The sequence below is a fragment of the Protopterus annectens genome, chromosome 9.part0 (assembly GCF_019279795.1).
Source record: "Protopterus annectens isolate FY-2018-M chromosome 9.part0, PAN1.0, whole genome shotgun sequence".
NCBI classification, from domain to species: domain Eukaryota; kingdom Metazoa; phylum Chordata; order Ceratodontiformes; family Protopteridae; genus Protopterus; species Protopterus annectens.
In genome coordinates this window covers 893,815,723-893,887,811 of record NC_056743.1, presented here as the reverse complement: position 1 = coordinate 893,887,811, position 72,089 = coordinate 893,815,723, and positions in this window count along the sequence as shown.

The window sequence follows — 72,089 nt, the reverse complement described above, 5'->3', positions numbered from 1 at the left end:
CCTCTCAACTGTCCAGATTTTCACAGAACGTCAAGATTTTTTACCCATATTTTTGGTCTGTTCCTGATAAAATTTACAGTTTTCTGGCAAATCATTGAGGATTCAAGTCATTAAATAATATTAAGTAATCACAGACATTTGAGTTTCAACCTTCATATGCTTCAGACAATGCATAATAATGCAAAACCTATTATTCTGTCAACTTTCTAAATTTATAGGAGCAATATTTAAAATCTGTCCCTAATTTTGGGCCTTTGTCCTCTCATTATTCCTGGCATTGCCCAGATTCCTTATGCTGAGAGATTGAGAGGTATGGTGTGACTGCTTCTGTGGCTCAACTTGTTAATGCAGTGTTTAGAAGAATATTGCAAAGGATGGTCATGGGTTTAAATCCCCTCAAGACTGAATATTGTTTCATGACATTTACATTATAGTGCAGGTACACTGATAAACCTCTGATGATGTCAGGGCTGGTGTAGGTCAGTACATCATGTCACTTTACTGTATCCTACCTATCTTGTCTGAGTTTCAAGTTTTCTAAGTTCAAATATTTCAAACTGATATATGTGCGTATGTGTCATACCCCTTCTTCATTGTGTTCTGAACCCCTGCTTTGGTCAGCAGCCCCCTCTGTAGTCTTCTGTTGCTGTTGTCGTACTACCACCTCTACACTCCTCCAGTAGGCATCCTAGCTTTTTTTCTTCCATAAGACATTTCTCTGCATATCTGTTGCTTTGAGTTACAACAGCTGATCGGCACCATAGCATTACCATTTGTATGCATGGTTTCCCAACTAACCTAGATACTCATGCATAGTCAGTGTTTACAACAATTGCTGTTACTTTACTATGACCATGAGTTGGTCTAACATGATTTTCCCATGGGTCCTTATTGTGGCCACAAAGAAGAGTTGCTTGTTGTGCACACTGTCCTAGCTGTACACATTGTAAACAGTGTTGGTTTGGCCATGATCATGGATGCAGAATTTTTGAATCTCCAGTATGTTGAAGAATTAAGCATATATTAACAAAATAAGTGCATTTGTATTGTTCACACAAAAAGTGGGAATAGAAGGGATACAAAAAGAGAGGCAAAGGGGAAAATAATCACATGAAACAGTTTAGTTTTTGTAGTCATTTAATTGATACATTTGATACTCTTTGCAGTTTTCTTATGCAAACATGCATATTCCTTTATCATTTTTGTGGTATAAAATAAAACTGTATGTCTAATTGGTAGCAGAAAGAGAAGTAATTGGGTACCTATTTAGATGTTATATTAGTTATTATAGATAAAGATATAAAATAGTAACTGATTATTTTTAAGGAAATGGCTAATCTGTCTTTAATCACCCAAGCAGCTGATATTTTATATACATACATACAGATATTTCATGCACAGGCATTAATGCCCTTCTAGCTTGACAATATACCAAAACACTTGTTCTCATAATAAGTGTCTAGGTTGTTCTTAAAAATATTTAAACTAGTACTTGCTTTAATGTAATTTGGTAGTATGTTCCATTCATCAGCTATTCTGTCAGAGAACCAATGAGTACACTTTTCATTCCTATAGAATCTTCTACATAGGTTGTCTGATGATTCTGTAGTATTTTTTGATAACTCCAAACATTCCCAGAGGTAGTTGTCTCTAAATGTCCTATATACCTGAATAAGATATCCTCTTATATATCTGTAAGAGACACTGTACAAGTCAGATATTTTAGTCTTTCATAATAACGCAAAATTTTCATATCCATGGATGTCCTTGGTATATCTCCCCTGTACTCTTTCCAGTTTACTCATGCTTGTTTTCATAAGGGGTCTCCATAGTGTTATTCTATACTCAAGTTTGGGTGAATTGTAACCAACAAACAATGACTTCATCATTTTTGATTTCCTAGACTTTATAAATCTTTTTATACAACCTATAGTTCTTTAACTATCATTAACCAATTGGTTGATATGATTAGAAAAACTCAGAGCTGAATCTACCCATATACCCAGGTCCTTAAATGAGTCTTCAGCTTCAATCACTGTGTGCCGTATTAAATATTCACCTTTCAGTTTATGTCTCCCGAATCTCATATGCTTAGTTTTGGATGTATTTATCAGCATATTATTCTCCTTTGCCCAAATGGTCAATTTAGTCAAGTTATTTTGCAACCATGCCTTATCACGTCTAATCAGTTTACCCAATTTCAGGTCGTCTGCATATAGACTGTAGAACACCTCAGATGAAAAAGTTAGGTCTGAAAGATACAATCTAAACAAGTAAGGGGCTAGCTAGGACAGAGCCCTGTGGAACACCCTGACAGTGACCAAGGATTTCACGCACCCAGTTGCTGTATGATACTTGCTATGTCCTATTTTTAAGCCATGCAGCTATCCATCTTATCAAGAGTACATTAATACCTAGTTGTACTAATTTACTAATTTATTGATCAGTGTTTTGTGTGTCACTGTCAAATGCTGAAGTTAAATCTATATAAATTATATCACAGCACAATTTTTCATTCATAGCTGTTATTATATTGTTATAGAACATCATATTACAGGTGGTAATAGCTCTATTTTCAACATGTGCATGCTGATATATGGTTTCAAGTCGTAACCTATCCAATTCTGACAATAACTTATCCAATATTACCTTCTCCATTATTTTTCTACAACATGAAAGTAGACTTAAGGGTTTATATGACTCTGGCTTTGTCCTTCTCCCCTATCCCTTAATGACAAGTTTAATAAGCGCATGTTTTCAATCTTGAGCAATCTCCCCATATTTATATGACCTAGTGAAAAACATATATAACGGTACCGTAGGTTCTTGCTGGTGTTCTCAGGTCATTGTTACTAATTCCGTCTCCTCCCTGTGCTTTGTTTGAATCCAGTTTGTGCATCTCTTTTTCAATATTATTTAATTTGATTCCAGTGTTTGGGGTTACCTGGATGTCACTAGAACAACTCATCACCCCTTTTGTGGAGCCAAGCTGTTTAGTATAAGATTTTATAAATATATCTATAATCTGTTGTGTATGAGAATACATTTTAGAATCTGTACACAGTTTATCAGTTTGCATGTTTTTACTCCTTCCACATCTTATGCATGTATAAAACGGTTTCTTATTATGTTCAATATCTTTATATAAATTTTCTTCAAATTTTTTCTTGATCTTGTCTCACACTATGCTTAATCTGTTTGTCCAGCTTGTCTTTTTCAGTTTTCAAAGTTGTAGTTCGACCTCTCTTCCATTTGTTATATTTTTTGTCTCTCATCTTAATCAGATATCCTGTTCTTATAGAAATATATCCCCCTGACATTGTATGCCTAGCTCCTGATGTTAAACATTTTTTTTTTATTTTTGCACTCAAACAGTTTCTCTTTCAAAACATTCCACATTTCATCTGCAGTTTTTCCACAGAACACTTCACTTCAGTTAGTTTTACATAGTGACTGTTTTGCTTCCATATAATCTGTAATTAACATTCTGTGCATTGGTTTAGATTTCAGTTTGGCAGACTTATCTAGCAACAAATTAACCTTTATAACCCCATGATCAGTGCACATCAACAGTGCTAAAACTTGACTTGAAGTAAAAGTAATTTCTTTAGAAACACAAACAATATCTAGTATGTTCTGTCCCCTGGTAGGTTTTTTACAATCTGAAGTAATTGTTGTTCCTGAATATACATTGTGAATAATATCCTTACTAACATTGTTGAATCAATATCAATCCAGTCAATTTCTGGTAAATTTAAGTCCCCAGCTAATATTGTTCTTCTGTCCTGTGTTTCATGCAAGAAATATATGAATTCCTCTAGGCCATCTGCACTTGACTTTGGTGGTCTGTACACTCCAACAATTGTTTTATGTTCCAAGGTTGTCTTTATTATCACAGATACACAGTCTATAGTATTGGTGTTATTACTGAACATGTAATAATCACAGGTCTCATAACTATCTTTAATGCCTACCATAACACCTCCACCTGATTTTTTGTTAGAGTGTCTGTTACAGTAAAAACATTTATACCCTGACAGAACTGGTTTCCAGTCATTGTTGTTTAACTATATTAACAATGGCAACATCAATCATGTGGGAACGTAGCAAATTTTCCAGTAAAAAAACTTTATTATTAATGCTCCTAGTATTAACAACCATCAGAGATGCATCAAATGCTGCTATTTGTGAACTGTTAAATTTTTGACCTGGTAAAAATCCTGCCTAGTATTTGTCAAATATTGCAAAATATCTGCTGTAAAAATGATCTTCCCCGATCTTGGCAAATGCATGCTATCCTGTCTGAACACATGTATGCCCAAAACTAGGCTTAGATGCTCTACACATTTCCATTTTTTAAAAAAGGACAGTTTTTCCATGTAGGTATTTACTGTGACTTGATTATCCCTTCTATAGGTGATTTGTGAAAAATACATCCTACCACCAGTACAAGCTATACTATCTTAAGAGGGCTGTAAGTTCCCTACTAACAGAGAATCCTTGCGGATGACATCATTTGTATCAACATGAACAAAAAAGGATCCATACTTCCTTGCATTAAGGCATTCCAAGGCTTGTCTCACATCTTCTGTTTTTGCTCCTGGCAAGCATAACACTATTCAATGTTCATTATCTTCTCTCCAAATAAGTATCAGTTCCTCTAACAATTGAATTTCCAATTACAAGAATATCTTTGCTGGCCAGCTCTGAAGAATCTTCAGCTTCTAATACAGTAATATCTGCTCTATCAATTGTTACAATGGATAGATCTTCATCACCATTAGTCTTCTTAATCCCACTGTTTTCAGTGTGTAATAAATTCTCATCCAAATGGCATCCACAGCTTGAGCCATGTAGTCATCATCTGTCTTTCTCTTCTTTTTTCTTACAGTAATGTTATTCAGTCCTTCCACATTCAGTTTTGATTTCTTCCTTTTCACCTGCCTCTTGCCTGTTTTTTCTACCTTCCCTTTTGGAAAAATGGTGCCTTTTTCTGTAGACTGAAGGTTTTCTGATAGAAAAATATTATCATTCCCTGTAACCCGTGTGTTACATAACAAAGAAGTGACCTTTTTAGTACATATTCTCTTTACTTTACAGACATTAATCAGTTTCTTTTTCTTCCTTGTTATTTCTTGTGAACTTCTTCCTTTATTTCTTTTTTTGTTTTCTTCTAAACAAACCAGATCCTCAGGTTGCTGAATACTTGCATCCAGAATTCCAAAGTTGTCAGGGGCATTGTCTTGTTTCATATGGGGATGAACGATCTTTGCAGACAATAGATGCATCATTTCCTAAATGTGCTCTATTTGCTCTTTGCCTAACATTATTTATCTCACCAGTCCAGTCATTCATATATGAAACAATAGTTCTCCAAGCCATGGTGATTGCCCAACTGCAATCATCATAATTAAGTCTAGATTTACTTCTAACAGTGGTAAGCAAATCATCCAACTTTTGATATAAGGAACACAGACCACCTTGAAAATGCAAATATATACTAATACTGTCATATGTTCAAATCTACAACAAAAGGAAAGTTTAACTTTTTTTCAGTGAGGTATAGGAACCCTATATTAGGATGTTTTTTGTATGCAAGTGTAAAGAAAAGCAGTGTTTTTTCAAACACTACTTTTAAATGATTTATGGTAATGATATATGTTTCCTGCTGATGAAGGATCACAAGTCATACAATTAAATGTTACTATATATGATATGGGTTACACAGATCTCAGTTTTAGAAAGCTGGATGATTTAATTTTGAAACTATAATACATATAGGTGATTTGATTATATCTTCTTCTCTTTCGGTTGTTCCCGTTAGGGGTCGCCACAGCGGATCATCTGTTTCCATTTCTTCCTGTCCTCTGTATATTGCTCTGTCACACCAACCACCTGCATGTCCTCTCTCACCACTTCCATAAACCTTATCTTAGGCCTTCCTCTTTTCCTCTTACCTGGCAGCTCCATCCTTAGCATCCTTTTCTCAATTTGCCCATCATGCCTCCTCAGCACATGTCCAAACCAACGCAATCTCGCCTCTCTGACTTTGTCTCCAAACCGTCCAACCTGAGTCGACCCTCTAATATACTGTTTCCTAATCCTGTCCATCCTTGTCACACCCAGTGCAAATCTTAACATCTTTAACTCTGCCACTTCCAGCTCTGACTCCTGCCTTTTTGTCAATGCCACCGTCTCCAACCCATACAACACAGCTGGTCTCACTACCCTCTTGTAGACCTTCCCTTTCACTTTTACTGGTACCCGTCTGTCTCAAATCACTCCTGACACTCTTCTCCACCCATTCCTCCCTGCCTGTACTCTCTTCTTCACTTCTCTTCCACACTCACCATTACTCTGAACTGTTGATCCCAAGTACTTAAACTCATCCACCTTTGCCAACTCTACCCTTGCATCCTCACCATTCCTCTATCCTCCCTCTCATTCACACACACATATTCTGTCTTAGTCCTGCTGACCTTCATTCCTCTCCTCTCTAGAGCATATCTCTACCTCTCCAGGGTCTCCTCAACCTGGTCCCTACTCTCACTACAGATCACAATGTCATCTGCAAACATCATAGTCCAATGGACCTCCTGTCTGATCTCGTCTGTCAACCTGTCCATCACCATTGCAAATAAGAAAGGGCTCAGAGCTGATCCTTGATGTAATCCCACCTCCACCTTAAATGGATCTGTCACTCCCACTGCAGACTTCACCACTGTCACACTACCCTTGAACATATCCTGTACCACTCTTACATACTTCACTGCCATTCCTGACTTACTCATACAGTACCACAACTCCTCTCTAGGCACCCTATCATATGCTTTCTCCAAGTTCACAAAGACACAATGCAACTCTTTCTGACCTTCCCTATATTTCTCCATCAACAGTCTCAGAGCAAACATCGCATCTGTAGTGCTCTTTCCCAGCATGAAACCATAATGCTGATCGCTAATCATCTCCTCCCTTCTTAACCTAGCTTCCACTACTCTTTCCCATAACTTCAAGCCGTGACTGATCAGTTTTATTCCTCTGTAGTTACTACAACTCTGCACATCACCCTTATTCTTAAAGATAGGTACCAAAACACTTTTTCTCCACTCCTCAGTTATCCTCTGACTTTCCAAGATTTCAGTAAACATTCTGGTTAAGAACTCTACTACCATTTCTCCTAAGCACCTCCATGCTTCCACTGGTATGTCATCTGGACCAACAGCCTTTCCATTCTTCATCCTCTTCATAGCTGTCTGTACTTCCTCCTTGCTAATCAGTTTCACTTCCTGATTCACTATCCCCACATCATCCAACCTTCTCTCTCTCTCTCATTTTCTTCATTCATCTTATATATATATATATATATATATATATATATATATATATATATATACACACACACACACATACATTTTTTTTGTTCCCTAAAATTGAATAATGCAATGAAAGAGAGCTGGAAATCTGAATTTTGATGGCAGTTGCCTTCACTTGAAAATAGGTAAAGTGTGAGGAAGCCAAGTATAACTGTTTGACTCTCTTTAGTTAATAACACATTTCCTTTAGTATTTATTGTGCATATAGTATACAATCTTACAATTTTTTGTGTGCATGTATGAATTCATATACAGAGATCTTTTGCTTAAGTTTATTGTATGTGTATTGCTGGTTTATATTCAATATGATATAATGAAGTAGCTTTGTGGTGACATGAGTAAACCTCTCAAAATTTAAAAGAGAGAGAGAGAGAGAGAGAGAGAGAAAAGGAAAATGTCATCAGTAGTATTTCCCTAAGTATAAAAATTATAAAAAAAAATTACAAAAGCTAAGGCTTATTGGTATGTGTCATTCAATTTGATATCATCTCAATAGCTATTCTTTTTGTTATTGTAGAATATTATGTCATCTTGTGCATTTCTTAAAATTTTAGGAAATATCTGTTTACATTAAGTTTAATTAGTAAGTTCATCTGATTTCTTAAAATATAGATTGTTTGATTAGTTTTTAAACTTCATGTCTTCAGTTCAAAAAGTATTCCCTACAATGTTATATTTTATAATCCTCTCTAATGTCAGTTGTCATATGTAAAGATTTATTTGGAATAAAACAAACCTGGAAGCAAAAATGAAGAATGAATGCCGTTAGAAGGATTCAAGAGTACCCAAACCTACATATCCAAATGTATTTATAAAAATGGAAGAAGAAGACAAAGATGTAGAAGAAGAATTAAAGTAAGAGATGTTGGTAAATAATGTATTTAACAACTGTTAAAGAGCAAACACTAGTTAGTGTGTTATGCATAAATAAAATGGAATGTAGTTACCTGATATCTGCATATAGATATAACAGTTATTATTTCTGTGGCTATCCCTCTTAGAATTAAATACATTTAATTCCATAATTCCTGATTATACATAGGATGGTATAGGCAGTTTAAGATTTCTAAACTAGACTAGGAACTTAGGTATCCATGATACTGCTGGTATGCTTAAGATTCAGAAAGTTAGTATGTGTTATGATGTTTTACATTATGTTTAAGGCAGTAAATAATTAACTAAGAGCAAAAGACAAAATCATGCAATCCATGTTTAAATTATCAAGCAGGAAATACTGTTATATTTTAGTTGACAGCACAACTTGCATGATTATTGAAAATCTTAAAAAATATGAATACTTTGAGAATTTTATCTCAGTATAAATGGCATCAGCAGTGGCAATAAACAAGAGTTCATTATTTAAACATTTAAAGATTAATAAAGCTAATATAGTATTTGTCACTCGTCTAGTCAGGATACAATAGATGAGACTTTGTGGGTTCTGTTCAAGCAGCTTTATTATGTACAAACACATCAGAATTGAGGCTTAATAACTTTAACTTAGATAAACTTATAAACAACTATCTATTACACTCACACATGCTCACTCTCTGGCTGCACTCTCAAAATGGCACTGAAGCTAGCATGTGCTGATTATTTATATTCATGTTCAGTCCTTGAAATACTTCTTAAAGACAGTCAATGGACAAGTACAAACACATTGACTGTGACATTGGTTATCTAAAAGAATGTTTAAAACAGAACATAGTTCTCAAAGGTTTATGGGTTTGCAAATACCTCATACATGATAAGTGTGGCTTAGATATTGTAAGAGCAATTGTAGCTGAGAATGAAAGGGAGAAAATTTTATTATTAAGTGAAATGGAATTAATTAACCAGTGTATTTTAAAAGACCTTCTTTTTACTGTTGATTCTGAGAAGGCCTTGTACCACAATATTTTCACCCAGATTGACAAAAATTGTATCAACAACATGAAAAGGAAAGAAGGAAAATTGGAAAGGGATACTAGGGAATATAAGGAGGGTGTAGCATACCCCAAACCTAGGTTCTTCTCAAGTCATACTGAAACACGAACAGGGGCTAGAAGTAATAGGTCAAATATGGATCAATTGGTTCATGAAGGTGATTTGAATGGTACATACACTGAACAAAACCAGGACAACCCTTTAGATTACCCCCCTTCCGAGATCAGACAGGATAAGAAGTCAGAATCCTGTCTATTACAATTACCGCAATTTCAGAGGGAATGTCAGGAGGTAAATATGGAAACGGTAAATGCAAACACTTACAGTATTATCCAACAGAACAACACCTTTATTTTTAACAATTACAAGATATTCAGTTATAGCAGCTTAGATATTAATTTTGAATATTTTAATTTATTTTCAAAAGGTTTTAAATTTATTCCGACTAGGAAAGTCAACATTCCAAGAGCTATTGTGGACTTAAAACATTTTATGAGGAAAAATAATTTAGCACTATGGTTTGGTAATGGAACACGCGATAGGAAACCTCCACCCCTTTAAAGAAGAAAAGTACATTTAACCCCCCCCCCCATCCACAACTTAAAAATCTGGAAAATATTTTGGAAAAGGAAATTAGGAAGGAAGTTAATGACCACAGAGTATTTTCCAACCTTTCCAAGGAAGAGAGGTGTCTATTAGATGTTTTGAAAAATAACAAAGCAGTGAGAATCATGCAACCAGATAAAGGGGGAGGTACAGTCCTAATGGATGGTATTATTTACGAATCTAAAATGAAAGAATTGTTGAATGACAACAGCAAATAGTCTAGGTCCTCTATTAATGAGATAAACATAGCCAATTCTAAAATTAATGTTCTACTCAATGACTTGTTACTGGAGGGTTCCATTAATTTTGATACATATAATTTTTTGATTAATAAGAATCCTAATGTGCCATCAGTTTTTGGAATTCCAAAGGTCCATAAGGATCTCTTGGGTCCATCCTTATGACTTATTGTATCTTCAGAAGGTTCAATTACCACACCTCTTGCCAAGTTTGTAGACGTTAAGTTGAAGGATTTATCCATCAGAGGCCCATCAGTTTTGAGAGATTCCTGGGATTTATTGAGGCAGGTAAAACCTAACCTTTATCATTCAGATATACTTTTTGTAACCTTAGATACTGTGGACCTTTTTGGTTCTATTCCACACGACATAGGTCTACAGTGTCTTGAGTAGTCTTTGAGAGAAAACAGAAATTTTAACCATTGTGACTTTTGTAATTGTTTATTATTAATGGAAGTTATACTTAAAAACAATTTTATGTATTATGAAGGTGAGTTTTTTAGACAGAAAAAAAGGGGTTGCAATGGGGGCAAAATGTGCACCAACATACGCGAACATCATTTTGACTTGGTGGGAAATTAAATTTGTACTTAATAGTGAATTTGCTAGTTGCTGGTGCTTTTACGAACGTTTTTTGGATGACATTTGTATATTTTGGATAGACAGTAAAGATAGTTTTTTTTTATTTTTTGTCCTGTTTAAAAGGCACCACCAATTTTTGGATTTCACTTACAATTTCAATAGTCAAGAACTGATATATCTGGATATCTCCCTCAATAAAAAGGACAATCAATTTTCCTCCAAAGTACATAGGAAAAGTACTTTTTCCAATTCCTACCTTCATTTCACTAGTAGTAATCTGTTTTTTTCAAAAGAAGAACCTGTTAAAAGGTCAGTTGGTAAGGGTCAGTCAGATGACTACTCAGGACAATGATTTTAGAATAGAATGTGGTTTTGTAGGCGACATGTTCAGGGAAAGGGGTTATCCAGAAAATTGAATTCATGATGTTACCGTGGAGGTCATGGAAGGAAGGAAGGAAGGAGAGATTTGCCCCTATTCTGGGAAAAGACCAACCTATAGCTTCAGAAACACAGAGTAACATCACAAGTTTGATGAACTGGGAAGAAGCTTACATTATGGATTACACTGGTGATTCTGGGGTAATCAAGTGGGTCATTAACAGGGAATGGGACAGATTTAAGGAATTTTCTGACCTGGACATTGTTTTCAAACAACCCTTAAAATTCACATATAGAAAGTTCTGCAACAGGAACATTTTTTGGGTTGCTGTGAGATCTAAAGTCTGTATCACAAGAACAATGCTGCAATATCGATTCTGATACAGGAGGAAAATGTCTGCGATGTCTCCTGTACTCCACACCATCAGATGCTATGAAGTGGGATCTCAGCTTGGTAGATATACCTGTTACTTGACCGATCCAGTCAAAACCTTTCGCCGTTTATATCCTCACTGTTTCTCCTTCTTTCAATTGACAAAGAAATATGCTCAATTTATCATAGCTGGACTTCTGGAAAGAATGCTTTCTGAATAGTTGAGCTCTAATTGTCCTGTTGTTCTTCGCTTTAGGCCTCAACAAACTGGAACTGATAGGCAGTGTTGTTCTGGTTTGCTTAGATAGAAGTGTCTGAGCAGGTGAGCCAAGTATATCATCACGGGGTATGTTTCTGAGATAAAGTAAATTCAAAAAGACATTGGTATTGTCACGCTTTGACCTCTCAAGTAATTGCTTTGCACTCTGCACTGCACGTTTAGCTAGTCCATTTGACTGTGGATATTCTGGACTACTAGTAACATGTACCAAGTCCCATTCTTTTGCAAATTTCTGAAACAACTGACTAGTAAACAGAGTACCATTGTCAGGTCAGGAATAACTTTGTGTAGACTACCATGGATTCAGAAATAACATTTCAACTTATTAACAGCAGTGGACGTTAAGTTAGGTAGTAAATCAATCTCAAACCAGTTTGAATAAGAGTCTGCAGTACTAAGTAATGCTGATTGTTCCACTTGAATATATCAGTGACTACTGTTGACCAAGGTAGTTCAAGAACTTGACTTAACTGAAGTGGTTCTTTTTGCAATGCAGTTTGGTACTATTGCATACTGAACAAGAAGAAAGTACTTTATCAATGTCATTTGCTAGAGAAGGCCAAAACACTAGTCCTCTCACCCTTCTTTTGGTAGATGTGGAACCTGGGTGACCACGATGCAAAATCTGGATATATTCATGTTGTAAGGAAGCAGGAACAACAATTTTAGGACCTTTGAAAATAATGCCATCTTCCTTCAACATCTCATCTCTGTAAGAAAAATAAGTTTGCACTTCAGGTGGTACACTAGATTGTTTTGATGGCCATCCACTATTAATGTAGTGGTTGAGCTTTTGCAAAATTGGATCAGTCTTTGTATGATCTCTCAGCTCATCAAGTCTTGCGGTGGAAAAATTATGCACTTCCATGACATCAGAGTCAAAATTCTCTGTATGAAGCTGTTCCATTGTATTTCTGGGTGACCTGATAAGGTATAAGCCAGATAAAGAAGTCTGCCTTTTGTATAGACCATTTTGAAGTTGTACTTTTGCAATTTGAGCATCATTCTTTGCAATCTTACTAGAGCTAAATGCATAGGCTTCTTTAAAATAGTAACTAAAGGTTAGTGATCAGTTTCAATCTGAATAGCTTGACCATAAATATAATCATGAAACTTTGAACATGCAAATACTATTGCCAAAAGTTCTTTCTCGACTTAAGCATATTGCATTTCCGTAAGAGTTCTTAATGCGTAGGTTACTGGTCTGCCTTCTTAAAGAATGACTGTACCAAGACCGAATTTTAAAGCATCACAGGAAAGAATTACTGGTTTATTGACATCATAGTATCTTAATGTAGGTGGGGTGGCAATTTTCTGCTTAAGGTGTTCAAATGCTTTCAGGTACTGTTCCAACCAAGACCATATATCATTTTTGTGCATCATCTCTCTCAAAGGTGCTGTCAACTCACTGAAGTCTGGTATAAACTTGTCTAAATAATTGATCATACCAAGAAAACATTGTAGAGCTTGAACATTACCATGGTGCTGGCATCTCAAGAATGGTTGTTTGTTTGGATGGGTCTGGTTGCAAGCCAGTGCTGGTAAATAAATGGCCTCCATGGTAACTTCTGGTAGTCTGAATTTGCACTTCAGAGGATTGAGCTTTAAGGTCACTTCACATGCTCTGTCTAGAACTCTCTTAAGGTTTCTGTCATGTTCGGCTTTACCATTGCCTCCAACCAGTAAATCATCTACTATTATGGCACAAGGATAACCTGAAAAAATTTCCTCCATTGCATGCTAAAATACTTCACTTGCAGAACTTATTCCAAATAGCATCCTGAGGAATCTATATCTGCCAAACGAGGTATTGAAAGTAGTCAGTAATGAGGGTTTGCAATCAAGCATCACTTGCCAAAATTAATTTTTTGCCTCTAAGACAGAAAAAACAGTGACATTCGGTATTAGGGCTGTGACTTCTTTGACTGTACACATTGGATGATGCGGTCTCTTTAATGCTTTGTTCAAATCTCTTGGGTCAATACATATTCTGATTTCATCTGAGCCTTTTTTGAGGGCTGCTACCATGGACGACACCCATTCAGTTGGTTCTGTGACTGGACAAATTACACCTTGCTGCACCATTTTATCCAACTGAGCTTTAACTCTATCCTGCATAGCTATCAAAACTTTTCTTGCTGGTCTGACCACTGAACTGATCTCTAGGTCTAACTTCATAGTACACATAACTGGAGGTTTGCCCAGCTTGTCATCGAAAACATTAGCATTCTCTGAGAAAATGACTTCAGTAAAATTGGAATTAGGAGATGTGCTTATATGACGGACTTCTTTGGTAAAAGAAGGCAAATTAATTCTCAAACTGTCTGTGAGACCCAATAATGACAGCATAGGTCTTCGGACTACATAGAATAACAAGCTGTAACAGTTCTTAGCCAAATAACATGAAAGTACTACTGATCCTTCGGTTTGAATTTCTTCACCTCCATAAGGAACAAGTTTCACACAGCTATCCACATTGAGCTGTTCATTAGCTCTCACTTTACCAAAAGTAACTGCTGACATAACATTACACTTTGAACCAATGTCTGCTTTGAGCTCTTTGGATGTACCATTGATCTAGACAGTAGAAAACACTTCATTTTTTGCCAGTAAATTCATCTCATCAACATTTTTACCAACTACTGATACACCATCTACATAGAAAGTAGACTGCTGCAATTCTACTTGATCAGTTTGCTTTTTTGAGTGACCTTTCTTTATAACTGTGTGAGGTTTACTTGATTTGCAAAACTTTTGAAATGGATTCCATTTGTTACACTTGTATTGCTGATCAAATGCTAAGCATTTCTCTCTTTTAGACTCATGATTGGCAAGACAAGTGTGACAGTTAACTATGAAGCTGGATTTTTGAGTTTTGCTAACTCACACTTGTACTATACTGAGCATGCTCCTTTCTTAGAATTTGCTGGAAAATTACGTGATTTCCCTGGTGAGTCAGCAGGGGCTGTGGCAGCCATGTGCTTAGGCCTGCTTCTGTTTGCCACGTGTTGCATGCTATCTACATTTGCTCTGGAGCTTGCTGAAACCATACTGTTTTCACTTGCAGGCATACTTGTGTGCCTTTCTGTAACTTCATGGATTTGACAAATCTCAATAGCTTTGCTCAACATTAAATCACTGTCACGAAGCAAAATATTTCTCACAGTAGCACTATTGATATCACACACAAGCCTGTCCTTTATCAACTCATCTTTTAAGTGTCCAAACCGACACATTTTAGATTTGTTCCTCAGGTCACTTATATAAGCTGCAAAAGTTTCCCCTGGTTTCTGATCTCTTTTGTAAAACAAATGACTCTCTAATGTGTTATTTGTCTGGGGGTTACACATTTCCCTGAATTTGTGCTTCAGACACTCAGGGTCTTCCCTTGATTCAGCCTGTACAACAATATGACAATTTTCACCTTTTCCTTCATATACTGCTGGCGCATACACAAATGAACACTCTCTTTCTATGGCCTCTGATGCAGCTAGGTTTAGCAAAATGAATGCCCTAGTGCATGCATCTTTGTCAGAATAAGCTGCTTGTATAAAAGTATTGTACTGTTGCTCATATATTCTCCAATTCTCTGCAATGTTCTGATCAAATACAAGTGGTGAGGGCTTTCAAAATCCATCTGCCATATTAACACATACCAGTGAAGAGTTTTGCAAATATGCATGAACATACACACACACACACACACACACACACACATGCCAAAAAACATGCAGTCGCATTGCTTTATTTACACTCAGTGTGCCCTTTTTGCCGTTATAATCGTTTTGCTCATTTAATCTCTTTTCATGCCCATTGTACTTTTCTCGTGCCCATTTTACTCTAAAAATGCCCGTTTTGCTTTAAACATACTCGCTTTGCAATTCTGAGGTAATTTCTGACCCTTTATGTGCTTTTCTGACAATCGTTTTATCAAATATCTTAATCTTAAACATTTTGTTTAATCAATAAACCTTTTGTGCCTCTCACTTGTTTAATAATGTGGTTTGTGCCTTTGTAATGCTCCATTTTATATTTTTTTATAAAATAAAATGTTTGTGCAAGGTTTCATTACTTTTGGTTCTTTTCTGCCTCTTTTTCATGCTTGTTTCTCTTAGTTTACCATCACTGTTATCTCTGCACCTCATAGCCCTGAATATTAGTCTCTGGCATCAGGATACAATAGATGAGACTTGGTGGGTTCTGTTCAAGCAGATTTATTATGTGCAAATACATCAGGATTGAGACTTAATAACTTTAACTTAGATAAACTTATAAAAAAGCTATCTGTTACCGTTATACATGCTCACTCTCTGGCTGCACTCTTAAAATGGCACTGAAGCTAGCATGTGCTGACTATTTATATGCACATTCAGTCCTTGAAATGCTTCTTAAAAATACAACACATATACTCTATTCTACAGTATTGATTTAAGCAATGCATGTATTTTTTTAAACATCTTTTGTGACACCCCAGCACTAGCCCAGTAACCAAGGAGCCTCAATCCTCACCACTGGCAACAATGGGGAACGTACACACTGGGAGAATAAGTACACACACACAGCAGAGTGCAATTTCCCTTAAGAGCACACAGAGATCACGGTCAGTCTGGGGCTGGTTTCTCCCTCTTTCTCCAAATCCCCAATAAGACTCCTCACTGGCACAGCTATAGACTTGAGATCTCAGCTGAGTGGCCAAGCTAAGACCTCCAGCACCCTCTGTGTCCAACCTTATTTAATAATAAATAATAAAAGAACAAGTCAATACTCAATAAGTAATCAGTTACATCAGAGTTCACAATTAGAGGAAATATTTAAAACAACATTGCAGGACAGTCTCAATTAAATAAAGAAAATCTAAGCTATGTTTTACTATATTCTTATCTGAATCTAAAACAGTTACTATGCCATAAAAACTTACTAACAGAACAACAAGCAGGCAGAAGTGGTGAGTGGATGTTCTTGTTAGGTCAAAGACAAAATACAAAATGCCCTGTTTTTCTCTCTCAGAGAGTTCATAGGCTCATAGGTAGGTACTAGGCTATTGGCCCAAGGGCCTACGTAAGCCTAGCCAACAAGGTTCCCTGGCTTACGCCACCCAAGAAAGTTATTTTCCTGTGCCACTGTCGAGCAGAGACACAGAAGTGATCCCGGGATGTATTTCCTATTTCCCATCCACTCATCAAGATTTTTCTTGAAGAGTGCTAATGAAGAACTTTGTTTGACATAGATGGGTAGCTTGTTCCAGAGTATGGGAAGTCTCTGGTACAGGAATCTATCCCTCCAGCATGTTCTGATAATTGTGGTGACAAGGTTTAGGTCCCTAGAGCGTGTAGCTCAGAGGGATTGGGATTTCTTTAGGTGTAGCATGTCCAACAGCTCTGGATTTGACATAGCTTTATATGTTAGGCAGAGATCATCTCGGAGTAGGCGATATGCTATGGAGTAAAGCTGGAGTTTTTTGAGGCGGTCAGTGTAGGGCATTTGTTTGAGGCCAGTAACCCTCTTTGTGAGGTACTTCTGTGGCCTTTCCAGCTGCTGCAGATGTCTTCTGAGGTACATTCCAAAAGGGACGTTGTACTCTATAATGGGTCTAATGAGTGTCGAATAGTGGGGAACAATGACCTCTTTTTTCCTGGATGAGAACCCTTTTATGATGAGGTGTGCCACGTAGAAGGACTTCCTGACTGCTGTGGCAATGTGACTATCAAAGGAGAAACTACTGTCCACCTGGGTCCCAAGGTCTCTTATCACATATTTGGTGTTAAGTAGATTGCTGCCTATGTGGTAGTTCATGGGTACAGAGTGTTTTCCAAAGAGGATGACACTGCACTTTTTGGCATTGAGCTTGAGTCCATGGCTCTGACACCAGGCATCTGTCTCAGCGAGGCCCTTCTGTAGGATGTCCACATCATTTGGGGACTTGACTATGGCTCCTAGTTTGCAGTCATCTGCAAACTTCATTAGCCAGAGGCCTTCTGTGTTAGCCTGTACTTCAGAGAAGTAGATACCAAAAAGGAGAGGTTCCAGGACGGAACCCTGTGGTACTCCACTTGTCACTGCTTTGAGGTCAGATTTAGAGTCTGCAACTTTTACAGTGTGGGTTCTGTCAGTGAGCCATTTGGCAACCCATCTTGTGACATAGGGATTTATACCTAGTTTAGTGAGTTTAGCTATAATTCCAGAATGGGGGATGGTGTCAAAAGCCTTGACAAGGTCAAGATAGGCTGTGTGAACCACCTTACCCTCATCTACGGCTTTGGTGACTGCCTCAAAAAAGTCGATCTGCCTTTCACAAACCCGAACTGGGTGGGATCCAGAGTTTGGAGGTTACCAATGTCTTTGTTTATGAGTTCCATGATGATACGTTCCATGGCCTTGCAGACCAGGCTTGTCAGGCTAATAGGTCGATAGTTCCCGGGATCAGTGGTGGCACCCCCTTTGTGGGGTGGGATAACTGTTGCTGTGCACCATTCAGTGGGTACAAAGCCTGATGTGAGGCTATTATTGAATATGGTGCTTAAGTGGGGGGCCAGTTTGTTCTGAAGTTCGTGTAAAATGCAGCCTGGGATGTTGTCCGGGCCCATGGATGCTGTGTTTTGGGCTTTAGAGAGTGCAGCTTTTACCTGCATAGTTGTGATTACAGGGACTCTGCATTCTTCCTGTATAGATATGGGCCCTTAAGGGGGTGGGGGGGTAAAAGCACTGAACCTATCTGCCAGGATCTTGGCAATATCAGTTGGTTCTGTCATTTTCGTGCCTTTGTGCTGTAACTCAGAGCAGATCTGGTTGTTGCCATCGAGATTTTTGACATAGCTATAGAATGCTTTGTGGTTGTCCTTAGAATTAGTGGCGATTTTGTTTTCATAGCTAGCTTTGAAGGATCCTATAAGGGATCTCAGCTTCTTACTGAGGTTGGCCAGGGAGCTCCTCCACTCATGGGATTTTACTGTCTTTTGCAATAATTTCTTCCTTCTGTTGTACAGTTTGTTTTTGGCAGGGGACCACCAGATTGGCTTCCTTTTTTTGGAGGATAGCATCTTGGTTCTGTTTGGGATAGCATGATCCATGCACTCGTGTAAGTGCTTATAGAGTGCATTTGTGTAGGATTCAGCAGTTGTAACTGTATTGTCCATCTACATGGGTGTCATAAAGTTCACCACTTCTTAAATTAATATCAAATATTACTGCTTGGATACTTGCAGCATGACATCACTTTTTGTCATGTGACTTCAGTTCCCAGGCTAAATCCCCACTGCAGCAGGTAGCATTTAACATCTTTCTGTGAAAATACATAGACTTCAGATGTTTGCAACTGCTAGAAGACATAAAACAATAAACCCCTTACAAAACAAAACAGAAAGTCCCCTAGTGTAGACATCCTGTCTCCTGTTGATTGAAACTGAAAGATGACATCCCTTGTTTATGGCCCATCAATAAAGTACTTCAATCTCAACTATTCTTAAGTTTTGCAAGTTAATCTCCTATTAAAATGCATGCATCTAAACAATTACAATAGTGTATAAAAATATCTCTTCAACACACATGCCTATGCAATAGGACATAGTTCTTATATAGTGGTAGGACAAGCAATTGTAGCCTGTTGATATTCACAAATGACATATAACCATTTACAAAATTCCAGATAGCTGGCCTGACAATGTGACACTTTTATTGAATTATCACTTGTGACATAGGCACATTTAAATTTATGTAAAAGTAATCAGACAGTATTAACAAGTTAAAATTAGCAAACATTGTGTTTCAAATATATTGGTATACATCGTATAACTTAATCAACATTACATAAATTATTCAATTCCTACCCTTTTTTTAAAAAAGAAACATCTTTATTAAACCATCACTTACGACATAAGCAATCATACATTTATACAAATGAAAACAAACCACACCGACACAATTCTAGTTACAAGCATTTGACATCACAAACCATACTAATACACTCCCAGCTGCAAACATTATACATCACCTATAATCTACACAGTCATTTTCATTCAGACATTGCATAGCTCATTTAAGCCCTGCCTTATTTTAAACCTCATTCCTCTCCTGTATGTATTGTTCCCACAATTCCCATTTTTTTCCTATGTAGTTTGCTCCTTCCTTTTTCTAAAGATCACAATTCCAGTTGTTTTATCTCTGTTACTATATTCACTACTTCTAATATAGTTGGTTTAGATTTTGATTTCCATGTTCTAGTAATTATTTTTTTTTTGGCAGCCACCATAATTAGAGACAGTAAGGCCTTACCATGTCTAGGCAATTCCTATTCTGTATCACAGCGTAGAAAAATCATCTCTCTCATCAGACCAATCTGCCCACCCAGCATCTCCAACAGTGCATCCGGTAGGGAATCCTAAAAGTCTGCCAACTCACTGCACTCCTAGAAAATATGATCCCAGTTACCTCTTTCTTCCAATTACACCTCCAGCATTTGCTATCTACCTGAGAAAAAATTCTCTGGAGTCTACTTGGGGTACAAAAATATCCATGAAAAAACAAAACAAAATAAACACCAAAAGAAGAAAAAGCCGCAGGCCACAGAGACTCTGACAGAAAGTATCAACAGTATGCAAACATTGCACACCAAACAATACCAAAAACGATAAATAAGTGCTTTATCAATTGTAAACTTCCTCAGATAAAACACCGTGTTTGAACTCCATTTAATTAACAGACGGTACTAGGTCACATGATACTAGGTACTAGGTCACATGATTACCGAGCCTCCAAGCAAAGGAAGAAATTTAATGTGATAAAAAACACTATTAAAATGCAGGTAAAAAAATTAAGTTAAAAATGCCAGGTTCAAAACAAACTATCTCTCCAAAGCCTTCAGTTTTAATAAGCATGAAACAGAAATAAAATTATTAAGCCCTAGCAGGCTATCAGCATTTAGCTGGAGTTGCTAATACAACTCACGTTTCCCCAAACATAGCTGCCAAGGGCCATGGCACAGATCAGTTGGCATCTTTTCTATAACAACAAATTTCAACATATGATCAGGAAAACTTCTGATATATTTAGCTAAAGTGTTACCTTCTTTTTTGTTTTTGATGTCGTTATGTTCCCAGATACAATCTTTGAAACGGCATTCAGTCTTGCCTATGTGAAAGGCTGATCAGTACTGACACAAAGCGACAAAAAACAACACCCCTAGTAAAGCATTTACAAGTTTCTTTCATCTTGAACTTAAAACCATTTACTACAAACTGCTCACAAGGGATAATAAATTTACACATGGAACAACCTCCACACTTAGCCATTCTAAAATTGAACACATTTCTCCTACTAATAGTACCAAAATGCTCAACCAAATTCTTAAAATTCTGACCTTTTTTTAAAAGTAATGTGGGGTTTATCACTTACTTTACCCACTATCTGGCTGTCATCTCTCAAGATAGCCCAGTTTTTGAAAGAATTTCTCTGATTATATTATTATGCAGATTTATTGAGTGATAAAAGAGCTTGACAAACCAAGATTCACCCTACAAGCATTATTGAATGCACCTGTAAAAGAATCAATATTGTTAAACAAGTTATTCTTTGATCCATTGGTTCCATGGGACTGACAGATGTTTTAGTAGAGTCCTGATGGTGGGCATGCTGTAAAATAGATTTCAAATGGCCACACTCTGTTTTGTTGATCACATCGTACATTAATGGATCAACAAATGTCTTTGCATAGTCTCTGGCTAAAAATATTCATTTAATGTGATCACATTCATCCAGAAAATAATTGAAATCAGAAACCATGCATGCAGCTCTTACAAACTGTCCCTTAATAACAGCATGCTTCTGATGGTGAGGGTGGAAGCTGGAAAAATGTAAGTACATGTCAGAAAAGGTAGATTTCCTATTAATTTTAGTTTCAAATTTAAGGAATTCTGAAGAACGCCTGGGATAATTTGCTGTCATTGTCCCAAACAATAAAGATGTCATCCAGGAAGCGCACATATAGTTTACAATATTTCATGAAGCCAGTCACTTCCTTTGCTTGGAGGCTCAGTAATCATGTGGCCTAGTATCATGTGACCTAGTACCTTCTGTTATTTAAATGGAGTTCAAACACTGTGTTTTATGTGCTGAAGTTTACAATTAATAAACAAAAGCACTTAATTATCATTTTTGGCATTGTTTGGTGTACATTGTTTGCATATTGATTGTACTTTCTGTTGGAGTCTCTGTGGCCTGTGGCTTTTTCTTCTTTTTATATAAAAATATCTTTGTAAACATGTCTAAGCAGCAATCCTAAAGCTTCTAGATTTTGTTGTATATTTGGGCGACATACATATATCGTCCAATTGCTTCTTTGTAAATTGCTTATCCAGTCTCTCTTCCCAATCCTTTCTAACCTCCTCTGATTGATTCTTGTAGTTATCATGCAATATTGTGTATGCTCTACTAACTATTACTTTTTAAATGGCAGCTTCTGTTCTATAATCTACTAAAAACTCTACCAGTGCTGGTCTTTCATTTAGGACCCCCTCCATTTCTTTCTTTTTACCTATACTCTGATATCAAATCTTGATAGGGAAGGCAATCTCTAACCTGAAGTCCAAACAAATTCTTGGCATCTTCCCATTCTATCATATTTCCCTCTCTAGTTATTTGCTCCCAATACATTGGCTCCTTTGCCAGTTTTATCCAATAAATTCAAGCCCCCTCTTGCCTGTTGTCTATATTCCTAATTGCAGTCATCCCTATCGGCAGAATCTCCTTTCTCCATTCCCATGTTGGCTTAGTTCTTAGAATACTTTCTGCTGCTTTATGGATATAATATTCTGTATGATTATTGCTATTCTTCTTAAAGGCTTGTATCCAAAATCCCAGGCTATCCCTGTTTCTTGAGCCCCCCCCCCCTTGTTTCAACATCATCCCTTTCCACATTGAATTATAGCTTTCTGTTATGTACAGGAGCTTTAACTGTGTAGTTCTAAAATACCCCTTCAAATTAGGTAATCACAATCCATCCTGTTCTACTGGGAAGAATCAGCTTATCCCACTTGATTCTTGCCACCCCCCTCCCCCCCCAGATAAAGTCGTCCAGCTCTTTGTTAATTGCCATCCACAGCTTCTCCTATGGTTGATAAAAATATGTCTGATCTTTGTATAAAACTAAAAGGGCTAAAAACATTTTGACTGCTTGTATCTTACTATCCATAGCCATATAACAAAGCTTCTATTTTCTCAGTTTTTGTATTATCTTTTGTTTAGTCTCTTCCCAAATATCCTTAGCCATGACACCAGAATCATTTTTAATCCATAATCCTAATTACTTAATTTTATCAGGTCCCCCTAAATAAGGATATTCTGAATCAGTTCAGGTGTGGGTACATAATTTACCGCAATTGCCTTTCTTTTAGCTTTATTAATTTTTTATCCCAAAAAGATCTGAAACTGTCTCAAAGTGTTCCACAACACAGTAATGTCTCTTTCTGGTTTTGTCAGGTATAAAATAATATCATCTGCAAATAGAGCCAGTTTTTCTTGATTACCATACCAATTATATCCTTTAATTTCTGAGTCCCTTATTTTCTTTGCCAGTGGTTCTAAATATAATACAATAACAAAGGAGAAAGAGGACACCCCTGCCTGGTTCCTCTGCTCATGCAGAAATTATCAGAAAGGATCCCACCCACTTTAATTTTTGCCTGCAATTTGTCATGTATCCTCCTAATCAACCTTATCATTTTTTCAGGAAATGTGAATGCTTTTATTGCCCTGCTCATAAAGTCCCAGTTTACTCTGTCAAATGCTTCCTCTGCATAAAGACCCACCAACAACAATTTATTTTCTTACATTCTGCCTTCCGCTGGATCATCAGTGTTCTGTTAATGTTGTCAAATGTTTGCCTCCCCTCCACAAAACCACATTAATGCATATCTATCAATTTTGGCATTACTTTTTTCATTCTTTTAGCCATTATAGACATGAACACTTTATAATCATGGTTTAATATTGAAATGGGCCTGTATGAAGCTTGGTCCAGTGGATCTTTGCCATCTTTAGGTATTACAGCTACCAATGTTTTCTTCCAGGATGTTGGTACTTCTCCTCCTCTTAAGATACTGTTACTTCCAGATCTTTATTAGTCTTTTCCCTCCTAGCTTCCAAACTTCCACAGGAATGCCATCTACTCCTGGGGACTTTCCTGTAGATTGGTTATATATCACAATTTTTATCTCATCTCCTCCTATCCTAACCCTTAGTAATTGAGCCTCATCTACCTCTAACCTTGACATATTTAATTCTTCCATGAACATATCCATTTGTATATTTTCTTGATTTCCATGTTTCTCTGCTTTATACAGACTTTCATATAATTTTCCGAAAATATTTCTAATACCTCTACAGGATCTCTTGTTACCTTCCTTGTTATAAGTTCCCTATGCTTGGCAACAGCCCTTTCTAGTTTCTGTTGCCCGAGTCATGATAAAAGTTTTTTTGCTGTACTGTCGTTATCAGAAAACAGTTGCCTAACAGCAGTCTTTATAAACTTGTGTATATTATCAGGGTAATCCCTTATTTTTTTCTTAGCATTCTGCAGTTGATCCTCTTCTTGTTCTGTGAGATACTCCTTATTCTGCAATACTTTAACATTTGTCAGTCCCTCTAAATAGTTCTTGTTACTTCTTAACCATATTTCCCTTTCTTTTATTTCCACCCTAGTTTTAAACTCCACCTTAATTTTTATCACTCTCCCTAGCTGTATTTTCAGAAGACATTTCTATCCTCTCTAAATGTTCCTGAATAATCTCGACTATCCATTCCTTAAATTCCTCACTTTTCAACAGATAGGTGGGAAAGCACCAGTGTCTCATTTTTTATTTCATTACCCTGTGTTCTAATTTTAGTTATTATTGGCACATGATCTGAAATAGTTATTGGGTGCATATCAAGACCTTCAATTAAATGCACTTGTTCCTGGTAAATGTAAATTCTGTCTAGCCTAGCCCAATTTTTATATCTTGGGGAATAGTATGTAAATTCATTCTTAACTCCTATTACTGAATTCACATCTTCCATGCCAAATGTTTGTCTTTTCGGCTTTTCCCGTTTAGGGGCCACCACAGCGGAACTCCGGTCCGCTAACGATTGGCAGTAGATTTTTATGGTGCCGAGTTGGCAGCCCAACACCCAACCTTCAGCGAAGGCACGCCTATTCATGCATGTCTTTCGGAGGCCACTCGACTGCAGGGAGGACATGCAGACTCCACATAGAAGGCACTCCAGCCGAGAATCAAACAGGAGAACCTCTTGCTGTGAGGTAACAACGCTACTGCCTACCACCGCGGCTTGAATATTTTCACAAATTTCTTCAAAAATCTACCCTTCTTTGTTATACTTTCACTTCGGGTCCGTCAGACACATCTTCACTGTTGCAAATCACATTCTAGTCCCCACCTATAAGTAATATTCTTTGCTGAAAGCTGATTATTTCTTCCAGAATTTTCTTAAGCTCCATTATAGCAGTTTTAGGTGGAATATAAATACATGCCAGTGTAATCTTCCTCCCTTGCCAGTAGCCCCTTAGCACTACAAATCTGCTATTATTATCCTCTTCTATCAGTATTGGAGGTCCTCTTGCAATTAATATAAGTACTCCTCTGTTTTTTGTCCCAGGTATTCCACAGAATAACCATCTTGAAAACCTGTTTCTCCTGTAACATAGCTATTTGCACTCTACATTTTTTAATATAGATCACTACTCTTTCTTTTTTGTATTTATCTGTGAGACCGTTGACATTTAAAGACATTACAGAAAGCATCATTGCATTAAAAAGTTATTATTCCCACCTTTTATGTATAACACCTTTTTTGTTAAATCTCTAATTCCAGCTTTAGTGTTGCATGCATACAGTGTTTGATAGGTTGAACTTTTATACAGTTATTTCTTGTCATATCCATTTGAACGCATGACACATCTTACAAAACTTTTTATTTTATTGAAAGCCTCAAACAAAAAACACACCCCAATACCCCCTAAAACTTTTTAACTTAATGCTAACACACAAAACTATGTACATCTACAAATACTAAAATTTCACCCTCCTAATAGGAACAAAAGTCCCAAACTGACAGCCACACTCATAGACTTGAGTTAACCTAAAAGAAAGGTTAAACATGCTAAGACGCATGGTGCAGCCTTTGCTTCTAGAAAGTACTAATTGTTTTTGCCTTTTCTTTACAGCTCTCCCAGCTGAGAAAACCCCTGAATGCTTTGAGAGAATATTGTCTCCTAGTCAATTTATTTTCTCAGTTTCTTTTCTTTAGTCAGTCACTCTCCACCAGATTGTAGCCAGTTTCTCTTTATCAGATTGTCTCCATGGAAATATGAAGACCAGCTACAGAATTGCTACTGAGCATACACATATTTGCTAGAAAAAAGCCTCATAATATTCAGTATTCTTTTTCATTTACTTGCTTTCTCTTAAAACTTGTTACTTAAGGAATCTAAAGTCCTTAGTCCACTCATTTCCCATTCAAGAATGAGAAAAAACACATATTTTTTTCTTTGTGACGCTCTTTTAGCCAGGCTTTTTTCCTTGCATTGCCTACATTTCTTAAAACTGAACAAGAAGGATAGAAGAGAGAAAGAAAAGAAAAAAGAACAGCAGCACCTGTTTAAAATCCCCATTACATTTAAAAATAACTGAGAAAACAGCACTTTATAGCATGCAAATAAAACCATACACCACACAAATAGTAAGAAAAAATATTTCTTTACTTACCGTTAACTTTCTTCCTCATCTTCCCCTCCCCAAAGCATTTTTGAATATTAATGACATGAAGTAGGGCATATGCTTTAGTGTCCCCAACAAATTCTGAAAAAGTCCAATATTTTCAGATTTTCTTGTTCTGTCATATTTCACTCATATAATTATTGCATTGTAATCCCACATTGTTACTGGTTTTATTACTGCTCATTTCCATCTCCCAAATCCCGTCTCTGCTTCATTTCCAGTATACTCTCAGTTCATCTCTCATGCTGCCTTCCTTCACTCCAACATTTTCCTTTGAAACATTGGAAAAGGTTTCACAAGTACAGTCTTTATTACCAGAAGAACAAGAAGCAGAATCTGTTTCTGTTTCACAGCTCACATTTTGTTGGACAAACTTTTGTATTTCCTCCTTAGCATGTACTTCATGAAAAATGATTTTGTCCCTCCAGAGAAGAATACTTTGAAGATAGCTGGGTACAGCAGTTTGAATCTCACACCTATGTCTCAACATTTCCTGAATAGTGGAATACATTTGCCTCTCTTCTGCCTGGTGTACAGTGAGTAATCATTCCCTACAAACACTCTGCTGTCAACGACTTTTAGTACTTTGTCCTTCTGCCACAGTTTTGTCAAAATCATCTCCTTCTACTGGTAGAATTGTATCTTTACTATTAAACTCTAGGTTGCTTTCTCATTGCCAGGTTTGGCGTATACACACAATGTTCCCTTTCAACTAACAACTCCTACTATCGAATACCAGTCCAGTTGCTTATTTGTGCTTTCATAACATTAATGCAGTCTGTTCCTTCTAAATTCCCTGGTATAGCTGAACATCTCAGGTTTTCCCTATGTACTGCATCCTCTAATTCTGTTATTTTTTTAAACATCTCTTTCTGAGCAGTTTCATATTCAGCCAGCCTTTTCTTTATTTCAACCTCTGATTTTTGCAACTTTATCACCCCGTCTGAATATTTGTTTAAAGCTACTTCCATTTTTTTAACCAGGTCTGTGTGCAGTTGTCTTATATCTTCCTGTAGGTTACTGGAATTCATGTCTAGAGGTTGCATTGCTTTTTGCTGAACAGCTGCAGAACATTCGCCAATCAATGTTGCCTCCTCACTTTTTGTAGCTGATTTCTTTACAGATCCTCTGTATTTCTTTTTTTCTGGCATCCAGGCCATACACTTACTACCCAGTTACTGAAATTTACCCATAAGTCTACTTGCCTTCTCTGCTGAGTTTCTGTTTTCACACTGGGAGAGCTAGAATTAAGCTGTTACTCAATGTGCAGCCATCTTGTAAGTTCCCCAGAAGGGAAAATTATTAATCACTAGGACAGCAGAATGTTTCTGGAAAATGATTATTCATTGTATACCAGTCAGAAGAGAAGCATATTTCTCCCAGCAGTCAGGAAATGTCAGGAGACAGGTGTGAGATTCAAGCTGCTGTAAAATAAAAGAAGCTTTAACTAGATATTCAGATGAACTGATTAAACTTCAAAAATTAGAGGCTGAAATGAAGAAAAGGATGGCTGAGCATGTGGTCTCTCAAGAAGGGCAGTTTTGAAAAATAGTAGTGTTAGAATAAGAGGCACACAGAGAAGACCTGAGACTTTCTAATTTACTGGAAAAGCTGGAAGGAACAGACTATGTTAATTTTATGAAAGTACAAATAAATAACTTGACTGGTGCTACACAGCAAGATTTATTAATTGAAAGGACACATAGTCTGTATGTTCCAAATCTGGCCATGGAAAAGCAGCCATGAAGCTAAGTTAAGATGCAATCATACCAGGAGAAAGAGTCATGCCTGTGAAAGAAGGGAAAAGTATTAGAAGTTAGAGACAACAGAGAGTATGTGGAAATTATTATTCACTGTATAACAGGCAGAAGAGAACCAAGTTTATTCCAGCAGTTGAGAGGCAGATGTGAGATTCAAGCTGCTATAGCCAGCTGTTTTCAGAATATTTTTTCCTGGGTACCAAAGATATTTTAAATGCAGAACATGCTAAAGAGGAAATAAAAAGGTTTATCCAACAAAAATGGAGCCAGCAGGTGGCAGGAGACTCTGCTTCAAATTCTTCTGACAATAAAAAACCCATAGGGTAAAAATGACCTGTGAAGTAAAAATGAGACACTGGCACCTTTTCAATTACCTGTTAAAAAGAAAAAAAATGGAGAAAAATTTGTGGAAGGCATAGATAGTGAAGCAGGTTGGAAATGACAGAGAGAAAAAGACATATGGTGACTAAGTAATAGCAATTATTTAAAAGGAATAACAAAGGTTAAAGTATTGCAGAATGGGAGAATCTTTTAGAATAAGAAGAGAGGCAGCAACTGAGTGGTAAAAGGTAAATATGGGTGTATTTTGGATGGTGTGCATGACTTTAGAAAGGTTGTTGTTAAGAAACTATTTTGATAACTCAAGAGCACAAAAACTTTTAGCACAGCAAAACTTTTATCACAATGTATGCAATAGAAAGTAGAAAGGTTTGTTGCCAAATGTAGGGAGCCCATAGCAAGAAAAATAACCAGAGATCTTATAGAGGCATTAAATGTATTTTGAAAATTTTATGAAAATTTGTATAAAGCAGAGGACTATGGAAACCAAGAAAGGGCACAAATGAAAATATATATATGGAAGATATAATTATGCCAAGGCTACAGACAGATGAGTCTCGACAACTAATTGCTAAGGTAGGAAGAGGTGAGATAAAAAAAAGTGATGCATGAATCAATCAACAGGGAAGTCCCTGAGAACAGACTGCAATCCTGTGGAAGTTTGGCAGCTGTGAAGGAAGAAATTGATAAAGACTTAGAATATTTTGCTTGACTGTATTTTATAAGAGGAGGAAGTATCAATCTCTTTGAAGAAAGCTGTGGTGGCTGTATTACCCAAAAAGGGTAAAGAGCCTTCAGACCCAGCTTCATATCAACCCATTTCAATTTTGAACCATGATTACAATGTACTTATATTTGTACTCACTAAGAAAATGACAAAGATGTTGCCAAAATAGTTAAATATAAATCAATGTGGTTTTGTAAATGAGAAACAAACATTTGATAACATTAATAGAACAATGATGATCCAGAGGGAAGCAGAATTATGAACATTTTGATATTGTTTATGTGCATTGATACAGTGAAAGTACTCAATAGAGGCAGTTGGGACTTTTTATTTGCATTTCACGATACAATAATAGGTTTAATTATGAAGGTATATGAAGGATCAGAGGGGAGAATTAAGATTGGAGAGGCCCTCTCTCTTTGTATAGAAGAATAAAACAGAGGTATCCTCCTTCCTTTTTTGTTGTTTACTTTATATTTAGAGCCACTGGCAAATAAATAATAATGACTCATAACGTCAAGGATATAATTGGTATGGTAATCAGGAAGAGTTAGTTTTATTTACAGAGGATATTATTTTGTACTTGAAAATCCAAAAAAGGACATTTCAGTGTTGTAAAACATTTTGAGATATTTTCAAGTCTTTTCAGGATATAAAATTAATGAATATGAAACAAGGACTATAGCACCAAAGCATGTACCTACATATAAACATGTTCAGCAATGCAATATTTATAAGAACACTGTAAGATAAAGTATTTAAGTGAAAGGATTCAAATGAATTCTGTTATGGCAGCTAAGGATATGTGTGAAAAGACTAAGATAATACAGAAAGTGAAAAACTGTAAGCTTCTGATTATGGATATGAATAATAAGATACAAACAATGAAGATTTATTTTAGTCCCTTTAATTTTTTTTACAGGTCAGGCATATTTTTATTAACCAGAAGACAATAATTAAAAAATAGTTGAAGGAATTTATTTGTGAGGGTGAGAGAGCAAGACTTTAGTGGGATAAGTTGATTTTCCACATAGGACAAGTTGGTTTAGGACTACCTGATTTGAAGGGATACTTTACAGCTATGCTAAGGGTTATATACATAACAAACTGCAAAAAATCCACTGACGAAAGGACCACACCAAAAAGAATAAAGCATATCATATGAAACTCCACACTTTAATAAAAAGTGTAGCACTTTTGTTCACACTTTAAAATGGAACTTCATCAGAGCTACTATATTTACTAGTACTTCCCCTTAAAATATTCCAAGTCATGTGACCTCTGTTTAACCGCAATAATAATTTATATTAATTTCTTAAATTAATTTAAAAAAACATATAAAATAAAAAGTAGTAAGTATATGAAATGTCTATTTAGCTTTAAAGTATAAAGCAAAACATTAATTACCTCAGTAACTGAGCTTTTAATAAACAGTTGATATTGACTGGCAGTTTATCAGTCACCAAATAAAATTGCCAAGAAACTTCTTTAACTTCCACAAGTTGTTAATAATCCTCTCCTCTAATATTAGGTTGAACATATTCTAAAACTTTATATGTGAACTTCATAAATTATTTGCAAGAAAGTGTGTGTTTAAATAATGCTTTGGTGTGTAATGTATTCTTAATATCTAAATAATGTTCATAGATTCTTTAACTTAGCCTTCTAGTGGTTTTAATCACATGAGACGTATCTTGCAACATAAACTACTGTTGTGGTATTGCAGTAATAACTACATCATAAATTGATAATTTTATTGCTATTATTATAAGTCAAAATCAAAACAGTGTCATTCTCTGTATATTTACACTGTCTACAAAAACTACAGGGAGAATTCCCTACCTTAGACTTCATATTAACATTAAAGCTTTGCCTATCTAAAATCATGTTTAAATTACATGGTTTCTTGTAACAAAACCAAGGACAATTTCCCACTTTTTCATCTAAATTCCAGCTTCCCAAAATAATCTTCTGTGTTTCCTTTAAAATGTTTTATTAGAACTGCTATCTGCTGAAAATGAAACTGGAAAATCTTTACCAATACTAGAATTAATACCTTTGTTTTCTTCCTTAAAACCTGTGTTCTTAAATAGGAGAAAAACAACTTTCTCTGTCTTTAATAACCAGTTCTGAAATATTAATCAGCTTATCCCTCAAGTAAAATCTGTGAAGAAACAACTCTATAATGTGATCAATTTCCTTTAAATACTCATTTTCCTCGCTGATTATCCTAGAAGCTTGAATCATTGGACTATTGACTATATTAAATTTCATAAAATTATGATGGCAGCTACTGAAGTGGACATATTTATTTACAAAAGTGTCCTTTCTATGTAACTTATTGGACAAAAAAATATCACTGTTGTTTAAAATGATTCTATTATCCAAAAAACTAACATTCTTACTATAATGTACTAATGTAAACAATACAAAATCAGAACCATCATGAATATCCAAGAGGAAATTATTGATGGTGTCCATATCACTGGACATACGAAAAAATGCCAGCAGTGAATCTTTTGTACATCCTGATGTACTGAAAAACTAGAATGGAAGACCAAAAAATGATGCTCCCACCATGTCAAAACTAAACTTGCAAAAAGAGGAGCAGCTGTCACACCTATCACTACTCCATGTTTCTGATGATGAAAAAAATGTTACTCAGTAAAACAGCAAATAAAAGACAAATAGTGTTAATCTCTAAAATAGTCATATTACTACACTGACTAAGATAACTGCATAAATACTCCAAGTCTATATCCTGTAGAATACAGTTATACAAGGATTTGATATCTAAGTTTCTAAGGTAACAATATACTTTTCTTCACCAATGAAAGCATAATCTTTCAGTGAATGTACAATTTTTAAAGGAATCTCTCAAATATGAAAACTTTTGAAATATGAATTTGAAAGAAAATCTAAGAACATAGAAAGTGGCTCCATTTTACTGTTCAACACCATCACAAGAGGGAGAAATGGAAGATTCCTTCCTTATTAATCTTTAGAATACCAAAGAAAGTACCTATAGTAGGAAAAGTGATAGTAAAAACTGATGTCCAGTCAATGAATTTGTGATGTAATAAATCAAATAGAAAATCAGTATCCTTTGTGATGATGTAAGGTAGTGTCAGCTATGCCAGAGAGAGTAGGGCACTGCATGTGTAATGTATGCCAGTATAGCTAGCTGGAGTTTTGTAAAGAATTATATGTCATTTGAATATCAAACTGATTTGTACAGATGTTTGTTCAAAATGTATTTGTGAAGTTACTTGTGTTGCAAATGTATCAACAGTGGGTCCTGCTAGACAGAAAAGAAATATACATGTATGTCAGACTGTATTGTTGTAACTGATGAACTGTATATATTTTAACAGAGAATATTGGAAGGGAAGGGGTTAAGCTCAGCCCAGCTAACCTTAAGAAAACTAGCCTGAAATTAAATGAATTGGTTTAGGTCATAAAGATTTTATATCTCAGGTCTGAATGCAGCCAGAGATGAAATGTCTGTGAAAGGCCTGCATTGGGGTTCTCCTCTATTGTCTTTAGTGATGAACTAATTGCTACCCTGTGGTGCCAGATAATAGCATTATAGTTTCTGCAGGAGGGTAGAAGTGTTGGAATTGCTTTACAGTTTCCAGATGCTGTAATGAGGGTGTGTGTGTGTGTGTGTGTGTGTGTGTGTGTGTGTGTGTGTGTGTGTGTGTGTGTGTGTGTGTGTGTCTGTGTTGTGACACATCTGTGCCAGATCCTGGCTCAGCTTTCAGTGAGGGGCTAGGGGGAGAACCACAGAGTCAAGTGACCAGATGTGATGTCATTCTGTAGCCAGCACTGAAATTGTATTTGAATACTAGTGAGAGATGTGAGGTGTGCACTCTGTTTGGGACCTGATAAGACCCTCATCCACTTTAGTCTTATCATGCTTTAGTAAGTAACTAGGGAACAGTAATTCTTCAGTCAGTTAGGAAAATATAGTGAGATTAGCTAAATGTCATTTTTTTCCGTACCAGTCTGAGTTTTTCCATCAGTGTTGTTTTTTTATATTTCCTGTGATTGAAAGTCTGGTGTTTATTGTAAATCAATATTCAGTAGTTTCATATTTTTAATTGTTTATTATTAAATATATCAAAACCTTTCATTGCAGTTGGTCTTTTAGAAAATAGTTAACCTTTGAGAGTACTTGCATTTATTTAGTGGTACTGTGGCTCCACTTTCCTGAAAGTCTTACTGCTTGGTTGACACTACCATTTGTATAAATATTAATTTTACTAAATGTAATTGGATACCTTTGTAAGAACCGTAAAGTAGTTGGCTTTGGGTGTTCTGCTGGCAGTGAATCTACCTTATAGTCTGGGTGAAGGTGGTGGAGGGGGTAATCTGTGCCAGATTTTCCTAGGTATGTGTGTATGATAATGCAAATCTCAAGAGAGTGTGTGTGGCAGCTACTTTGAACAGGGACACTGAGAGCACTGATTTCACAGAGGAGGTGGTAGAGGACTTGGCTTGGAACACCTGGCTAAGGACTTAGCTCTGTAGTGGTCAGTGGGAAGTCTTATTTTGGGCCTGTAGAAAAAGCCCAGCCCTGGGACTAGAGTGCACATTCTCTGTATGCTCTTAAGGGAAATTGTATGTGGTGCAGAGAGCTGCGTCTAAAAATACTGTGTATGTCTATTTTTCTTACAGTGAACATTCCCCACCGGTGTCAGTGTTGAGGACTGAGGCCCTTTATCACTGGCCCAGAGTAGGGATGTCACATCCTTGTACCCTCCATGTATGAAATAAAAAGGCAGTCTTTCATAAAAATTGCCATATAACATAGATTCACTCTTAGTGAGGTACATATCATGTTCCATAAAAAACAAACCATTGCGCTTATCCACCTTCATGAACCACAAAAATGGTGCAAGCTGCATTCATCTATAAATGCTGATTTCAGTCACAGAACAAAATTATAAAAGTTCTGTTCTGGTTTGGTTTGGAAGATATTACACACGTCTCTCTTACAAACTTCCACAAAGGTGTTCAGTTTGGTGTTCAAAACAACATTAAAAGTACTATGCCTGTAAGCAACACTATCTGTCTTCTTAAAATATGAAATATTATGTAACAAATAAGTCAAGTTCAATTTTCTAGCAGAAAGCAAATATCCTGGAGTGTATTAACTAACTTTCCCTGAAAAACAAAAAAAAACTTCTAAATGTGAAAAAAAAAACAGTACTTAAAAAGCTGAAAATAGGAATAGAAAAATGTTTCTATTCTGATGCCTTCCTCAGCTGTTGTCACCACCACCCTCCCACCTTTCTCCTGAATGCATCACTGTATTGCAGTGTCCATTTGCTGGACAAAATAGCTCATGGATGAGGATAGATGACTTTTGAATATGTTTCACATTCTCAAGAATATCCTTTCAGACCCCCTTATCTGATTTTTCTCAAGAACACGTAGAGTGTCTAAATATTTCTGTTCTATCAGGCCAAGAAGAACTGAGGCTTTTACCTGGTAAAATATAAGGTACTCCAGTTGCTGTAAACCTTATGATCATGTTGAATCTTTTTCTTCTTTTTTTTTTTCAATAATGTTTTGTTCATACTTTTTAGGTTTGATGAGCACTTCTGAATATTTATTCCCATTAAAAAGTGATACTCTAAAATGCTCTTATCTAGATTGTTTAATTCCACTTCCAATCACTTTGTTCTCATTATGTATCATGAGCATATGCAAAAAAAAAAAAAAAGCCCAGCTTCAAAAAAGAAGAAAAAAAATTTTGAAAAAAAATCAGATCATCCTTAGTTAGACTTACAATAAACTTAAACAACCTGAGACCTGTAAGGATTTGTTTCTGCTTTATACATTGTTTGAAGTAAATATTTCCAAAACTAGAAATTTATGGTAAAATAGTTTATGTTCATAATCACTAATTAGACTTGTAAAATACTTTGTTCACATCTGCCTTACCTCCATATCACTGTCTGACCTATTTGCATCCAGATTTGTAAAAAGATTAAGCGCTTAGAAAGTGTTGAACACAGACTAGAACTGTGACTGATAATGTTCTGAAATACTGCATTGTCCTTATTATTTCTCAGCTTTCTTCCTAGTATGACAGTTGTATGAATGGAACTAGAGAAAGAAGAGGAATGACAAAAAAAAAATTTTGAAACCATAGGCAAAGAGTAAATTTAATTCACTGTCCTTCTGTATCAGAGTCCGTATACCTGACAAATAGTCATGGAACTGATATAAATCAACACTAAAATCACTTGGAGTGTTGTGCAAAGAAAAAACGGAGTCATTAGCAAAACCATTTATTTTGCCTCCTTGAGTATCCATAACATGTAAAACATTTGCACCACAAAGACTTTAAACAGCAAAACAGGATGAAAACCCATTGACAAGAGGACCACAACAAAAAGAAAAAAAAACATGCCAAAGGAAATGCATAATTTTAATAAAAGGTTTAGCACTTTCATTCACAGTTTAAAATAGAGCATCAACAAAACGAAAACATTTGTCACGTTTCCCTTAAATATTCCAATAAATTATGTGACTTGTAAATAGCCACCATTGTAAAATATATTCATTTCCTAAATTAATTAAAAAAGCTATAAATATAAAAGTAGGACACGTACTGCCTATTTAGTATTAAAAATATAAAGCAACACATCAATTACCTCTGTATTCAAGCTTTTAATAAACATTTGTTATTGATTTACTGTTTAAACCAGGCAACTCATCAGATGCCGAATATAATTGGCAAGACATTTCTGTAACTTGCAGAAAATTATTGTAATCCCTTCCTCTAACATAAGGTTGAACATATTCCAAAACTGTAAGTGTGAACTTTCTAAATTCTTTCCAAGAAAGAGTATGTTTAAATAATGTATTATTCTGTACTTGATTTTTAATACCTAAATATTGTTTGTAGATTCTTATCCCGGGGGATAAGCTGATTAACATTTCACAAGTAGTTATTAAAGCAGGGAGAGGCACTTTTCTCCTACTTTAAGAACATGTTTTAAGGAGAAAAACAAAGGCACTAATTCTAAAATTGGTGAAGTGTTTCCAGTATAATTTTCACTAGATAGTAATTATATTTAAAACATTCAAGGGAAATTAAAAGATTATTTTGGTCAGTCAGGATTTAGTTGAAAAAGTATAAACTTTTCATAAATTTGTTTATTAAGAAGCCACAACATTTAAAAATGATTTTATACACAGGGACAAATTTAACATTAATACAAAGTCTAAGGTAGGTACTCCCTGTGTTTTTGTAGACAGTGTAAATTTATAGACATTGACACTGTTTTGATTTTAATAATATCAATAAATTTATCAATTTACAAAGTAGTTGTGACTCCAATACCACAGAAGTGGTTTATGTTGCAAGATGTGCCTATTAATAAAAAGAAGTGCAGGTCTCGGGCATTTTACTCTCTCCTGTTCACAGCATGCCCTTTGAGTAGCCTGCCTGTATCTGAAAAGAGTGATATCTTCTTGGTAGACATACTCATGTGCCTACTTTGTGCCAAATGCAGCCATTCTGATATTACAGTCTCAGTCCCCAGGAAAGCAATAACAAATTCTGCCCTCCCTAGGATCTCTTACTACTTTTTTAAATATATTTTGCTGCAGTTAATGTTTTTTATGTTTCAGTGGCTTATCACCTAAAGAAGGATACCAGGACGGTAGATCAACTTTGGAAACACATCTTTACATCCTCTACGCCAGCTCTGTCTGTGATGAATTGCATGCACTAGAAATATTGGACTGAGTGTGTGACAGTGAAGCCATCTCCATACTCAAAAGTGCAGGTCACCACAGCCACCGATGTTGATCTCAGGGGGTGATGGTCACTTATCATTCTGTCAGTACTATCAGTAGGACTGTGGGAGCCAGCATTGTAATCTGCCTCCATGATTAGTTAAGACTAAACTTCCTTCTGGGAAGCTTGAAGGTATCCTTTTTCAAGGTCTTTTTCAAAACGTTGCTGTTCAAACCTGAAGTTGAAAAACGGAAAGCACTGAAAAAGGCAGTGCAGAAAACTGTAATCTGTTGTTGTTGCCATCTGGTTCAGCATTGCATGAATAAACTCAGAGTAATAAGAATAGGGCTTATTCCAGGCACTCACAGCAACACTGTCAGCAGCAAAAAAGAAATCAAGAAAATTTGATATGTTATAAATTGCTTGCATTTGCATGGCATTGTGCTCATTTGCTCAGAGCTGATACATGCTAAACAACCACTCTAATGATTGTGTACAATTTTCCACAATACCTGACTAAAACAACAGACATGAAACACATGGGATAAGTACATTTTGTATTCTTACTGACTTACTTTGATATATGTGCACTTATTTTGGTACTTACTAGTAATCTGACTAAGAGTTGCTTTGGTTTGTACTTTAGTAAGAGTGGAGAATGACCCTATTTGTAGGCCTCTGATTGCTGTAGAACCTTGAAGTGTGCTATTTTAATATTGGCCAGTAGGGTACTTTTCTGTGTTGTTATACGTTGCCCATGTTTCAACAGTCTTGTTCTGATTTGCTCAGAGTTGCTACATGCTAAGCAACCACTCTAATGACTCTGACGATTTTACACCAGACTTGACAAACATATCAACCATGAAACACCTAAGTTAAGTACATTTTATATTCTTAATCAGTTACTGTGATAGTGTTGTACTTATTTTGGTACTTATTAGTAACCTAAGATTTGCCTTGGTGTGTCTCTAGTAAGAGTGGAGAAAGAACCTAGCCATTTCTAGATCTCTGATAACTGTAGAACTTTGAAGTATGCTATTTTACTATCGGCCAGAGGGCTTATTTGAATATTTTTGCTTTTCTGTATTGTTGCAAGTTGCAAGTATTTGTGCAGTGCCACTCATTGCACAGCCACATTTAGCCATGCTCTGCATAGACACAGGTACTTAGAACCTTAGCTTTTACAAAATGACCTATCCCACTAAGTGGAAGTGCACCTAATAGTCACTAGTTGTGCAAAGAGCCCCTGGTTTACACAGGGGCATATGGCACTTCGTGTGTAGACTTAGATTGTTCATTTTAAACAGATAACACTCCAGTAGATCAACTCCTAACCTCTTAGGCACTACCTGCTTTCAGCCCACATCGGTAAACATGTAAACCATGGATTTGTACTTTCCAGCTGTATCTTTAGCCAGCTTGGTTGAAATGGGCATCATGAGATAATGCAGCAATTTTCTCATGTTTACTGACAACCACCTGCTGCTGAAAGAAACTAACACAATGTGTGAGAAATGTCGTTATATAATGTTAATTGCTGCAAGGCTGTTAAATGAAAACAACAAATAACAAGCAAGTCATCACACACAGCTCAGGCCAAACACAAAGACCTACATATGCTGAGGTTTTCAAAAGTAGTCTACCTAAAACACAAAAGCCTCTTAAATGTAATCTAATAAACAAGTGTTCTCAGCAACTTCACACAAACACAACACAGGCAGCACCCACCAGAAAACATACATCCAAGAGTCACTTTGTCTTAAGTCAAAAGCCCATAAGGCAAACCTCCATACAATCTAATATTCTGTACTATAGTTGAGTCCATAGTGAGACACAACAATGCACCACTCACCAGGTTGTTCAAGAAGAGGGTCACTGTCAGTGTATAGCCATACACTGTACAGATTTTCACAGAATGTGCAGATTTCTGCTTCATGTTTTGGTCTCTTCCTCATAAAATTTGTGGTTTTCTGGCAAGTCACTGTGGATTGAAGTCATTAAATAATGACATTCATTTGAATTTCAGACTTCAAATCCTTCAGAAAATGCATGCTTACACAAATCCTGTTATTCTAGCAATTTTCTAAGTTTATAAGAGCGATGTTTAAAATCTGTCCCTGGTTTTGGGCCTTTGTCTCACCGTTATTTTAGGCTTTGTCCAGATTTCTTATGCTAAAAGGCTGAGAGGTATACTGTCAGTTGCATATTATGTGCCAAGATTCACAACATCACATGTTCACTCAACTCCTTGCACCACAAATACACATATGACTCATAATGCCTTGATATAAATGACCTGAGACATACCTCCCTGATATTTAATGAAAGGCATGATGGATCTTTTGGAAATGTGTCAGAAACAGGTATGAACATATCCTTGAGCAACATTCTACCATCACCAAGGATGATGCTGAAATACAAACAAAAGATTATTGACTTCAGCAATTGGCTTAGCTTCTGGTGTAGTTCACAAGGGTACAATATATATCAGTCTGTGATGAGATGGTAGACAGTCCTAACTGCTTTGACAGTGATGGCCTGCACCTATGAATCCCAAGACTTTTGTATATGGCTAAATCCTTGTCCACCTCCATAATGCCTTTTTAGGCAACATCAGCCTTATAAAGCTTCCAACATAACAAAACAGAATCTAGATAACATAGAGGTATTGCTGCTCAATGCTAGGAGCCTTAACAAAAAAAATCCACTCCCTACAAACATTACTTATCTAGAAAACATTAATGCATGCATCATCTCAGTTACCTGATTCAAGACCAATGAGAGCACTGGTTTCAGTGCCTACCACAGATTCAGGCCCACGACACTAGATGAAGGCAATAATTTTGGAAGTGTCTCTATATTCTTAAAAAGGAATTCACCTCCAGACTACTGAGACAAGATAATGACTTTGAATTCCTACACATCTAATTTACCATCAACGAAAACCCTTATCATATCATAGGTAACAATAGGACCCCCCCATGTCCTCCTAAGTCCATGCCTCCTCTGTAACTAGTATGAAGTCCCTATGCATTCAGCCAAACATCATTGTCCAAGGAGACTTTAACTACCCCTCAATTAGCTGGGGGACACATATACATCCTCAAACATGTACCCTCAGAAATCTCTGGACTTCATCAGTGCTCAGTCTCTGGAACAATTAGTCTGCATTTCAACCATGGGTGATACAATTTAGACTTTGTCTTTACCAATATGGGACAGCTTTGCTCCCCACCAATTCTAATTTTCTTCCTGGTCAAACTGGATGACAAATCAGTCACATTCACCATAAGGTTGAAGCGGGAAACATCTTCCACTACAGTGATATTCAGAGATTATGCTGAGTCTAATCTACAAAATTCAAAATTCCCTTCCAACTCAATGACCCCACTACATATGTAGAATCCTTTAACTGCAAATTCTCTGCATTTGTAAACAGATGCATATATGTATCTGTCCACATTCGAAGTAAATATAATGCCAAATTTAAAAATTAATCATTATGGTAAAATCCAAATATAAACAGGTCTATAAGTAAAGAAAAAAAATCATTGCATGCAAAAATAAGTTTAGCTTTCAAGATGCAATAAATGCTCTTGCTAAACTTAACAGAAAACTGTAGACCCAACTGAAATCAGCCAAACCAGATAGTTAAAATAGCTACCCAGGTGAAGGATAACCACAAAGCTTTCTTTAACTATGTTAGAAACCTCAGAAACAATGCCCAGCACAACACATGCCTGATAGTAAATTATATCACATACTTGGACCCAGAGGACGTAGTCAAACTACTAGCAGACAAATTTAACTCACATTTCATCTCCTCTCCCCTACTTTATTCCCAGATCTCATACCTGAATCCATACCATATTCAAGTATCCACTAAACAGGTCTTCAAGGCATTATTCAAGGCCAAAAACACCACTTATGTGGGTCTGGATAACATACCAGCTTACATACTGCCCAGCCTCAAAGATGATTTGTCAGACTCCTTACAGAGCCCTCCAAGCAGGTTTCATGCTGGAGTACTAGAGAATAGTAACAGTAAATCCCATTTCACAAAGATGGGACATTAATGGACCAGGGTAACTACAGACCCATAAGTCTAAGTAGCCTGATCTGTAAAGCTATGGAAAGGATCCTTTTGAAACAAAAAATAAGGATATAAGTAACCTACAACTTCTCAACCCAAGCCAGTTCGGACTTGTCAAGGGTAGTTTCTGCCTACTTAATCTGGCTGATTTCTTTAAGAAGGCTAATGAAGCAATGGAGGAGATTAAATAAGTACACACCACGGGTCCACTATGTAATCCAGAAATACTGAAATCCAGAATTTCAGTATTTCGAAATTACATAGCCGAAAACACTACTACAATACAAAATCCTCGAAACACCATAACCGCGAAATTTAAAATCTCAAACATACTCTACACATACAGCACACACATACACATACACACAACTTCCCCCCCACAATCAAATATATAATCCTACACTACAGAAAAGCAGGGAGGCAAGCCCCCCTGCGCCCCCCCCACACCCACCCTACTTAAATATTCTAACTACGAGATCGCACAGACATTCAAAGAAAACTCACACCCACACATTTTACAGTCCATCACACACACACACATCACAGTCACAACACACACTTACACACACTAAAACCCCTAACTAGCACACTTACACATACATACTTACCTAAACTTCCAACCATCCATTCACACACCACACCACCAGAAGCACAAATTCAACATCTCCGAGCTTCGGGATTTTGAATTTCGTGCTTCTGCGGGTTTCGGAATTTAGTGTTTTCGGCTATGTAATTTCAAAATACTGAAATTCGGGATTTCAGTATTTTGTGATTACATAGTGAACTCCACACCACATATCTAGACCTCCCAAAGGTGTTTGACACCATTCCACATTCTGATATCATAGACAAACTCTCCTACTTAAATGCAGATCCCCTTGTTACTAATTGGTAGCACATCAGCTCACAAATAGAACCCAGGAAAAAAGGACGGAGGGCAGTACTGTCTCCAAATGACATGTCACTAGTAGTGTACCCGAGGATTCAGCCCTTGAGCCACTCCACTTTGGCATCCATTTCTCAGTGGTCTAAGCAAATCTCAAGAGTTTTATGGCTGGCCAAGTCTGCAGATGACTGTAAATTTGGTCCCATCATAAACTCCACAGGGAGCACCAAAATCCTGTAAGTGGGCTTTTCCCAAACAAATATCTGGTTACAAAACCATGGAATAAAACTATATGCCAAGAACAAAATAATAGTATCCTTTGGCTGGCACTCCATTGGCACAGTGGGATAAAGCCCTGACTACAAATGAGTTGACCCACATTTGATTAGTGACTTGGGTTACTGATTGAGAAGTAGGAAGGGATAGAGGCATGTCCATCCCAGAAGGGAGGACAGCTCTGTGGGCATCCCCATGATGACTATTACAGATACTGGAGATGGGACAAGGGAGTGTGTAGTTGAAGGGGGATTAGGATGGGAATTTGGCAGATCTTCTGGTAAGATGTCTTACATTCCCATTGCATGTTTCCCCATGATGTGACAATGCAGCCAGGGAGGGTGGGAAATCCAGGTTAGATCCCCCCAGCAGATGATAGACAAAGCCCCCCCCCCCAGGATGTCTTGAAGTTCCACATTGGCCCCTGTAAAATTACAGATGTCTGGGGGTGAATTGGGGAGACTGGTAGACCCAAAGTTGGACGTTGGCCACTGGAGATGACTGTTAGGATGAAGCAGAGGAGCAAAAGTATCCCCACCCCAAAAAAAAAAAGCAATAGTATAATTTGGCCTGACTCCCCTTGTAACTATCACATCAATAACACTCCCCTGAAATGTAATACTATAGTCAGGGATCTGGAAACCAGTGTAAACAATGGACTGTCCTTTGATTCTCACTTATCCACAATTGTAAGGAAGTCTTTTTTCATTATGCAGCTTATATCTAAAGAGTTGGTGTTCAGATCCAGGGATGTAATCATTCTACTGTAATCGGCCTTCATTAAGCCAATCACTGAGTACAGTGCCCCTTTTGGTATGTACCTGTCCAAACACTTGTTACAACTCGAAAGACCACAATACTTTCTCACTAAAAAATCAAGAGTCTAAACCATAAAAACTATCCAGACCATTTCAAAGTCTTATCCATCTTCTTGGTATCACTCAGCCTGCTAAGCGGCAACCTCTGCATTTCTTATGGAGCTTCAACAGACCTTATCCTTTCTGAACTATTACACATTCGTAAGTGCAATGTTAGTGTAAACACCTGCTCAAAGGATCTCTCTCTCTCTCTTTTGCAAAATAAATAGTACATGTTGGAAGGACAGGTATGTATCACAGAGAATACCAATTCTATGGAATTATCTTCCACTCCACATAAAGCAAAGTACTTGCCTTACTCTCTTCAAACATAATTTATATGAATGAATGGGAAATTGCAAATTCACCATCAACTTCGTACCCATGTTTCTTATGGAAAAGGATAACAAGTAAATGTTCCATTATATACTTGTTCTACCTGCTTCTGGGTTACTCATACACAAAACATAAGGGACGTAAAAAGTACTATTAGACTGTAAGGCTGGGCTTGCTAAGATCCTCACAGCTGAATAACCTAGTAAGTACCCATGAACCTATGAGCCTGTGATCCTATGAACCTATGATGGACCACCTGAAATAATGCAGTAGAGGTCCACTTCATCTACAGTATAGAAGTTGGAGCTTTATGCCATCCCCCCACTAATGTACATCATTTCTCTCCTGACTGGCCACTCCAGCAATAGAAGTGATCAAAGACGTTTTATTTTCTGTGAGCCTTCACCATAGATATTTAGGCCAGGGAATACAAGATTAAGCTGCATTTCAAAACATCTGTTCTACTATCCTTATCTCTGGTTTTCGTACTGTACTGATTTCCTCTTCAGAAATCCATAGCAAGGGGAAATATGCAGCACTTGCAACAAAGCAGTCTGGTCCAGGTGATTCTTGGAGACAGACAAGAAAAATAGGTTGTAATATCATTATCCCAGAGACAAGGAAAAAGGGGATTTACTTCTATTTTTATTAATACCCAAACATTTAGGTGATAGATCCAGAAAAAAAGTTTCTTGTAATCTTGATTTAGTTCATCCTTCATCACTGCATTAAGAAGACTAGATCTGCTTTCTGAACCTTCAGGATACTTATATAGATGTCAAAATTGAGCAAAACCATAGATGTTTCCTGCAGTTTAAATTCACAAATAGTCATGTCCACCTCAAGACCCTCCCATTTGGATTATTCTTTGTTTAAACACCTTTATTAAATTATCACTTAAGACATAGATATACATTAATAGAAAAGAAATCGAACCATATTTACATTTTTTCCATTTATATACATCATGATCTCCTTCAGAAGCTCGAAGCTTCAAAACTTAAAATGGCCAAGACCATAAGATCGAAGTTTTGAAACTTTGAACATTTTGAGTGGAACTCGCAGTACAGCGCGGAACAGGATATTTACCATTTTCCTCACTGTAGTGCAATCTCAGAGTTGGAATATTTATTTAGCAGGGGATGTGAGGGATGCAGGGGGCTTACCCCCCTCCCTGCAAAAACATAAAAAATGTTTTTTTTTTATTTCATTTCCGAAGTTTCAAAACTTCGATTTTCTGGTCTCAGTTGTTTGAAGTTTTGAAACTACGAACTTTAGAAGTACATAGATCCATACATTATACATCACATATATTTTCTTTCTCTATAACTATCATCAGTCCAACATTACATAAATTACTCGATTCCTGCCCTCCATTAAACCTCTATCCTACTCCTGAACATTATTCTGTATGTATTGTTCCCACAATTTCCATTTATTTCTATTTTTTTCCTTCCATTTTAAAAGATATCTGTTCCATTTCTTTTATCTTTTCTTACAATATTCAGCACTTCAAATATGACTGGTTTAGACTTAAACTTCCATTTTCTAACAATTGCTTTTTTGACAGCCATCTGAATTAAACTTAACAAGGTCTTAATGTGTGTAGGCAATTTATATTCTTTGTCCTAGCTCAAAAGAATCATTTCATTAGTTACAGCCATTTTCTCTCTAAATATTTCTGACAGAGTACTCTGTACCGAATTTTTAAAATCTGCCAACTCATTATATTCCCAAAACATATGTTCCCAGTTACCTCTCTCTTCCCCATCATACCTCCAACATTCCATTTGGATTATTCCTAACTCACACAGAGTTTACTGAGTATATGGTGGTGGTGAATGCATGCCTGCATGGGCAGTCAAAGATTTCTATGACATGGCAACTGATTTCTTGTTGTTCCTTCATGCATGTTCAGTCAGACAAAAAAAACTTTGTTCTAGAGCTGTATTTGTCCTTGGGAATTATGACCTGTGCTAAAAATATCAACCATGTTAAGCTAAGTTACAAATGTTTATAGTATGTTTTCTAGATACCCTACATGGTAAGGTCTTTTGCTGGACCAGAGTTTGATTCTAGGGTCTCTGGTCACAAATTTGGGCATTGTTTACAATATTAATGGCTGTGCTGGCCTTCAGTCTTGTGGGCTATATGGTGGAATCACTCTACATGTTTCTTAAGACAAAGGTACTAAGGGTTTACAGAAAAGCTCACAAAATGAGTGGTATCATCTATTAGATCTCCGCTAGCATTGCTGCAAGTATGGTGTCCTAGATGCCATCCAGGTGACTGGAACTGGAATACTGGCACTGGAGAAGTCAGGCAGAGATAAGAAGGCATGAAGAGACACTTGCCTCTCATGTGATGGGGAGGGTTTCATGTATGCTGGGGCACTCAAAGTAGTGCAGTTTCCCCAGTGGAGACTGAAGAAACTGCCACCAAATGCTTCAGAGAGGTTGGTTGGAGAGAACACCCCATGCCAAAGTGAGGGGATATTGACTAAAGTGAGCCCATTGCACTTCTGCTGCGTCTTCCTTAATCACTTGCATTTGGGGAAGTAGATTTAAAGCCCAAAAAAGCTAAAGCCATCCCTCATGGCTTTCTGAATGATGGCACCTCCCAGATGACCCTAACCCCTTTGATGGGAAATAAATTGGCCAAGTGGCTGGAATGGGGCTGATGATTGTCAGATAGGAGGAAGAAAAAAATATTAGCCGCTGTCTATCACTTAAGCATTGTTTCCAGGGAATATAGGTATTGCATGATCTTGTAAACCCTTCTCATAAAGCCTTTTTCAGTACATACCATTTCACTTACAGGTAGCCAAGTTAATGTTTGGTGATTCACCTCTGGATTGGAAAGTACATTCTGGAGGATCTATATTACAGGGTATATGGGTGTCACTGTTTTGGAGATGTATGAAGTTCTCCTAGGACTCTGGGGCCAAGTGAAGTTTTCCCCATGTTGCTCATAGTAGTTTAGATAGAGATATAATTTGTATGGTAAAAAAAGCAGGGAAAACCTGAGTCATACAATCTCTGTGAGTAGGCCATGAGACTTGTCTCTGAACCTTGGAGAAAAGGCTTTCTCTTTTGGCAGTACTCCACATGGATCATATGACTGTTATGACATATATTGTCAAGAGGATGGCCCTCTCCCCATTTCAAAGACATGCGTCTGGAGCATTTCTCCCCAGGCCTCCACTGAAAATTGGCTACGTTCTAAGTCGGACTTTCCCAGTAAACAAATGTTAAATAAATAAAAAAATAGCCACTGCACTCATCAGTGGCCTTCAGAATCTTTTAGAATCTCTGGTCTCTATCATAAACATTTGTTTAGTTCCCAAGTAATCAGATCCTGGAAGTATATTTCTTCAGTTCCTACTCACCTACAAACCTCCTTCTAGTCAGAGTTTATACTTTAATAAAGATTGCACCCCATCAGAATCTGATGCCTCTTCCCTCAGTGACACGCCACTCACATCTGTTAGCTCTCAACTCACATGCTTAGTTCTTGGACCTGACCTTCATTAGTTGCTAGAACTCCCAGTCAGCTACAATTATTCAGGTCTTGAAAGTGGGTCAGTGACTTCTTTTTTTTTTAGTTCCTCTTCTTCTTCATTCTTTTTGGTTTACCTCAGTGCCCCCATCCATCACTGGGTCTGCCAGCCTCCTACAGCCCCTAGACTACCTCAGTTCTAAGACTGGGGTTGGCAGAGAATGCAAGGGTATCCTGGTGGTTGTGCCATTAACTGTTTCCACTAGGCCATTGGGTGATTTTTTCATTTATGCCTTTGTCCTCTCCTGCAATTACCTGTTTATGTCTGCACGCTACTCTTCTTCTATTAAACATGCTTCCCTACTTGGAATGTCTAGATAAAGGCCCTCCCTCCAAGTTGGGGATGCCCATTTCTCCATGCCAGCATCTCAGATACTAATCAAACAAAAGTCACCTGGGCTGTAGTTAGGGCTTTATCCCTTTATGCCACAGTACTAGCTCTGGGTCAGTGACATTCTATGCTAAAAAATCATGCCATAAAAGGAAGATGTTTGTCATGTGGGTCTGTTACCTTCTCCTAACCCAGATTATGCACATCTGGAGAGTGCTATACTTTCTGAATGGGATCTGTAATTAGGCCTTAACTATTCTAGAATGGCAATGCCTCTTCCAAAATCTCTAACTTTCATGACAATTTAGGAAAAGAATTCCCACTTTTGATGGGATTTATTTCTGTTCTGTCATTATAAAAGACCCCATGTCTGCATGAGACTAATACTCCATGTTGAAAAAGCTTACTCTTCCTTTTTCTGAGGTAGTTGCTCAATAAAAGTGATATTAGTCTCATATAAGTATCATTCCTTGTTTGGACATCTCAGCCTGACATACTGAGCCATATATGGTTTTCAACAAGGACAGTGTAATAACTTTGGTTCTCAGCCTTTACCTGCAACTCATGTAACATTAACAAACATCAGATACAGTCAAACAATAAACACTGGCAATTATTTAAAGATAGAAGATTCCATCCCCACCACTGGCAACCAAGTATGAGTTTGGCAAACAGTGATCTAGATGCCCAGCTATGCATCTCAGGCAGTAATGATTGCAGCCAAATTCTATTCCATACAGTAAATCATTAGTCACGTCCTACATAATGCTTTTAACTGCAAAGGTAGCAGATTGTCTCTGCTCTATACTTACAACAGCAGCTTCCAGGTATCACCCGCTAACAAGAAAACATGCATACAAGTAGTCTTTTAAACAACCCAGACTGAGACAGTGGCATCACTGTCAGCCCTAGACACAAGGAAAAATAAATTTTACTTAACTTAATCAAAATATTTTTATAACAAACAGCTTCAGCATCAAAATTACCAAAGTGAAGTTAATGAAGTAAATCAACCATTACCTGTTTGATACAGAACAACTTGAATTAGATTTGTTTTTCAATATGTTTTCCAAGGTTCTGTAGTTCATTGATTGACACAAAACATTCCTGGTTAATTTCAGTCCACTTTCAGATTTTCTTTTATGCCAAGTGACAACAGGGTGCTGATTCTACAATGTTTCCTGCATAGGCACACTGAACTCTTTCCTCCCAGCATTTAACATCTTTAAAAAGAAAAAAATAAAAGCTCCTTCTCCAAGGCTACCACTGCATTAGTAATATTCTTAACAACTTAGCAAAATTATTTACATCCAGCAAAATTAGAGGAGGATAAAATACATTTTTACATAGGTTCATAGGTGTTTATTAGGCTAATGACCACAAGGGCTTTTTTAAGCCTAGCCATGCATCCCAAATCTCTGACAAGCTCTGATACCCAAATGGACCTGGGAGACGAACCATTTTCAGGTTACCTGTGTCCATTAGAGACATAGGTGCCAATGAATTTCCCGCTTCCCATCCAGTTGTCCAATTTGCACTTGAATTGGGTTAGGGAGGAACTCTGCTTCACATGGATGGGGAGCCTGTTTCATAGACAGAGTAGTCTCTGGGATACATATCTAGCTCTCCAGCAGGTCCTATTTGTATCACAGGCAAGGTTTAAGTCTTTAGAATGGGTAATTCTCATTCTGTTCATTTTGTGGATATGCAGGAGCTCCATCAGAGTGGGGTCTGACAATGCCCTGTATGCCAGGCATAGATCTCCCCTTAAAAGCCTGTAGGAGACAGAATACAGGGATAGGGCCTTGAGGCAGTCTGCATAGAACAACATATTACTTATGCCCTGTATTCTTTAGTGAGGAATCTCTGTGGACGTTCCAGTTGTTGGATATGCCTGGATAGGTGCATACCAAAGAGGGCATAATCAAGTCTAGTTCCTTTTATTCTCCTCTCACTTTGCAGGTTTTGTTCCATGTATTTTTTTTTTTAATTTGCATTTTTTTGTTTTGTTTTTATACTGGCATTTTGGAAATGTTTGTTTGCAGTTCACATACAGTTTTCTCCAGTAAATTCCAACCCCTCTTGATTATTTTCTGTACCCCTGCTTGCTGTCACCACTATTGGCAAAATTTCCTTTCTCCATTCCTGTGTTCTCTTGGTTCTTAGAATACTTTCTGCATCTTAATGAAAATAATATTATGTATGGTTATTATTCTCTTTAAGGCTCTCTTTCCAAAATCCCCCTTTCGTTTTATTTCTTGAACTCTCTCCCACTTTATCATCATCCCTTTCCACTTCAAATGATAACCTTCTGCTTATGTTATGTATATGAGCTTTAACTGAGTAGCTCTAAAATATCCTTTCAAATTAGGCAATCCTAAACAACCTTTTTCTATTGTAAGGATCAACTTATTCCATTTAACTCTTGTCTCCCCCCACCCACAGCAATTAAATTCCTTCAACTCTTTGTTATGTATTATAAACAACTTATCCGCTGGGTGATAAAAATATGCCTAACTTGTATTTAAAACTAATGGGACTAAAAACATTTTCATAAACAGGAGATTACAGTTTTCTCAGTTTTTGTATTGTCTTTTGTTTAATCTCTTCCCACATATCCTTAGCTGCATAACAGAAGTCCTTTTTAATCCATACTCCTAAGACATTTTATCTTATTTCATATTATGTTCCCATAAATATTGCATGTGGGTACATAATTTAAAGCTATAGCCTTTCTTTCACCTTCACTAATTTTATATTCTTTAAAGACATAAAACTGTTTCAAAATGTTCCACTGCACTGATATGTCCTTTTCTATATGTATCAAGTACAAAATAATATCATCTGCAAATAAAGCCAACTTTCCTTGATTGTCATACCAATTGTATAACAGATTTTATTTTTGCTAATTGCTCTAAATATAAAGCAAGCAAAGGGTAAAGAGGACACCTGTGTCTGTTTCCTCTGTTCAAACACAAGTTATTGGCAAGGAACCCTCTCACTTTAATTCTTATTCTGTCAGGAAGTCAAAATGCCTCCATTGCCCTATTCTTAAAATTCCAGCTTACTGTGTCAAATGCTTTCTTTGCATCAAGACTCACCAACAATAGTAGTATTTTCTTACATTTTGCTTCCTTGTGGATCATGATTGTTCCATTAATGTTGTCAAATGTTTGCCTCACCTCTGCAAAACCACGTTGATTCATATCTATCAATTTTGGCAACACCTTTGCCATTTTTTTAGCTAGTACAGACATAAACACTTATAATTACAGGCAACTATAGACCCATACATCTGACAAGCCTTATATACAAAGCCATGGAAAGACGTATCATGGAACTAACCAATCACAATATAGGGAACCTCCAAACATAGGACCCATCTCATTTTTTTATGTCAAGGACAGGTCATGCTTATACAACCTGGTTGATTTTTTGAAAAGTTCACCAAAGCAATGGATGAAGGTGAAATGGTACACACCGCATACCTTAACCTTTCCAAAACATTTAACACAATTCCCCACTCAGGCATAGTAGAAAAGCTAAATAAACCTGGTCTAAATACCTATGTCACCCACTGGATGGCCAAATGTCTCAGAGATAGGATAGAGGAAATCAAAATAGGGAATGTTATCTCCACAAAGAGACCAGTCATCAGTGCAGTCAACCAGGGTTCTGTGCTGGGAACTCTCCTGTTTGGCATCTACTTTTCTGAAGTAAACGTCAATGCCAAAGAGCTCTGGCTGAGTAAGTCTGCAGATGACTGCAAGCTAGGAGTAATCTTTAAATCCCCAAATGACTTAGCCACCCTGCAGGAAGGTTTGTCCCAAATAAATAACTGTTGACAAAATCATGGACTGAAACTGAATGCCAAAAAATGCATTATTTTATCCTTTGGGAAGTCATGTATCCCATTGAGCTACCACATTAACAATATGCCCCTAAGAGTTGACTCAGTGGTTCAGGATTTGGGAATGTATGTAGACAGTGACCTAACTTTTGACCAACATATGTCCATTGTTGTAAGAAAGTCCATCTATATTGCACAGCTTATAGACAAAGGGACTGTATCTACATCTGGGGGTGTCATTTGACCCCCTTTACTCAGCCCTCATTAGGTCAGTTATTAAATACAATGCCTCCTTTGGCATGTATATGTCCAGACACATGCAACAACTGGAGTGAACACAGAGATAACTTACTAAAAGGACCCAAGGCCTAAACAACATGTCCTAAATGGACCAACTCAAAGCCTTGCCATTATAATCTGTATCCTACAGACTGCTAAGAGGTGACCTGTTTCTGGCATACAAGGTATTCTCCAACTCTATAAAGATGGATTTACTGCACATCAGCAAGTCAAATGGCGTCAGAACTACTTTGTCTAGGGATATAAACCTCTTTTGCAACATCAACAGAATGGTTTGAAGGAACAGGTATATCTCGCAGAAGATGCCGTTGTTCTTGAACAGACTTCCCATCCACATAAAACAAAGTTCATCCCAGTCTATGTTCAACAGCAACATGCATCTGTGGATGGGAAACAGAAAATTTATCCCAGGACTGTCCCTGTACAACTAATGGACAGAGGCAACTCCTAAATGCTTTAGCCCATGCATGGGTCCCCTTAAATTTTCTATGGTATGATCCCATTTATTCTCATTAAGGCTAATATATAATTATGAACCTTGGGATGGGTAAGGCCAGTCTCTAACCAAATGGACAACCTTGAAACTTATTTTGGGAATAACTGTTTTGGTATACTGGCAGGCTAGAAGGGCATTATTGCCCATACCGGAAATATTTGTAAGTATGTATATGTATGTATTCCCTAATTGCAGGGATAAATGAGCTTTTCTTCTGCCTGGTGTACAGTGAATAATCATTTTCCACAAAAGCTCTGCTTTCGCCAATTTTTAATATGTTCCTTTTTGCCACAGTTTTGTCAGGATCAACTCTTTCTGCTGGTATGATTGCATCTTTACTGATATAGGTCTTGGCTGCTTTCTCATGGCCGGGTTTGGAGCACACACTTAATGCGTTCATTCATTTACAACTCTTGCTGTGAAACACCAGTCCAGTGACTTATGTATGCTTTTATAGAATTAATGAAGCTAGTTCCTTCCAGTTTCTCTGGTACAGCAGAAAATCTAAGATTTTCTCTGAGCTCTCTGTCTTCTAACACTGTTTTTTGAAACAACTCTTCTTGAGAAGCTTCAAACTCAGACAGTCTTTTCTACATTAAAGATTGAGATTTTTTGGAGTTTTATCAGTTCATTAGAATAGCTAGTTATAGCTTAATTTATCTTTCTAGCCTTTTGACATTTGAATTGATATATTCCAGTTACCATTTGAAATGTCGGAACCCACTAAACTGAGTCCTGAAATACATAGACTAAATGGCTTAAAGAACAAACATATATACTAAGTCCAAGAAGACATTTCTTTGAATATTCCCTTTTCTCCTAGGTATGACAATCTCAAAGTTGGTATATCTAAGTTCGAGGGGTGTGGGAGGGTTTTCCCCCACATGGGGGGGCTTGACTCCCCTGCAGAAACAACATTTTAAGGACAAAAACGATCTTTGAGATTCGCTCTTCTGTGTTTTCAGTCTTTTTTTTTCAGCATGTTGGGATTTGGCATTTTGAGTGCTGACGTTTCAATAGGGAGCCATATATTCATTCAATGTTTCATTTATTTTAATTACCTTTAAGTACAGTTGATTTATATTTTTTCCTCAAAATTACTGAAACCCATCTCTTGTACTGAAGCTCAAGCTTAAACTGCCTTTTGCTGAACAGTTGCAGGATTCTTTCCAGACAGTGTTTTCTCTTCATCTTTTCTAGTTGATTTACTAGCCAGTAAATTAATTTTGTCCATATTAAAAATTTAATTGGCTGTTTGTTCTAAATCTATATTTTCACACTGGGAGAGCTGAAATTAAGCTGTTGTTCAGTGTGCAGTCATCTTGGAAGTCACCCTAGAGGAGCTTTCATCTTGTGGTCATGCAGCAGTTCAAATTATGAGAACCAAGTGAACTACTGGAGTACTTCGCAATTTGCAGAGAAAGAATGAGTAAATAATTGTTCCATTCTTTCTTAAAGTGACTTGTAAATACCCTTAACATTGTGCTGAGTACAGAATTAAACTGTTCTAACAAATTATTAGTTTGTTAATGATAAAGAGTAGTTTTCAACCATCTCACTCTTCATGCATAGCCTTCATTTTGTAAACATATTCTATATGCACATCCAAAGTTCAGAGTGATCAGTGTAATCTGCTAAAGATTATCAGTAGAGCACTGACTACTTTCTTTGTTGAAGTGAAAAGCAAATTAGAGAATCAGGATACTTAATGCAATAATTGACTTTTTCCAGACTGAAGTGTTTTACCTTTATCACTTGCGTATCTATAACTATTTTCTCTAATGTTTCCTGAATGATAAGGCTTTATGTCCAGCAATGCAAATGCATATTTTAACAAGATCATTTATTCATCACACTTTAACTTGCAACACAAGTTCATATATGTTAATTGTAAAAATGTGAAGAGCATTCTCCTTTGTCATCTTCGCGCATTATACATTTTACTTCATAACTTCATTATTAGTTTTTAATGCCATGCTTTCATATTTTTTAATACCCATCAACTCTCCCATATCACACATCTTCCTGACCACTATTTTGCATTTATTTATCCAAAATTTGCCATTTATTTTATTTTTGAATTAAAATACTGTATTCATTAACATATAACATGTTTACATAGCCATAATTTGTCTTACATATAGGTTCATAGGTAATTTCAAGTCTAATGGCCTCAGGAGGCCTTTTTAAGTCTAGTCTTGTTTTCCTACTCGTAAATGACAGGATAAATTACCCACTGGCATCTCTCTGGGTTTAGACAGCAGAGCATGTACATGCTGCCTCTATCCAACAAGGGTATATGTACCAGTCCAGGGGTAAATTTCTGTTTTGTCATCCATTGATCCAGGTTCCATTTGAATAAGGTCAGGGATGAGCTCTGCTTCACATTGATGGTAAGCTTGTTCTAAAGTAGGGGTAGTCCTTGTGATGTCTGTTTTCCCTCCAGCATAGTCTATTTGCATTGCAAAGAAAGTTTAGGTCTTTCAGTTGAGTATTTCTAACGCGATTAGACTTGCAGATGTGCAGCAAGTCCATGAGTACCAGATCAAATGATGCCCTATAAGCTAAGCACAAATCACCTGTCAGTAGTCTGCATGTGCATACATATTGACTTTATACAGAGGAAGTAACATTTTCCATTTTTTATCATGAATAATTTCAAAAATATGACAAAATGTGCAAACTTACATTTTTAAAGTCCACTCAGTCCTTTTTTGATTATCCACTTATTTTAAGTTTTTTTTTTAAGTTTAAAGGCAATAATCTAGTCTGCTCAATTATTCTTCCTCCTTATCTCATTAGTAAACATTCAGTAATTATAAAACGATTCCATATCCTAAACCCATAGAAACTGTTTACAGTGTGAGAATATCATTCTGTAATCCTGAGGAACAGTACTTATCTAATTTTCTTATTAACAGTCTTCCCAGTTCCCTTTTCCTTCTCCTAGTCAAGGATGCTTTCCATTTCATTTTCATTTTCCCAATCCCACTTTTCCCATTTAACTCTTAATAATTTCCCTATCTTATCTTTTGTACTTGGTAATTTTTCTTTCCATATTTGTTCTATTTTGCATCTATGTTCCTCCCAAGTGAGGATGTTTTTCTTTTTCCAGTTACAAGTTACTACCTTGTAGGTCACTAACAATACTAGTATCATTATAGCTCTCAGTGGTCTATACAAGTTAATTTTTTTGAAAAGTAATGTGTATGCCTGTAGCCCCACTTATAAAAGTTGAATTTTCCTTTTGAGATCATCTAGTCATGGACATTCTCAGAATATATGTTCCCATGTACCTTGTTCTCGCTGTTCACAGACCCAGCATTTACTATTAGCTTCAATCAATATTTAATGTGCAAAAATACCCTTAAAGTATTATCTTGAACTATCTAGAGTCGTGGCATATACTGGCACTAGACAGATGTCTTGCCATTCATCTGTACTATCCAGCCTGGCTGCCCAGTACTGTCTTCTCACCTATTCTTGTCCATTGTAGTTGTCTATCAATCCTATGTATGCTCTAGAAATCAAATGTTTTGTGTGAGTCCTATTTGATCTTGATCCTATTAATGTTTGACTCAGTTGGAAGTGTCTGGATGTAAATATCCTTGTGGGTTATTGTGTTTAAACAGATAGACCAAGTTGTTGCTTCACCTGCTTCTAGCTTTTCATTTGCCCATCCTTCGCTATCTAATTACAACAGTGCCTTCCACCTTTTTGCTGCTATCTTCTTATTTTCCCCTTGACACTTCCTAAGTCTATTCTTACAGAAGCAACTGCCTGTTTCCTTCTTTTCACCATGCACCCCATAATTAATCCATAAATGTCATACTTGCATAACAATCCACAGTTTTTCTTCATCTGGGTTTCCTAACTGTATCCATAGAGCCTGTCTTTGCTTTTTCTGCATCGTTCTCTCTCTGCACTCTTACCATCCTTTTCCATTTAACTGGATATTTTTCTAAATGCAAGTATAGTAGGTGAATCTGTGTTGGAGGAAATGCACCTTTAAATCTACCACCCCCCCTTTCTCCTTAGGTAATATTACTTTCCTCCATGCTAATCTAAACTTTTCCTTATGTCAATAAAATATTTTATTTGTCTCTCTAGTTGTGTCTAGCTTTCTTATTCCAATTTAATAAAAAAGTCATATATATTGGGGACAGTTGACACAGTTGTCTTGTACCTCTAGGTTGTTCATTTGGGGCCTACAGCTGTCCTGCTGTTTTGACTTGAGCTTGTGACTGATGGTTTATTATAAAAATTAAGTCTATCCACTTTGCCTACAAGACCATTTTGTGAAACACAATCCTTAAGTATCACCAGCTGACCCTATCAAACACCTTTTCAACATCCAACCCTATTAGCAATAAATTATTCTTGTATTATACTGCATATCGCTGTATTATTAATGTTTTGTTTATGTTATCAAAGATCTGTTACCTTCTAGAAAACCATCAATCAACTTTGACAGTTTATGGGATATGCATTTTGCTATTATATGTATATATGAAGATCTTATAATTATGGTTTAGTACTGAAGTGGGTTTATAAGAGTTTGGATATACCTGATCTTTCCTTTCCTTCTTGATATCCATGACTACTGCCATTTTCCATGAGTAAGGTATTTTCCCCCAGTAATATATCAATACACAACCTCTGCTAGGTGATCAGCAATCTAACATTCTTCATTTTGCAGCATTTAACTGATATTCTATCAATTCCAAGGGTCTTTCCTGTGGCTTGCTGTCTTTTTGTCTCTTTTAGCTCTTCATTGTTTTTCTCCATTAATATTTCTTCTCCCTGTGCCTCAATTAGTTTATGTATATCTATATTTCGGAAGAACCCATGTACATCTGCTTCATATTCTCTCCCAATATCCTTTACTTAGTAGACAGTTTTATAATATTTTCTGAAAACTTCTAATTTTTTTAATTGGGGCAGCTACTATCCTGCCTGTCTCATTATTTTTTTACTTTAAAAATAATATTCTGTGATTTTTGTGCCCTTAGTAGCTGTGCAAGCAGCTTTGTATTCCCAGTATTTAAATAAAAAATGTTTAACAACTAGTTTCCTGTATTCACTAATATGTCTCTAGTTTTGCTTTTATTTGCTGTTCCTGTACGTTTTCTGTCACTGTCTTCTAATTCAATGCTTTTTGACATACCTTGAGATGAGTTAGTTTTTCCAGATGCTCTCTGTTCATTATGCTCTGCTCCTACTGCTCTTTCATCTGACCAGTTCCTTAAAATCCTACTCAGTTTCTCCCATACCCACTCTATTTCTCCTGCCTCCTCGTCTAATTTCCCCAGAAGCTGCATTCATATTTCCTTCTTCCATCTCAAGAAGTCTTGCCTGTTCATAAGATATATACCTCCATGTCTTGTTTATCTCTTAATATGTACTAGCACTGAAGCATGTTCAGAGATTCATAATGGATGCATCTGAAGGTTTATGACTCTATGCAGGTAATCCCTTGTAATTTAGAACTTATCTAACCTAGCCCAGTTTTTAAGTATCAGATCAAACTGAATGTATTCATGCTGATTTTAAATGTCTTTTGTTACATCTATTATGCCATAAACCTTCATATTTTTTAAAATATTTAGCTTCTTTTGTTGTCATGAATTTCCTTAGCCCAGACACATCACATTTATTACAAAAACTGTTCCAGGATCCTCTTATAAATAGTATACCTAGGTGGAAATTTATTACTTCTCCCAGGATACATCTAATTCCTTCTACCTTTATTTTGGGTGGTAAATATATATTAACCAATGTGATTCTTTTCTCTTCCCAGTACCCTCTTAACATCATGTACCTTTCTGCCTGGTAAGCTTTGTGTTCCTCTTTCACTATGTTTGCCCTCCTTTTTAACAAAATCACAGCTCCTCTCTTCCTTTCTCTCTCATACTGTGCTGCATAACCTTCCCAATACTTTTCTTTATCAATTTGGCATGTTCAGCTAGTGTTATATGGGTCTCTTGTACCACAGCAACCTGCACCTCACTCTTATAGCCTATTACTCTCTCGATTTTTCCCCATTTACCAGACCGTTGACATTCCTTATTATTTGTGGCTCCATCCTATTAATGATGTATAACGTTTGTTTCTTTTATTTGCACAATGACCATATTTGTTCAGTACTAGAACTGTCTAATTCAGTTTCCCTTCCCACTTAATTTTCCTTAAATACATTTGTATTATGTGTTACGTACCTCAATCTGTTTCCATTTCCCCATCAAGTTTCTTGTTTTTACTCCATTCCTATCTTTTAAGTTTTTTTTTGCTGTGCTGCTTATTAAACAACAATAAAATTTATAAATAAGCTAATACTTTTTATTACTTCTTTATTTGGAGAATATGCTTAATTTTGGCAAACTTTATTGTCTTCTGCTTCTCAGGCTATCCCCTATGCACCATTTAATTTTCTTCTATCTATTCTCTTCCTCACCTTGAAGTCTGTTTCTTAGTTCCTGCTTTTCTTAAAAGAAAAAACTTTCATTACCCTTGGCGGTTTGTTTTGCCTTTTTTCTATTGTCTCATTCATGCCAAGATCATGTCAATCCCTCTTTTTACCCATTGCTATTATTATTTAATCACTGTCCTCAGTTTACATCTGTTTCTACTGTTTTTCCCCATTAATCTCCCTTTATCGATCCTTGTTCACTGTTAATATTTTCTTATTCTGTCACCTACCATCATGTGCTCTCACCATGTATGGCATCTGACAGCTCACTACCTTTCTATCCTCCCTGACGGGTTTAGGTACTGTGTTATTGCTGAAGCCAATTCAGTCTCTCTAAAAATGGAGAGAGAAAAAATAATTATGCTGTGTGGGTATGTATCATTGAATCTGATGTTGTCTTTTCCACTCGTTCCTCAACTGATGATGGGTTTTAGATCCAATCTCATATCTGACTTTGGTCACTTTTTCTAGACTTAGGATCTATAGCTCTGGTTCCTCCCCTTACCTATAATCCCCTCATGTCCCCAATATTACTCCAGATCTCATTTGTTGCTCATACAATACAGACATGATTCATTGTCTCAGGCTTCTATTCAATTAAGTATTTCGTTTTTTTTCTGTTTGGAAGTTTTTTGGTGTTTCTCTGCTGTTATTTTTATATAATATAAATCTGTACTTTCTATTTAAGTTCCTCCCCCCCAAAAAAAAAAAACTAAAACAAACAACCTTTCTCTAGGCCTCCTTCATGCCTTCTGTGCTTCCTTACCTTTTTCTTACCAGTTATACCTAGTAACTTTTTCTTACAATTGTTGGTATGCTTACCTTTATATAAATATTTGCACCAATCTCCTTTTTTTTGTATTTTTATTACCATTGTTAATAGTGTTTGCTGTGTTTTCCCCTTTTTTTCAGGGACTATGTTGGGCAAGCCTACTGTATTTAAGAAATGTGTCACTTGTAGACACAAAATGCCTAATTTGGACTCAAACCTAAAGTGTGTATATTGTTTGGGGCAGCTCATCTGGAAGAGGGTTGCTCAGTTTGCATGGCTTTTGGTCATTGAGCCATGATTGAATGACAACTAAGCTCATGCTCAAGGGTCTCATTACTTCTGACTCTTTACAATCTGCATCTGGAGCTCCTCCATCCAGGAAAACATCCTCATGTAAACACAAAAGGGACAAGATCAAGAGAGCCAAAGAAAAGGACAGAGTGGTGAGGAAGCAATCCCTGATCACTCTCTGTTGTCCATATTATCTTTGGCTGCAGTGGCAAAAATTTCCAAGCCTTCTGATCTTATTAATCTCTCAGATCCAATTCTGGTGTAGTCCAAGACTCCTGCCTTACCGGAGCAGAGGTTTTCCCCAGAATCAATCTCTCCTAGGCTGCGGTCACCTTTTCTGCAGCATAGAGCTTTACAGAGAATTTCAAAGCCAGCTTCCACATCTTCAGCTTTGAGGTCTATCTGTTCTACCAGAAGCTTGACAGAAACTGATATGGATAAAATAATACAGAAGTTCTTCAGGACCCAAATTAATTTGGGAGTTTTTCCCATCTCCATCTCCAATCCAACCAATAAGCTTTGGACCATCCCCCTTGGCTATGGCTACTCCTACCCCAATCCAACCTCTGACTTCGGGGATGACAGATCTGAGTTCTTCTAGGTTGTCCATGTTGGATCCGAAGTTGTGGTCATCTTCAACTCTGGCATTGTCTCTTACACAGCCAGCTCCAATTTCTTCAAAGCCAGAAGGCTCTCAGAGCCAATGCTTCTGCTTTGAGTCTGAGGCTAAGGGTTCAACTCTGAAGCTGTTGGAGAAATCCCTTCCCCTTGTAGCCTCAACGTTAGCTTGGCTCCATCTTTGGTTTCAGAACAAAGTCAGGGTGGCAGGTTTGGCTCTTACTGGGGTGATCCTGGGTTATCACTTGCTTCTCCCATCAAGGCAGTGGAGAGATCTCTCTCCAAGGCTGGAGAACAGGCATCTCTACTCATCTCAGCTTCACGCCACTCCATGACTGATAGCCCTGGGTCCTGATTCTGCACAGTCTATTCCATTGGGACAGCTGGTTCAAACTAGCCTTGAGACGGTCTTCATTCAGGACACCCCTTAGTCTCCTGAATCCTGTCTGGACCATCTCTAAACAGAGGCTTTTCAGAATTATGGGACTAAGAGGAGGCACATTGACTCTTGCTAAGAGTCCTTGACAGAAGACTCAAAGACTCAGATTTCGATGAAGAGGTGTGGTCCCCTAGATCACCCCTTGAAGATGCTTCATTCAGGGAGATCCTCAAGCTTCTCAGAAAGTAAGAAGGTTGTCTTCCTAAACTCCTTTTCAGGAGGAATCCATGTTCCTTGATGCTTTTGGCTCCAGCTCAGCTACTCCATGGGTGGTTCCCCTGGGTGATGAGATGGTGGATTTAATCTCTCACCAGGTATGAAAAGAACTAGATGTCACAGAACCAATCCCCAGTAAACCAGACAAATATTGTGTTGCCCTTAAAGTCTGCTCTGACAGGAACAAAGACCCAGCAGTGGATGCCATGGTATTGGCAGCAGCCACTAAGAAGGAGCTTCCAGAAGAATCTAGTCTATTCTTTCCCCTAACTTAGAATCCAGGGCTTTAAATAGGTTTGGGAAGTGAGTGCACATCTCAACGTTTGTGTTAATGTCGCTGAATTATTTGGCACACTTCAGTAGGTTTCAGAGAAACTTGACAAAGCAGCTGTCTATGTCTTTCCAGGTTCATATCTGCGGAAGACAGAAAATCAGTGGATTTCCAGCTGGCCACCCTTCTGTCCCTGTCAAATGCCTCCACTCATCACATATCCAATTTAACAGAAGTTGTTTCAAGAGCTGCAGCAACAGGCATTACTGTAAGGAGGCATGCCTGGTTGCATTTGTGAGTTCACGGAGCCTTTTAAGATGTCTTTCATCAATGCCCCATTTGATTGTTTGACCTTGTTTGACCCTAAGTTCAAAGACACATTTACCAGGAGTGAGCAGATGGGAAAACTCTTTCTACCATAAGCATACAGATGTGAAGTTGTTCTATCTCGCCATTTTGTTCTTACACGTGGATCGGAGCCGATCTCTCGGCTCCGAATCGGCCGCTTTTCAAGCTCAGACTCTCAGAGAAGCTCGAGACCTAGTGTATATCCCATGATGCTCTACTGTACATCCCCAGATCTAGTTTGCCGCTGCAAAGGATCAACAGCTCGTCGGAGTTAGCTCGAGCCAGTGAATTTAAATTTCTAATTATAACTTCTTTTTTCTTCAAAAAATTTTTTGTGTCTAAATATTTTATATATATATATATATATATATATATATAGAGAGAGAGAGAGAGTGTTTAATAGTATAGTGTTAGGATTCTGGTTAGTTTAGATTGTTAAAACCGTTAAATACTTCCTTTTTCTTCAGGTCTTTGGCCTTTCCTTGGGCGTGACAGGGCTCTGTCAGCCATTTTGTGTGTGTTGTTTTATATAGATATATATATATATATATATATATATATATATATATATATATATATATATATACAGTTAGAATGGTAGTTTTTATATATACCTTAGCTAATAGTAATGTAGTTTATTAGACATTTAAAAACTCTATATTTAGCGTGATTTAGTAGACTGTTAAGATATATACATTTATACATATCTTTACTTATATCATAGTGTTTGTTGTTATTGTTAAACCATGTCTGAAAAGCAAAAATCAGGGTTTAAAAGGTGTGAGTGTGATCAGAAAACGTCTGTTACAGACAATCACTCCACCTGCGTCTACTGCTTAGGCTCGGTACACCTACAAGAGGTGTGCTCTATCTGCCATTTCTTTAGTACCAGGGTCCTCCTGGAAAGGCGCAGGAAATTGGTGGATAGAGGACTCCTAAAGCCTGAATTTCAGGCTTCTTTAGATAAGGCTGACACCTCTTCCAAAGCTTCAAAGGGGTCGAAGTCTTCCAAAGGATCCTCGGAGCCCAAGTCATTGGCTCTGAGTTCCTCAAGCATGGTCCGTGCATCGGCTCCACAGTCCTTGGAGCCGTGTATCGAGTCCTTGCCTCGGGGTCCAGTTGTGGAATCGATGTTGGAGACCCCTCAGTTTCCAATCCTTCATTCGGTTCCATCTTCGGCCCCTTTGACCCATCCCTCGACTCATTCTTCCAGGCTTTCCAATGTGGATCTGGACCGAGTGGTTAAGAGGCTCTTAGAGAGAAAGCTGAAATGCTCCCCATGACTTCTCCACCTCCTCCTCCGAAGCCAATAGAGCCGGGTCAGACGGAACCGATATTGGTAGAACCCTTGGAGCCGAGGTTTGATCCTCCTCCCTCAGCTCCATTGACCTTGATCTCCTCGGTTCTGACCGAGGAATCTCGGGGCCGACAGTCCCTCACTGGCTCCAGGGTGGAGAGTCAAACCGATACTTCGGTTACGACTCTTCCACTTGGGGCTTCAGCGCAGGTGGCCTCGGCTCCATCCTCTGGATTGAAGTGGAGGTCTTGGTCCGGGGAGAGCTGCTGGTCTCTTCAGAGCGGACTGACTTCTCGGGCCGGGATTCTGGTGCCTTCGATGCCATGAGGAAGGTCATGGCTGCCAAGACCACTACCTCCTCGGATCTGTCTTCACCTTCCCCAAAGGGGCCTCATTCTACCTCTTCCCCACAGATCCCCACAAAGCTTCGAGATCCAAAGCCTCAGGTATCCCCATTGGGTGACCCCTCCTCTCTGAGAAGTTCACCGGATGCCCCCACTGATGAAGTCCCTAGGAAGAGATTGTGCAAGAAGAGGCACTTGGATTCCCCACAGGAATCTCTAACATTGGATACCAACTTGGAGGAATCAGAAGGGTCCCCATGGTCCCCCTCAGAAGATGTCTTCTTCGCAGACATATTGGAAATCTTAAGGCAGAGGGGTAATTGGCAGTGCCTTGCCCCTTCTGAGGATGAGTCGGTTCTCCTGAAGGCCTTTGGATCTCAACCATCCACCTCCTGGTTTACGCCACCCTTCAATGAGCTGATGGAACTGGTTGCTTGAAGAGCGTGGGAATCCCCTGACTCGGTGGAACTGGTCCCACGGAGGCACAATAAATTTATTACTTCCCCCACCGACAAGGCCTTTTTTACAAAGGAGTCCCAGTTGATGCCATGGTGGTGGCGGCGGCCAAACCTCTTCGGCTATCCATCCTCCTAATAGAGATTCTAGGACGATGGACAGATATGGAAAATGCATATTTAGTTCTGCGGCATTTTCCATGAGGTCGCTCAACTACCTGACACATTTTACCCGCCTTTAATGAGATCTCCTAAAAGAGCTGGCAGATACTCTTCAGGGTAATACAGCTGATGCAGTCTCAGAAAAGGTGACTGCACAACTCAACACCCTCAATTCAATAGTAAATTCATCTATGCGCCTCATTTCGTATGTGGCCGATGGATTGAGTAGGGCAGCAGGCTCAGCGATAGCTCTTCGGAGTCAATCCTAGATGCACCTTTGCTCCTTTGCAGAAGCCTTTAAATCTTCATTTGTCAATACCCCATTCGACAGGTCCGCTTTGTTCGGACCCAAAATTAAGGAGACACTTACTAGGTGTGAACATGAAGGGAAGACTCTGTCTGCTGTAGGGGTCCGTTTTTCCACTCCAATCAGACCGTACCCCAAAGGGCAACAAAGTGGAAAAATGTAGTTCCGAAAACCTCAAGGAGCTTTCCAAAACACACCTACCGATACCCCCTCTAGAGGCAGAGGAGGGGGCAGAAATGGAAGATGCTGTCCAAACAGCAGAGGCGGTCCGCAGAACCAGGGCAACAGGGATCAGTTCTCTGGTAAGCCCTATCAGCATTCCTGAAAGGAAGCCCAGCTGTCCTACTCTGGAGGCAGTCGGGGTTCGCTTGGCGTTATACCCAGACACCTGGCTAAACATTACAACGGACTCTTGGGTAAAAAGCATCATTACCAGAGGTTATTACATCCCCTTTATAAAAACCCCACCTATATGTACAAGGATCCCAGACGTACCACCCAGTCTGAGAAAATTAGCAGTCGTAGAAATCAAAAAGCTGCTGGAAAAAAGAGTCATCCAGCCAGTCCCGGCGGACCAAATAGGATCCGGAACTTACTCAAGGTTCTTTTTAGTTCCAAAGAAAACAGGAGACTGGAGGCCCATCCTAGACCTCAGCAAACTCAACACCTTCGTCAAGAAGGAAAACTTCCAGATGGTCACGCTGCAGTCGATTCTCCCATTCTTATCAGTGGGCGATTGGATGTGCTCTATAGATCTCAAGGATGCTTACTCCCACATCAAAATGGACAGATCATCCAGAGATCACTTGCGTTTCCGGCTGGGAGCCAGTCATTACCAATTCAGAGTCCTGCCCTTTGTCCTCACCACAGCCTCCAGGGTGTTCACCAAATGTATGGCAGTGGTCACAGCTCACCTGAGACGGTTGGGATTCCGAGTGTTTACATATCTGGATGACTGGCTCCTCACCGCCACCTCCAGGCATCAACTAATCCAAACAAGAGACTTCACCATAGACCTTTGTTCCCAGTTGGGCATAACCCTAAACTTAGAAAAATCTGCGTTATCACCATCGCAGCATATTACATTTATAGGGGCAGAACTGGACACCGTCAACGAAAGGATCAGGTTGCCCCAGTCAAGAATCGTAACTCTAAAAAATCAAGTATCCAGTCTCTTAGTCCACAACAAAGCACCAGCGTCCCAGATACTACAACTCTTAGGAACTATGGCAGCCACATTGATAGCAGTCCCGTTAGGCCGCATGCACATGCGAATACTCCAGTGGTTACTCTTCGCACAATGGTCTTACCAACAATTACCCATGTCTCACGAGATCAGGTTAACCAATCTTTGCAAGAAGGATCTCAGTTGGTGGTTGAACAGCGACCAAGTGATAATGGGTCATCCCTTCATTCTTCCCTAACCCACAGTCACAGTGACCACGGATGCTTTCCTGACAGGGTGGGGGGGGCTATTTCAGGGAAAGACTGTCCAAGGCACTTGGTCAATCATAGAAACACACTTGCATATAAATGTCCTAGAGCTGAGAGCGGTGTTCCTAGCATTGCAACACTTTCACGACTCTCTTCCTCCAGGCACAATTGCTATCCAGACGGACAACATGTCGGTTGTCTGATACATCAACAATCAAGGGGGAACCAGATCATACCCTTTATGCCAAGAGGCCCTAAGGATTTGGCAATGGGCTGTATCCACCAGACGCTTTCTGATAGCAATGCACATCCCGGGGTCATCCAACGTGATAGCGGACAAACTAAGCAGAGCCATGGTTTTGCCCCATGAGTGGTCTCTCAAACAACAGGTAGCAGACAACATTTTCTGCAGATGGGGCCAGCCTTGCTGCAACCTGTTTGCATCTCCGATGAATGCCAAATGCAGCAGCTACTTTGCCCTTTATCCCCCACTGGGGAACAAACCCAGGGACGCGCTCGTACACGATTAGCCCCTGGGCCTCCTATATGCCTTTCCGCCGATACCCCTAATTCCCAAATTCATGCAGAAAACCAAAAGTCTGGGAAGGACTGTGATCTTGATAGCCCCGTCTTGGCCTCGACAGATTTGGTTTCCCTTCCTGCGGAAGTATCAACTGGAAGAACCATGGATTCTGGACCCAGTGCCGGATCTTCTGACTCATTCGTCAGGAGTTCTCCATCCCTCCCTCCCTCACTTCCCTAAAACTGACAGCTTGGCTGCTCCAATTCCCACATTAGCCAGGTCACAAGATTTGTCTGCTGCGGTCCAGCACATTATAGTTTCCTCTCATAAACTATCCACCAGGAAACTATATAATAGCAAATGGAAATGGTTTGTTCACTGGGCTTCTCAACATGACACTGACCCTTATGTAGCACCTGTTCATACCATCTTAGAGTTCTTGTCTTTCTTGTTCCATGATGGCACGGCAGCTGCCACCATTAGAGTTCAATTGGCTGCTATCGCAAACTTCCATGTAGGCTTTAACGGCTCCAACATTATGTCGCACAAACTATGTAAAGCATTCTTAAAAAGAACCCACCATCTCAGGCCACCTATTAGGCATCCTGTCTACCCCTGGAATTTGAATCTGGTTTTATCCCAACTGATGCTCACCCCCTTTGAACCTGCTTCATCTTGCCATTTAAGGTTTTTGTCTTGGAAAACTTTATTCCTGGTAGCCATTACATCTGCACGTAGGGTCTCCAAACTTCAGGCCTTGTCCTCCAAACCCCCATACTTGATTTTTCACCCTGATAGGGTATCCCTCAGGACTAATCCTACCTTTCTTCCCAAGATCGCTTCAGAAAATAACTTAAATCAGTCCATTGAGCTGCCAGCCTTCTTCAAACATCATACCAACAAACTGGAATATATGTTACACAAGCTTGATGTACATAGACAACTGAGGTTCTATTTAGATAGAACGAAGGATTTCAGACAATCAGATCAACTCTTCATTTCTTATGCAGAGAACAAGAAAGGTTTTGCAGTGTCAAAAACCACACTATCCAAGTAGCTCTCTGACTGCATCAGATTCATTTATGCTTCCACTAATCAACCATTAGAAACTAACATCAAAGCCCATTCTACACGAGCTGTTTCTACGTCATTGGCTCATGCAGCTCGCTTGCCTTTAGATACCATCTGTGCAGCTGCCACGTGGTCAAAACCTCACACGTTTATTACTCATTACAAAGTGGATAGGACCTCCAGGGACAGGGCTACATTTGGTTCCACTGTGCTCAGGAATGTTCTCCCGTGAGCCACCCAGGGTTAGGGTGCTTGGGACGCTACCCACATGTAAGAACAAAACGGCGAGATAGAACAACTTCACATAAAGAAGTTATGTCCTTACCATAATGTTCCATGTGAGTTGTTCATCTCGCCTTTTGTTCTTACATTCCCGCCCACCTTCCCTCTCCAGTCGAGGAGATGGTTGCCTTGGAGGATTGGTTCAGCTATCAGTCTGTTTCATACATTCCTACTCTTCTTGTTTCCTTCTACTTTTATAGTTATCTAAGCAGATAGACTCCATAGTCTTATTCTGTTGGTAGGCTGTCTTGGTTGCAGCATACTAGATCTGGGGATGTACAGTAGAGCATCATGGGATATACACTAGGTCTCGAGCTTCTCTGAGAGTCTGAGCTTGGAAAGCGGCCGATTCGGAGCCGAGGGATTGGCTCCGACCCACGTGTAAGAACAAAAGGCAAGATGAACAACTCACATGGAACATTATGGTAAGGACATAACTTCTTTTTTTCCATCCCCAGAGGACCTTTTCTAGAAACAGAAAAGGGAGATAGATCCCCCTGAGGCATGGGGGAATATTATAATGGTAGACATCACCCTCGTGGCAGAGGATGCTCTTATAATCAAGGCTTCAAGGGTCCATCTTCTGAAAGGCCTTTTTAGCTCTCCTGAATGGTTGCTCGACTGGTGGACTCTGAAGGCAGTCGGGGGCACTTGTCTCTGCACAAAGAAGTCTGGACATCCATCACATTCTCTGGGATTTCTCTGTGGATTTACTATGTATCACAACAGCTATTATTTCTTCTCTGTCTTGGCTATCCGTAACTGAACTTCTTCATTCATAAATATTCCAGTTTCATCTTATCCCAACCTCCCCATTCTTCAGCCTTATATAATTGCTCATAACATTTCTGAAATATCTCCATTATCTCCTCAGGATCTCTAACTATCATTGTCAAAGGGTCCCTGAGTTTTACTACTGTTCTTTCTACTATTTGTTGTTTTAATCAATGCACAAACAATTTCTGAGCTCTGGTATTATTATCAAAAATAGCTGCTTAATTGCATTTTTTCTAAACTTGTGCATGTTATGTAAATGCTTATTTATTTTTCCCTAACACTCTGTAGCTGTTCCTCTTCCTGTTTTGAAAGATTTCCCTCTCTTTTCTGCAGTGATTTAAATTTAGCCAACCCTTCTAAATATTTCTTATTTCCCTCATTGCTACTGTATTTTTGAGATCCGTTTCAACTTGTCACAAGTTCTAGCACATCCTTCAAGGGAGTTTCTATCTGTCCTAGCAGCTCTAAAATTTTAGCTACTACCTAGTTTGTGAATTATTCCCTTTTCAGTAAATATGTAGGAAAGTGCCAGTGTCCCTTTGTTACTTTATTACCCTGAATATGTGCCTTAATCTTCAAAGGGCATTGTCAGATACACTTATTGGATGAGTCTCAATACTTTCAATTAAGTTAATCTGATTCTGTCATATTCAGATCATATTAATCCAGGCTAAGTTATTGCATATTAGGGGAAACTAATCAAATTCTATTTGAGCTCTCGATACTGAAATAATATTTTCAGTACAAAATACTTCCTCATATTTCTTTACGAATCTAACGTCTCTTGTTTTACCATCCCTTCAAGGTCCCATTGATGCATTCTACTCATTATTAAAAATCAGATTCTAGCCACAACCTATTGTGAGAGTAAAGAACAGGTTAAAATGAACTTCAGTGGATTTTTCCTGAAAAATGTAAAATAAATGTTCTGCATTTCAGTGTGTACAGTGCACACAGTTAACTAACTTGGCAAAAACATATGGCGTGGCATTCATTGTTAATAAGAATCATAAGTAAAATATTTTATCTCTTATAAACTATGCAGCTTGTGAAATTTATTATCTACAAGCAGGTCAAGACGAACTCTTGTATGCAACTGTGTCTCGTCAATATGATACGCAAGATGAAAGGAGTTATTCTTCAGGAACAGAATGTTTAAGATATAGAAAACAAACTGTCAGCAGACCAGCTTGAGAGAAAAGACTTATTATTCTGGCAAATTCTCAAAACTGCTGATGCAGGCAAAAAAAGACACTAAAAAGTGAGACCTTTTTCTTTTGTAGGAGAGACTTTGCTTATTCTAAGCTGAAGTACATTTTGATGTATATACCTTTGCATTGTTTCACTAGATGCAATCCTCGTGTGCAGTAAACAAATGTTGTAACAGCAAAACTGTCTCAGTGTCTTCATTGAGTAAAAGTACAGACTACCTGAATAGTGTAGTACCACTTTAATCTTAACAGTGGCAAGACCAGTCCAGTACAAACAACCGGGGGGGGGTGACCTGAAGAGGTGCCTCTAACAGTACGACATTCTAGCTTAGACCTTTTTAGAATCAATTCTTCTCTTCCTAAAACTTTGTCCATTGACTGGAGGCCAAACACTGCAGTGCAGTACAGGGCAGTACAGAAATTCTCCTTCAGACAGTTGGTGATATACGAGGTCCAAATTTTCCACTGCCAACAATTTGTCTCACCAGCATCTAATGAAAGACAGCAGAGAATTCTAGCACAACTGATCTCCATGTCAAGACTGGCTACCTTGTCCTGAACATTTGTGGTAAATATTTTCTTCTGTTTTTCATTTAACAATGAATGCAATTCATGAAAATGCCAAGAAGTGGACTAAATCTTTTACTTTTGATGTGTCTGAATCATATGTAGATGTACGTAAGGCAGATGTGCCATAGAATATACAGAAATGTGCTATTTGCAGTGATTTAAATGTTGCTTTTTTGCATGCATTGTTATAAACGTATTGTACAAAACCGGGAACACAACCAGGATAAAGCAGTGCTTGAAGCACAGACAATGGTTTCTGTTTCTATATATCATGTTGCAAAAGATTTATTAGAGGGTGATGCAAATATCAACGTTTGTACTTTACAGTCTGATTTGTAGGAGTTTAAAAATTGGATTGCTAAAGTTAGCAACCAGCAAGATCTTGACCTCATGGATCATTTTCAGACTTACTGTGATAAATGGAATGCGTCTGGTAAACTGCATGCTGACACCGCTGAATGTACAAAAGAATTTTCTCAGTTTTTGAAAGTCTCACAAACTGAAATTAAGACCTTTACACAAACTGTTATTGAACAAGGCAGTAAAGCTACTGGTATGATAGAAGGGTTAATAAACAAAATTGTCCATTTGCAAGAAAAATATGACAGGCAACTGGCTGACACACAGCATAAAATAACTGTTGCAAAAGAGAAGATAAACACATTTCAAGCTCAATTAGAGACACAGGAATCTGAGGCTGCTAGAGCAGCAGACTTAGCTAATCAAGATATTTTAAGATTACAAGCCCTTTTAGAAAAATATCAGTCTAAAGTATTAGAAACTGCTGTTACCAGTCCTATCATAGCCTCAGCAGGTTTTTCTGCTGAAGTTTATCATCAGTCTAGGATGTTAGAAACTCTCCCTAAGTGAAATGAACAGAAGGGTATTTTTAATAACATGATTACATTTGAAGCTTGGGTTCTTAAAACTGTAGGCACTGTATGGAATGATACCCTTGAACGTTGTTTCTGGAATTTTATTCCTCAGCGTTTCATGGCTTATATTCAGCAAAAGCAGTATCCAATACAAACTAAACACCTAAGAATGACAGCAGTATTATTAGCATACACTAGGGGGCAATCTCTCACACCAACATTTTTAGATCAGTTTCAAATGACAGTCTGATTCTTTGGAAGAACAAGCTGAACATTACCAGCTGGCATATATGCTAGTTAATGGCAGTGATGAAAAAGATATGAAAGACGTCAATTTTCAAAAAGCTGTTATGCGCTCCTTTTTGGACCATCTGGAAGGTGTCCCAGGGGATATCAAGCTTATTTATGAGGAATCTTCAAATGCACTCACAGGGTTAGTAAATAAATTGCTGCGAGCACATATTATGTGTAAAGATAATGCTATTCATAAGCAAAAGATTTACACTCCCCGTTCTGCACCCCATTGTTAGTGAAGTAAGGGGAAGGGGGCGTGGGAGATGGATTAATCAGGGACAGCAAGTCCCACAGCAGGTAGTAGGACAATCACATCAAGGGCAAGTTATAGAGGGGCAACAACGGGCAGCTTCAGCTCCCCCAGCCACTCAGTTAACTTCTCAAGTTACTCAATCTATAGAGGGTCCTCCAAAGAGACAGCCTATTTGTTATTCCTGTAAATAGGTAGGTCATACTAAAAATTATTGTAAATATTATCGCAGATGGCGCCAGGAACAAGAGGCAAAGGGTAAGTCTCTTACCATGAAAAATGTTGATACGCCACGTGTACCACGACAGCAACAGGTAATGTAGCCAGAAGTACAAACACAGCAGTGCACTTCCCAACAATATGTGACAGAGGGTAATAGGGGACTACAGCAACAGCCCCTATATACCACAAACACTCAACAGTCAGTATTCCCAATACAGCAAAGGGATGGTGTGACACCTAGTGTCAGTGTACAAGGTAATATTGTTAGCACACAGGATACAACTGTTCCTTCTGACTTTGTTCCTGAGGGTCCAGTAAATCCTAATAATCAGCAGCAAATAGTTCTGCATCATGAACTTAATCGATCTTCTTATGTTGACTGTGAAGAAGTTGAGGAACACTGCAATTATGTCCTTTGCAGTCCAATACCACCGATGATTCGGGGTGGGAAGTAGATCTACTATAGGGGTATGACCCCCCCCTACCCAAGTCTCTTTCTTG